Source organism: Zingiber officinale, chromosome 9A, assembly GCF_018446385.1.
Source record: "Zingiber officinale cultivar Zhangliang chromosome 9A, Zo_v1.1, whole genome shotgun sequence".
NCBI classification, from domain to species: domain Eukaryota; kingdom Viridiplantae; phylum Streptophyta; class Magnoliopsida; order Zingiberales; family Zingiberaceae; genus Zingiber; species Zingiber officinale.
In genome coordinates this window covers 104512103-104584191 of record NC_056002.1, presented here as the reverse complement: position 1 = coordinate 104584191, position 72089 = coordinate 104512103, and the positions used below count along the sequence as shown (strand labels likewise).

The 72089-nt window shown below is 41.6% G+C and overlaps 3 protein-coding genes across 5 annotated transcripts; all 3 read left to right on the top strand.

The window, feature by feature from the left end:
- Positions 1-28445: 28445 nt before the first annotated feature.
- LOC122020417 (aspartate aminotransferase, mitochondrial-like) lies at positions 28446-33301 on the top strand. Of its 2 annotated transcripts, XR_006122223.1 has the most exons (11): positions 28446-28776; positions 28884-28969; positions 29686-29892; positions 30018-30123; positions 30558-30662; positions 30753-30925; positions 31588-31747; positions 31817-31912; positions 32738-32832; positions 32937-33063; positions 33159-33301. XR_006122223.1 is itself a non-coding variant. In XM_042578339.1 (10 exons), the coding sequence occupies exons 1-10, from the start codon at positions 28588-28590 to the stop codon at positions 33007-33009; spliced, it is 1290 nt and encodes a 429-aa protein (XP_042434273.1). In that variant the 5' UTR covers positions 28447-28587; the 3' UTR covers positions 33010-33301. The 2 variants fall into 2 exon arrangements, 1 of the variants encoding a protein (XP_042434273.1); XM_042578339.1 differs by having other exon boundaries at positions 28447-28776; positions 32937-33301.
- A 9935-nt stretch (positions 33302-43236) lies between these two features.
- On the top strand, positions 43237-45155 carry LOC122020303 (peroxidase P7-like). The gene is made up of 3 exons (XM_042578173.1): positions 43237-43519; positions 44183-44374; positions 44446-45155. Exons 1-3 carry the CDS (start codon positions 43262-43264, stop codon positions 44995-44997), a joined length of 1002 nt encoding a protein of 333 aa, XP_042434107.1. The 5' UTR covers positions 43237-43261; the 3' UTR covers positions 44998-45155.
- Positions 45156-45306: 151 nt separating this feature from the next.
- LOC122020302 (peroxidase P7-like) lies at positions 45307-47150 on the top strand. 2 transcript variants are annotated; one of them, XM_042578172.1, is made up of 3 exons: positions 45307-45989; positions 46081-46272; positions 46336-47150. In XM_042578172.1, exons 1-3 carry the CDS (start codon positions 45783-45785, stop codon positions 46888-46890), a joined length of 954 nt encoding a protein of 317 aa, XP_042434106.1. In that variant the 5' UTR covers positions 45307-45782; the 3' UTR covers positions 46891-47150. The 2 variants fall into 2 exon arrangements, with proteins under 2 accessions (XP_042434106.1, XP_042434105.1); XM_042578171.1 differs by having other exon boundaries at positions 46081-47150.
- The last annotated feature ends 24939 nt before the right edge of the window (positions 47151-72089 follow it).

Genomic DNA, 72089 nt, shown 5'->3' with positions numbered 1-72089 from the left:
TCACGACCAAAATGGAAAGGAACAAACCATTGGAAGGTCGTAGTGTAATTAGGAATTGGTTTATCTTAATTATATAATTACACTAATACACTTAGAGTGTATTGAGTAGGACCATTTGAGGTTGTTTCTTTTATACTGACTTTATAAAGGAACAAATACCTCAGTTATTATGGAAGTGTGTGCTCTTAATCCTAATATAATAACAAGCACATATATTTGATATTTATTTCTTTAATTTATCAATGGGTGAGATTTAGTTCAATGAATCAATAAGCCCGATAAGTTGGGAAATGATATCACTTATAGTGTGTGTTGTTGATTATAGAAGGAAACTGTGTCCTAGCAATCTAGGTTGATAATGTCCTCAAGATGAGCTCATAAAGATTGTCATGTTAAACCCTGCAGGTGGACTTAGTCCGACATGACGATAAGGTTGAGTGGTACTATTCTTGGATTAAGATATTAATTAAATGAGTTGTCAGTAACTCACTTAATTAGTGGACATTCGACATCTTAAACACAAGGAGACTAACACATTCATAATAAGAAGGAGCCCAAAAATGTAATTTGGGATTGGTGCGGTAGTTCAATAATAGTTCTCTAGTGGAATGAATTATTATTGATAAAATTAAGTTGTCTGTTCGGGGCGAACACGGGATGCTTAATTTTATCGGGAGACCAAAACCAACTCCTCCTTTCAGTCCATATCGTAGCCTCTTATTTATAGAGTACTATACCCACCTATACCCACCTTCATACCCATGATAAGGGGGTCGGCCAAGCTAGCTTGTGGTTCAAGCTAGGGTCGGCCAAGCCTTAACTTGAACCCAAGCTTAGGTGGCCGGCCCCCATTAAATTTAAAAGAATTTTAATTTTAAAATTTTCTTATATGGAAGATATAATTTATTGAAGAGAATTAAAATTAAAATATCTCTTCTACAAAAGATTAAGAAAAGAGATTAGATCTCTTTCCTTATTTGTAGATAGGAAAGATATTTTATTTTTTCTCTTTGAAAATTATTCACATGTTGAAAAATTAAAATTATAGAAATTTCTTTTTATCAACCATGAAGGGATTTTAAAGAGAAATTTTATTTTTTAAAATTTCCGAAGACAAATAAGGAATTTTTAATTGTTGATTGAAAATTGTCTTGTTTGCTCTCCATGAGGTGGCCGACCATTACAAGTTTAATTGGGAAATTTTATTTTATTTTTCTCAATTAATTCATGTCAAGGAAAATTAAGGAAATTTTATTGTAATTAAATTTCCTTATTTACCAAAGCTAAGGAATATAAAAGAGGGGGTTGGGGTGCCTTCATGAGACACAACCTCTATTATTCTCTCCCTCTTTTCCTTGGTGTTGTGGCCGGCCATCCTCTCTCCCTCTCTTCCTCTTTGTGGTGGCCGAAACCTTCTCTTGCTTGGAGTTCTTGTGGTGACCGGATACTACTTGGAGAAGAAGAAGAAGAAGGAGAGAAAACTTTCATCCCTTGGAGTTTGGTTGATGTTTTTTCTTCATCCTTGGTAAATCTTTTGATTTGGCCGAACCTAGCAAGGAGGAGAAGAAGGTGCTTTGGTGGTCCTCATCTTGGAAGATCATTGCCCACACAACGTCCGAGGTTAGAAGAGGAATACGGTAGAAGATCAAGAGGTCTTTCTAGAAGGTATAACTAGTATTTTTCCTTTCCGCATCATACTAGTTATTTTTGGAAATAATACCAAATACAAGAGGCATACGATTTTAGTGTTTCGAATTTGTTTTCGATGTAATGTTCTTTTGTTTTTCTTTTCCTTGTGATTTGATTGTTCTTTTTGGTTGACCTAAAGTTATTTTATGAAATTAAATATTAATTTTCCTTAAAAGGTTTTGTCTAGTTGGTGGTGGTTGCTCCCATATCCAAGAAGGCCATGTGCCTCGCCACGTCAGCACTGGAAACCAATTTTGGAAATTAATATTTAATGAATTAATAACCTAGGTGATTTGGATCGAACGTGTTAAGTTCCGCAGGAGATCCAAGTCAAAACCTAAAAGAACAAATAGATTAAATTTGGATCAAACGTGTTAAGTTCCGCAGGCGATCCAAGTTTAATTTAAAAGAACACATGGTAGCTAGGAAAAAGGTTCAGACCTTTGTACAAAATTTTTGTATAGTGGAACCATTAGATTTTCCGAGTAGCAACCAACAGTTTCTCAAGGTAGATTTATTTGTTAAATTTTGTATTTATGGAATACATTAATTCATCCTACAAGATCAGCTGATCCTGTTCGAGAATCGAGTTGAAGGACGCTGGGGACATGGCGCTCTATGCCGTCCTCAGATGACCTCCCAGATGACGTGGACCTCCGACGAACCTGCAACAAAGTCGGGCCGGGAAGGGGTTCCCAGCGACGACCCTCCGACGCTCAAGTCAGGCAACGGCGATATGAAGCAGAAACAGAGTTACGAGATTGTAGCTACAGTGAAGGATATCCCATACCTCTGTCGAAGTCTAGGGGTTCTTATATAAGATCCCGGGGAGGTGAGTGCACGCTCGTCGAGGCGTGCCCACTCCCCCAAGCATACCTCAAAATGGCCGTGTCAGAAAAGTGCGTCTGATGCCATACTACAATCGTCCGAGCATATCTCTGACATGACAGTGGAAACTTCCACCGTACGATCTTCTATTCGGTCTGGTCACCGACCATGCTTCCTGACGGCAGTGCATGTCTCAAGAAGGATATCGCTAGCTGTCCATTCTGTCCTCTTCTGTCTCTTGTCCATTACTAGGCCGAGCAGGAGAGCCGCTCAGTTGCGTACTCGGACGGGAATGCAACCTTAGTTGTTCGGTAGCTCGGCCGAGCGGACATGTCGCTCGGCGCATCGACTCTTTCATACGAGAATCCCTGAGCATCGAAAACCCGACCTGTGATCGAGCTGTCTTTGCGCCAGCCTGGGAGCTATCACGGCCGATCGGCGAGGTGACCTCCCCGCTGAGCCAGAACATTGGCCTGCCCATCTTGACTTCGACTTCCACGTGTTGTTGACCACTGTACAGCAGGGCCCCCTCCTTCACCACCGGATCATGTGTCTTCCCCTCAAGTCTAGTCGAAGGAGGCTGAAAGTCCGACTGATTGGACTACTAGTTTGGTGGTGTAGCGGCTGCTCGGCCACTGAGGTAAGTGTTTCTCTGTTCGGGCACTGTGAGGGTTCCAGGCAACTGCTCGGCAGCCTGCCTGCTGGGCTTTGAAAAGTTTTGCTTGCCGCTGAGTGCCTTATCGACACGAGGGCGATTAACGCTGACATCTTCAGGATCTCCTCGGAATTCATGCAAATCCCTGTCATTAAGGTCGAGCATGCGCCCACGCCCGCGTAATGGCGTTTATTAAATGCCACCGTCTAACCTGTCACCATGTGGCGCCACCGCAGTTATCGTACGGCGAGGGCGTAAGCTCCGATGGGACAAGTGACGGTTTGAATTCAACGGTCGGATGTCAACTTCGATCCCTGTGACCTAGATCGGACGACTGAGGTTGACCGAGCCCCATGTTTATAAAGCATCGGCACCGACTTCTATTCCATCGTTACTACCTCCGCGTGCTCCATCGTCTTCCTCGGCCCCCCAGCGTTTCGGCGATCCTCTATCCTCCTCCCAGGTTTCCTTTTGTAAGCTCTTTGATCCCCTTCACGTGTTTTCGCGTTTGCTTCTTTGCTTTCCCGTGTGTCGCCTTTCTCATTGCTCTTTCCGTCAATCTTTCCGCTAACCTTCTATGTTTTCATTTTCCGATCATGGCCAGTTCTTCCGACCTCTCTCCTAGCCTCTGGTACCAAGCCATGGAGAGTCGGTTTGACTCGAGCAATGCCTGTAATCTGATTAATGCTTATGATATTCCTGCCGACCACAAGCTTACCTTGGCCGAGCCATCCGACCGACCCCATGACCCGCCGATCAACACTGTTACTTTCTTCCGCGACCAATTCGTAGCTATCCTTAGGTTTCCCATCCACCCATTCATCATAGAAGTGTGCAACTACTTTCGCATTCCGCTCAACCAGCTTGTGCCTAACTCCTTTAAGCTGCTGTGTGGCGTAGTTGTGCTCTTCCGGGTGCACAACATCCCCCTTAAGCCTCAAATTTTTCATTATTTTTACTATCCCAAGCAGTCCGAGTTGGGCACCTTCTTGTTTCAATCTCGGATCGGCTTGATTTTCTTTGATAAAATGCCTACCTCCAACAAGCACTAGAAGGACTATTTTTTCTTTTTGAGTTTTCCCGAGCCGCCACCTTTCCGAACCCAATGGAAAACTGCTCTGCCACCTCCCCCCGACCTAAAAAGGTATAGGACCGAGCCCGCTTTTCTACACGCGTCTAACTTGTTGGCCGGGCTGAAGCTGGACATCCACAAGCTGCTGCCCGAAGGGATGCTGTATCTGTTTGGCTTAAGCCCGATCTGAACGCGACTTCCAAACGACCCTGGTAAGAATAACCTTCTCTTCTTTTCTTTGGGTCTAACTGATTTCTTTTCTCTTTCTTGCAGCTACGACCATGATGAAATCGGTGGTGCTCGGCATGCTAAAATGTAAGGCTACCGAGATAGAGGCGGTTGCAGCGCAGGAAGCGGAGAGACTCGGCATCACCCCAATTGGCTCTCATGAAGGAGAGAGCGTAGAGGTGCAGACGATGGCGATGCGTCTGTCGCTCGGACCGCCACTACTGAGGCAGCAGGAGAGACCACTCCTTCGGGTACTCAACCGGCCACTCGGCCCGAGGAAGCCGGGTCTTCCGGTGATGAACTTCCATTGATTGGACGCAAATGCCACCGAACGGGCACACCCACCCTCTCGGCCACCTCAGCCGTACATGTGTCCGAGCAGATGGATGATCCCCCTCAATTGGCTCCGACGACTGTGGAAGCGCTATCTTCCGACTGAACCCCATCTCAAGGCGATTGGCCTTCTAACCCCATTGCGGCTCAGCCCCTCAGCTCACTTCCTCATGCTCAACGGACAAGCATGCGATCTCTCATTCGCTCCGAACCGATCGGCCAGTCCTCTGTCCCTTCAGCGTCTGCTCAGTCTGCACCGGGCGGGCACAGGACGATCAAGGCCATACTCCACCTATCGACGAAGGAATATCTGTAGGCGACCGAAGGACCGATGAGCCCCGAGCACCAAATAACCATCCGGGGACCGCTGGCGAAGGTCTGGGAGGATGCTCGGGCGCGTATTGCCCTGATGCCCCCGGGGCTGCTTGGCAACAGCCATCTGCAACAAGCCACCGAGGTAACTCTTACCGTAACCTTCATTTTTTCCTCTCCGTTCGGTACTGACTTTTTCCCTTCTGACCTGGTTGTAGTACTGGGTGGAGAGCATAGCGGTATGCAACCGCCTGGCGTCTTTGGAAGAGGAGTTCAAGAAACTCAAAGTTTCTGGTGGGGCTCCCCCTCAGGGCCCCTCTTACGCCGAGCTGAAGGCGGATCTGGACAAGACCAAGAAACTGCTGGAGGCTGAGAAGCACAAATCTTCGGGCTTGCAAACTATGGTGGACCGGCTTGAGGCCCAAGTGAAGACTTATGACAAAAAGATCGACTTGGTTGCCTCTAGGAAGAATAGGGTCGTCACCGACCTGGAGGCGAAGAATGTCGAGGCTCAAGCTGAAGATCAAGGAGTTGACTGATCTACTTATCGCCGAGAAGGCTGGCCGCTCGGCGGAGGTGATCGCTCTCCAGGCTGACCAGAAGACCTTTCAAGACACACTGGAGGCTTCCTGAGCCGCCCTCAAAGAATATCAGGAGGTCAAGCCTAGTCGATTTACTGTCATGCAACAGAACTTTATCCGCTCGGAGAAATTTGTTGAGAAAGTTTACACTCGGCTCATCCATGCGTTCGAGTTGGCCACACTGCCACGGCTGACTATCTGAAGATAAAGGGTCGTCTCCCTGAGGATTTCACCATCCCCGTTCGTGACCATGCTGAGCTGCTTACCACGATTCCAGATGAGATTTTTAATTATCTAGAGTGAAGTCGTGGATATGTACTGGCCGTTCGGCCTCTTTCCCTACATGTACTCGTCGTTCGGCCTATTTTGGTTGATGAATTTTTGGCCTTTCACTGTTTGCTTGTTCTATCGTTGTGTATATCTGAGCGAGTTATCTGTTCCCCTGATCGCTATTGAACTCGTGAGAGCCTCATCTTTTGATGTCCGAGCCGCTGCTCGACAATCCAGTACAAGACCCCTTCTTTTCCGTAGGACCTGTCAGATTGAAACGATGCCAAGGCGGAGTTTTATAGTAGTCGTTCGACTCTAGCGTTTAATGTCGTCGCTCGACGGTCTTCAGGTCAGGGGGTTTATAGTCGCTGGTCTAACTCTAGCGTTTAACGTCGCTACTCGACGGTCTTCAGGTCGGGGAGTTTATAGTCGCCGGTCCGACTCTAGAGTTTAACGTTGTCACTTGTTAGTTAGAGCCCTAGAGCCAATCATTTGATGATTGTATGGACTCATTGTATCATATTCTTATATATTAATAAAGGCATTTGTTTGGTTATTATACTTATTTGTATTAGTGCCAAATAGACTAAGTATAATAGCGTCCTTGAGTAGAAGGTTCATACCTATATCAATCGATTAGTTGAATCGATAGTGAGATGATATAGGGAACACTACTCTAAATCATTCATAGTCGAGTATTAACATTCAGGGACAATGTTAATACAATAAGACTAGCATGTAGGTCAGCTCGATGACTTGATCTCACAAGTCATGGATATAGAGATATCAAGCTGACACATGGGTATGCATTAGAGAATGTATACTGAATGACCCGCCATGAGAAAGTATCATGGATCATTATATGAGTGTCATATACTTTCTCATGTGGCTATTAGTATGACTATTAGTCCTTAGACCTGAAGTCACCATGGATCCCTACATAAGGAGTTATGTACTTTGGTTTCGTCAAACGTCACCCGTAACTGGGTGGACTATAAAGGCGATTACTGGGTATGTAACGAATTATGCAGAGGGATGTGAGTGATGTAGATGGGATCTATCTCTCCTATATGACGGGAGTGACATCGATATTCTTGATAGAGTAAGATCACGAAGTGTATGGCCATACCCAAATGAGTCAATATGAGATATTGAGCTCATTTGATTGAGTGAGTCTACTTGGAGTTCAAGATTTAGATTGGTCAGAGGATGACACGGTCTATGCCTCACATTGATCAATTTAGATGTCTAGGATAGAAGGACACTTGTCATATATTGTGAGAAGTCACAATTAATAGTCACAAGGTGATGTTGGATCTCAACATTCTTGTAACTTGGGTAGCAATGATGTATTGCTAGATGCCGCTCATTGCTTATGTTTCTAAAGGAGTTTAGAAACATTGCCAACGTTACAAGAGCCTATTGGGTCACACACAAAGAACAAGTGGATGGAGATTAGGTTCATATGATGAACCAATTGGATTAGGTTCATATGATGCACCAAAGATTGGATTCGAATTAGACTTATTGAGTTAGACTCAATTAGATTCAATTGTTGAATGAGTCTAATTTAAATTTGATTCATTGGGTCAATTTATATTAATGAATTGAGATTCATTAAATTGAAATTGACTTGAATCAAAGGTTGGATTTAACTCAACAAGGAAGAAATTGGTCAATTTTGACTTGACCAAATGGAATTTGAAACATCAAGTTTGACTTGATGTATTGTCACATCATAAGGATGACTCATCCTTGCCACATCACCTCCACCTCATGAGGTATGCCACCTCATGGGGGTTACACTCTTCCCTTGGGGTTTAATGTGGCCGACCACATTAATGAAGGGGGTTACATTGTGTGGCCGGCCACACTAATGGTAAGGTGGTTTTGATTTTGTGGAGTTATGTGTGCATTCATTCTATGATCTTCTTCCTTGCTTCTCCCCTCTCTTGGCTAGAGGTTGCCGTGACTTCCATGGTGAGGAGAAGGTGGTTGAGTGAGTTAATCCAAGAAGTCCAAGAAGAAAGGTAATATTTTTAGAGGAGTGTATTGTATTCTCTTCTTTGCTTTCCTTTCTTCTTCCATTCCCACCCGAGAGCCCTAGAGAGAGTGCTAGCACACTTGGGGTCTTTCTTCTCCATCCTTGAGTGCTAGAGAGTACTCCTTGTTCGTGTGGATATCACTAGAGAAGTATCTATCTTGATACTTTGGAGATCCGACACGTACCTTGGACAAACGGGATTTTGCGAGGGCACGCATCGAAGGTAAAATGTTTTCTTTGTAGATCTACTGTAGATCGTAGTTTATAACTCGTACTCGTGTTTTCAAAATTTTTCCTTGCACGGATCCTACGGCTTTGGGTGATTCGGGGTTTCCGCGACGCGAAAAGTGGTTTTCGCGGCCCGAAAAACCCAACAGTGATATCAGAGCCACGTGCAAGGCTTGTATGAGTTTAATTTTTGGTTTTATGAAAACTAAAGTTTCTGTAATATTCTGTAAAATTATGATTTTTATAGTTTTTATGGGTAATTTTTCCGTAGAAGCGAAGCACAAGTGTCTCGGCACTTGTAGGCTTCGGCTACCGGAAAGATTTTTCCAAAAACGGTTTCGTTTTGCCCCAAATCCGTTTGGGACAGCAGGCTTGGGTGCCATTAGATCTCAAAGGAGAAACTCACGATGGTTAGATCGTGGGTACGGGTACTGCCCCTAACCCCGCAAGGGGATTTGCTCCGCGATTGCACCCGAAATCGCTAAAAACAAACCTGTCGGGAAGATTTTTCCGAAACGGCAATGTCTCGACCCAAATCGTTTTGGGACAGCGAGTTTGGGCGCTGTTGGATCGCAAAGGAACCCTCGCGATGGTTAGATCGCGGGTAGGGGCGCTGCACCTGGCCCCGCAAGGGGATCCGTTCCGCGATTGCGCCCGAAACCGCTAAACGGAACCGCCGGGAAATTTTACTCGTAAAAATTGTAAAAATTATTTTTAAAATTATAGAAAATTATGAAAATATATAATTTTGAATTATATATTAATTTTGTGATAGTCATAGCCCAAAAACCCAATATGATTGGATTGTGTTGTAATTCATAATACGGCCTGCGTGCTGCGCGTGTTGTATGTTTTTATTTTTCCGCGACCTGCGCGTCGTGCCTTTCTCTTATATTCTTGTTGTAAATTAGATTTAGACTCGAATGTAACTCGAGTTTCAAATTGTAATGTACAAATTGGAGCGGTGGAGGGTCCACACGAGACGGAGTTCCGAGGCGGGCACGAGCAACACAAGGTGGTCAAAGGGAGGAGCTTGGAGAAGCTGTTGACCCTAGGTTGACCATTCGATCTTCTCATTGGCTTGAGAAGATCGTAGTAGGGCCATGACTAAATCACAAATATATATTAATTAGTTAATTGCTTATGTATATGATGCATGTTTAATAAGTAATTAATTAATTAGTGCCTTACGATTAGATTAGATCTAAGTCGTGCACATGATGCACCCTTGCGATTAGATTAGATCTAAGTCATGCACAAGATGCATCCTTTTCGATTAGATTAGATCTTGATCGAACCAACTCTAAATGCCTAACCGTGCCGTGATACCTATCACTACCTCGATCACATGTATTGTTGAATCTGCCAAAGCAGAGCAATACATATTATCTTGGTAGGGTACGGAGGGACAATCTTGGTCCCACCTATCAACGCATGGGTGAATACAAACTCAATTAGATTGAGTATTCCTAGTTGCTCGGTTAGATCGAGTCAACTATAGGCATTCTTCCAACGGTTGGAAAAGATAGATCAAAATCACATCTATATTAACTCTCGGGCATATTAGCCAAAGCTAACTCGAGTTTTAATATAAATGCGGATATTGATTTTATAAACAAGAGTTGCATAGAGATGTAATTGGTAATCGTTACCTACCGATCATACTAAGCCTTGGGCGTATTAGCCAAAGCTAACTCAAGGGTTAGTATGATGTGGATCTTGTCCCACAAGAATTATAGAATTCAGTGGGAGCATCATTTAATTAAAGGCCTAATTAAATGATTTTAAAAGAATATGATATTTATTTCTGCAAATTTTCTGTTGTAGATAACCATGACGTCGAATACGAACTCTTTCTCCCTGCGTTCTGTCCTTAAGAAGGACAAGCTCAACGGAGCAAATTTCCTGGACTGGTACAGGAACCTGAGAATAGTTCTCACTCAGGAACGTAAACTGTACGTTCTGGAGTAGCCCATTCCGGAGGCTCCTCCTGCCACTGCCACGCGAGCTGACCGGGATGCTTACAAGAAGCATCAAGATGATGCATTAGATGGGTCCTGTCTTATGCTCGCAACCATGAACTCTGAGCTTCAGAAGCAACATGAGTTGATGAGCGCTTACGATATGGTTGAACATCTTTGTCACCTATATCAAGGACAAGCAAGGCACTGGAAGAGGAACTCCAAAGAATACCTGGAAGATCTTACGAAGAAGAGAAATAAGATTTCTACTTCAGGTATACATGTTATAAAAGTCAACCTCTCTATTTCTTCATCGTGGGTATTAGATACCGGATGTGCTTCGCACATTTGTACTAATGTACAAGCGCTGAGAAATAGCAGGGCATTGACAAAGGGTGAGATAAACCTACGAGTAGGCAATGGAGCACGAGTTGCTGCTATTGCTGTAGGAACTTATCATCTATCTCTTCCCTCTGGGCTTGTACTAGAATTAGATGATTGTTGTTATGTGCCTGCCTTAACTAAGAACATAATTTCAGTTTCTTGTTTGGACAAAAAAGGATTCTCGTTTATAATAAAGAACAAATGTTGTTCTGTCTATTTAAACGATATGTTCTATTGTAGTGCACCTCTAATAAACGGACTCTATGTTCTAGACCTTGAGAGCCCTATCTATAACATAAATACCAAGAGGTTCAAGTCAAATGACATGAACCAAACCTACCTCTGGCACTGTCGCTTATGTCATATAAATGACAAGCGCTTATCCCAGCTCCATAAGGATGGTTTGCTGGACTCATTTGATTTTTAATCATATGAGATATGTGAGTCATGCCTACGAGGCAAGATGACCAAGACGCCCTTTAGTGGGCATAGCGAGAGAGCAACTGATTTGTTAGGACTCATACATAGTGATGTATATGGCCCTTTCAATGTTGCTGCTAAAGGCGGTTATAGGTATTTCATCACATTTACTGATGATTTCAGTAGATACGGTTATGTGTACTTGATGACACATAAGTCGGAATCCTTTGAAAAGTTCAAAGAATTCAAGAATGAAGTACAGAACCAGCTTGGCAAGAGTATTAAGATACTTCGATCAGATCGAGGTGGAGAATACCTTAGCCATGAGTTTCGTGACTACCTAACTGAGTGTGAGATTCTATCCCAACTCACTCCTCCTGGAACACCACAGTGGAATGGTGTATCCGAAAGGAGGAATCATACTTTATTAGATATGGTACGATCTATGATGAGTCACACAGATCTTCCGACATATCTATGGGGATATGCTCTAGACACGGCAGCTTTCATACTCAACCGAGTTCCATCAAAAGCCGTGATAAAGACACCATATAGGATATGGACTGGGAGAGATGCTCAGGTGTCTTTCATGAGGATTTGGGGTTGTGAGGCTTACGTTAGACGTCAAGTCTCAGACAAATTAGGACCCAAATCCGACAAGTGCTTTTTCATTGGATATCCCAAGGAAACTAAGGGATATTACTTCTACATTCCCAGTCAGCACAAGATAGTTGTGGCAAAGACTGGGGTCTTTCTAGAAAGGGACTTTGTTTCTAGAAAGACTAGTGGGAGCACGTTCAATCTTGAAGAAGTTCAAGATGCGAATACTAGCACTGAAGCCTCGATGGAAGTTGAACTGGAGCCACAAAGTGTTGTGGATGATGTTCCACAAGGAGTTGAGGAACAAAAACCGGTTCAAGTAGACATACCTCTTCGCAGGTCTGATAGGGTACGTCGTCAGCCTGAGAGATACTCATTTCTCTTGTCTAACCATGATGACGTTATGCTCATAGAGGATGAGCCTACCACCTATCAGGAAGCTGTGATGAGACCAGATTCCGAAAAATGGCTAGAGGCCATGAGATCCGAAATGGAATCCATGTACACCAACCAAGTATGGACTTTGGTTGATCCACCTGAAGGGGTAAAACTCATTGGGTGCAAGTGGGTCTTTAAGAGAAAGACTGACATGGATGGACTTATCTATAAGGGTCGCTTGGTAGCTAAAGGTTTCAAGAAGATTCATGGTATTGACTATGATGAAACCTTTTCTCCAGTAGCGATGTTTAAGTCCATTCGGATCATGTTTGCTATTGCAGCATACCATGACTATGAGATATGGCAGATGGATGTCAAAACCGCGTTTCTGAATGGAAACCTGCTCGAGGATGTGTACATGACACAACCTGAGGGTTTTGTAGATCCACGAGTATACAAGCTGCATAGGTCCATTTATGGACTAAAGCAAGCTTCTCGGAGCTGGAATCTTCGTTTCGATGATGCAATCAAACAGTTTGGTTTCATCAAGAACGAAGATGAGCCTTGTGTCTACAAGAAGGTTGTAGGAGATATAGTTGTCTTCCTCATATTGTATGTGGATGACATACTACTCATTGGGAAGGACATCCCTATGCTTCAGTCTGTCAAGACCTGGCTAGGGAGTTGCTTCTCAATGAAGGACTTAGGTGAGGCATCCCGCATTCTAGGGATACAGATCTATAGAGATAGATCTAAGAGATTGCTTGGCCTAAGTCAGAGTACATACATTGACAAGGTACTCCTTCGGTTTGCCATGCAGAACTCCAAGAAGGGATTTCTGCCGATGTCACATGGCGTGAGTCTTTCGAAGACTCAAGGTCCCTCTTCTAGAGAGGAGAGAGACCGTATGGATCAGATCCCTTATGCCTCGGCCATAGGATCGATCATGTACGCCATGCTATGTACTCGACCTGATGTCTCGTATGCTTTGAGCATGACGAGCAGATACCAGTCAGATCCAGGTGAAAGTCACTGGATAGCGGTCAAGAATATTCTTAAGTACTTAAGAAGGACTAAAGAATATTTCTTGATATATGGAGGCAATGATGAGCTAGCTGTAAAGGGTTACAGTGATGCTAGCTTCCAGACCGACCAGGATGACTATAGATCGCAGTCGGGGTTCGTGTTTTGCTTAAATGGTGTTGTCAGCTGGAAGAGTTCGAAGCAGGACACAGTAGCTGATTCTACAACAGAGGCCGAGTATATTGCTGCATCAGAGGCAGCAAAGGAGGCAGTTTGGATCCGTAAGTTCATCACTGAACTTGGGGTGGTTCCTAGCATCGCTGACCCAGTTGAGCTCTATTGTGACAACAATGGAGTTATAGCACAAGCGAGGTCGCTCACACCAGCGGACCAAGCACATACTACGGCGCTTCCATCTCATTCGAGAGATTATCGATAGAGGAGATGTGAAGATTTGCAGAGTACCTACAGAGGCTAACATCGCAGATCCCTTGACCAAGGCTTTGGCACAGAGAAAGCATGATGGTCACACTAGGTCATTAGGCCTTAGAGCCTATACTGATTGGCACTAGTGCTAGTGGGAGATTGTTAGTTAGAGCCCTAGAGCCAATCATTTGATGATTGTATGGACTCATTGTATCATATTCTTGTATATTAATAAAGGCATTTATTTGGTTATTATACTTATTTGTATTAGTGTCAAATAGACTAAGTATAATAGCGTCCTTGAGTAGAAGGTTCATACCTATATCAATCGATTAGTTGAATCGATAATGAGATGATATAGGGAACACTACTCTAAATCATTCATAGTCGAGTATTAACATTCAGGGACAATGTTAATCCAATAAGACTAGCATGTAGGTCAGCTCGATGACTTGATCTCACAAGTCATGGATATAGAGATATCAAGCTGACACATGGGTATGCATTAGAGAATGTATACTGAATGACCCGCCATGAGAAAGTATCATGGATCATTATATGAGTGTCATATACTTTCTCATGTGGCTATTAGTATGACTATTAGTCCTTAGACCTGAAGTCACCATGGATCCCTACATAAGGAGTTATGTACTTTGGTTTCGTCAAACGTCACCCGTAACTGGGTGGACTATAAAGGCGATTACTGGTATGTAACGAATTATGCAGAGGGATGTGAGTGATGTAGATGGGATCTATCCCTCCTATATGACGGGAGTGACATCGATATTCTTGATAGAGTAAGATCACGAAGTGTATGACCATACCCAAATGAGTCAATATGAGATATTGAGCTCATTTGATTGAGTGAGTCTACTTGGAGTTCAAGATTTAGATTGGTCAGAGGATGACACTGTCTATGCCTCACATTGATCAATCTAGATGTCTAGGATAGAAGGATACTTGTCATATATTGTGAGAAGTCACAATTAATAGTCACAAGGTGATGTTGGATCTCAACATTCTTGTAACTTGGGTAGCAATGATGTATTGCTAGATGCCGCTCATTGCTTATGTTTCTAAAGGAGTTTAGAAACATTGCCAACGTTACAAGAGTCTATTGGGTCACACACAAAAACAAGTGGATGGAGATTAGGTTCATATGATGAACCAATTGGATTAGGTTCATATGATGCACCAAAGATTGGATTCGAATTAGACTTATTGAGTTAGACTCAATTAGATTCAATTGTTGAATGAGTCTAATTTAAATTTGATTCATTGGGTCAATTTATATTAATGAATTGAGATTCATTAAATTGAAATTGACTTGAATCAAAGGTTGGATTTAACTCAACAAGGAAGAAATTGGTCAATTTTGACTTGACCAAATGGAATTTGAAACATCAAGTTTGACTTGATGTATTGCCACATCATAAGGATGACTCATCCTTGCCACATCACCTCCACCTCATGAGGTATGCCACCTCATGGGGGTTACACTCTTCCCTTGGGGTTTAATGTGGCCGGCCACATTAATGAAGGGGGTTACATTGTGTGGCCGGCCACACTAATGGTAAGGTGGTTTTGATTTTGTGGAGTTATGTGTGCATTCATTCTATGATCTTCTTCCTTGCTTCTCCCCTCTCTTGGCTAGAGGTTGTCGTGACTTCCATGGTGAGGAGAAGGTGGTTGAGTGAGTTAATCCAAGAAGTCCAAGAAGAAAGGTAATATTTTTAGAGGAGTGTATTGTATTCTCTTCTTTGTTTTCCTTTCTTCTTCCATTCCCACCCGAGAGCCCTAGAGAGAGTGCTAGCACACTTGGGGTCTTTCTTCTCCATCCTTGAGTGCTAGAGAGTACTCCTTGTTCGTGTGGATATCACTAGAGAAGTATCTATCTTGATACTTTGGAGATCCGACACGTACCTTGGACAAGCGGGATTTTGCGAGGGCACGCATCGAAGGTAAAATGTTTTCTTTGTAGATCTACTGTAGATCGTAGTTTATAACTCGTACTCGTGTTTTCGAAATTTTTCCTTGCACGGATCCTACGGCTTTGGGTGATTCGGGGTTTCCGCGACGCGAAAAGCGGTTTTCGCGGCCCGAAAAACCCAACACTCGACGGTCTTCGGGCCGGGGGGTTTATAGTCACCAGTCTGACTCTGGTGTTTAACGTCGCCGCTCGACGGTCTTCATGCCGGGGGGTTTATAATCACCGGTCTAACTCTAGAGTTTAACGTCACCGCTCGACGGTCTTCAGGCCGGGGGGTTTATAGTCGCCAGTCCGACTCTAGAGTTTAACGTCGCCGCTTGACGGTCTTCAGGCCGGGGGGTTTATAGTCGCCGGTCCGACTCTAGAGTTTAACGTCGCCGCTCAACGGTCCTCAGGCCGGGGGGTTTATAGTCACCGGTCTGACTCTAGAGTTTAACGTCGCCGCTCGACGGTCTTCAGGCCGGGGGGTTTATAGTCGCTGGTCCGACTCTAGAGTTTAACGTCGCCGCTCGACGATTTTCATAGAGCCTGGTCGTTCGGCGCATGCTTTATTTTTTGATTTCATTCCTGCATTCAAAAGGAGCCGAAGAATGAGGAGTACATATAATGAATTACATTGGCGCACCTTTCACCCAGCTCGGTGCGGTTGGAGATGGTTAGCACTCCATGGTCGTTCTAGCTGCCGTCCGTTTGCATCCTCGAGGTAATAGGCGCCCGATCGGAGCTTCTCGATGACCTTGAAGGGCCCAGCCCAGGGCGCCTCCAGCTTGCTCACATCCCCGACCGACATCACCTTCTTCCATACAAAGTCGCCGACCTGGAATGCCCTGGGAATCACTCGCCTGTTGTAATTCTACTTCATTCTTTGTCGGTAAGCTATTAGCCGGACAACTGCTTTGGCTCGCGTCTCGTCTATCAAGTCCAGCTCCAGCTGCCTTCGCTCGGCATTACTTACGTCGTACTATTGCACCCGATCGGATCCTATTCCGACCTCCACGGGAATGACAGCCTCTCCTCAGTACACCAAGTGGAAAGGTGTGACCCCCGTTCCTTCCTTAGGGGTAGTGTGAATCGCCCATAACGCGCCTGATAGCTCATCTACCCAGTTGCCACCTACATGGTCGAGCCGAACTCGAAGAACCGAAGGATCTCCCGATTGGTGACCTCAGCCTGTTCGTTGCTTTGCGGATAGGCTACAGAGGTGAAGTATTGCTGAATGTCGTACCCCTCGCACCATTCTCGAAGCTGCTGTCCGACGAACTGCCGCCCATTGTCAGACACGAGCCGACGTGGAATGCCGAACCGACATATTATGTGCTGCCAGATGAACTTCTTGACCATCTGCTAGGTTATTTTTGCCAACGGCTCGGCCTCGACCCATTTGGAGAAGTAGTCCACCGCCACAAGTAAAAACTTTCGCTGCCCGGTTGCCATAGGGAAAGGTCCCACAATATCCATGCCCCACTGGTCGAATGGGCAGGATACTGTAGACGCCTTCATCTCCTCAGTGGGCCGGTGGGTGGAGTTGTGATATTTCTGACAGGAAAGGCAGGTAGCGACGGTCCGAGCGGCATCTTCCTGGAGGGTCGGCCAAAAGTACCCGGCTAGCAGAATCTTCCTCGCCAACGAACGGCCGCCCGGGTGTCCTCCACAAGACCCTTGATGTACTTCTTCTAGTATATATTCCTCGTCCTCCGAGCTTACGCATTTTAGCAATGGTCGGGAAAAAGCCTTCTTGTAGAGCTGATGCCCGATGAGGGTGAACCGATCGGCTTTCCTTCTCAGCAACTGGGCCTCTTCCCGATCGGATGGCGTAGCCCCTGATCGCAAAAATTCCATTAAGGTCGTCCTCCAGTCGCTGGGGAACGTGAGGCCCTCCATCCTATCAATGTGAGCCACTAAGGCTACATGCTCAATCGTTTGTTGGATGTCGAATGACGTTATTGAACTTGCGAGTTTGGCCAATTCATTTGCCGCCTGGTTCTCCGCTCGAGGGATCTTATGTATGACAACCTCGCAGAAGTTAGTTTTGAGCCTTTCGAAGGCCTCCGCGTAGAGCTTGAGTCTGGGGTTGTTTATCTCGAAGGATCCTAAGAGCTACTGAGTGGCAAGCTGAGAGTCTGAGTAGATCATTACCCAGCTCGCTCCCACATGCCGAGCGGCCTGCAATCCAGCTATGAGGGCTTTATATTCTGCTTTGTTATTGGTTGCCCGACAGTCCAGCCGGACGGACAGATGCATCCGCTCTTCTTGAGGGGAGACCAATAGAATACCAATACTGCTCCCGAGCCGAGTGGATGACTCGTCCACATATACTCTCCATAAAGCTTCGGGCTCGGGATTCTGCACTTCGGTGATGAAATCTGCCAGTGATTGTGCCTTAATGGTCGTGCGGGGTTGGTACTGGATATCGAATTCACTAAGCTCGGTTGTCCACTTAATCAGCCGCCCAGATGCCTCCAGGTTGAGGAGAACTCTCCCTAGAGGGTTGTTCGTCATGACGATTATCGTGTGTGCGAGGAAATAAGGTCGAAGCCTCCGAGCGGCGAGGACTAGTACGAAGGCAAGCTTTTTGAGACTGGTGTAACGGGACTCAGCATCCTTTAGAATGTGACTCAGGAAATACACGGGTTGTTCTTTGCCGTCCTGTCGTAGGAGGTGACATGTCCTGCAGTGCCTTCACTTTGCTGGGATTCGCCTCTATGCCTCGCTCGGTAACGATATACCCCAGAAAATGACCGCTCTTTGCTTCGAACAGACACTTCTAGGGATTTAGCTTGACTCCGTATGTCCCCAGCGTCTGGAAGGTTTCCTCTATATCTGCACAAAGGTTGGCCGCTCGGATTGATTTAATAAGTATGTCATCCACATATACCTCCAGGTTTCGCCCGATCTGCTTCCAGAATACCTTGTTCATGAGCCGCTGGTATGTGGCACCGACGTTCTTTAGTCCGAACGGCATCACGTTGTAGTAGTAGGTGTCGTCCGCTGTAATGAAGCTCACTTTCTCTTGGTATTCCTGGGCGAGCGACACTTGGTGGTAACCCTGATAGGCATCCAACATGTTGGGGATCGGTCGACCGGCTTGAAGGGGGGTTGGATAGACGGCACCCCCAAATACTCGCTTCTTTCTACAACGTTAGTTTGCGCAGCGGAAATACAAACAAAACAAACAAGCTTAAAGATAAAGGCAAGAAAGAAATGCAAACCAAGCTACACGATCGTTTAACGTGGTTCGGAGATTAGGGCTCCTACTCCACGGCTGTCCGTATGGTGGACGATCCCTCAATCCGTCGGTGGATTAATCCTCGAAAACTCCGGCTAGCACAATCCTCCTTGTCAGTGGAGAAACCTCGCCACAACTCGATCAAGAGCACTTGGATTGCTAGGGCACTAGTTGACTACTAATTAGAGGTTACCCACCACTAATTTCGTCGGGGATAACTAAGCTTCCAAGCCTTGGTTATATAGGCCGCGGGTTGAAAACCCCGCCTACCAGTCGACTGCCAAAACATGCAGTCGACTGCCCTCTGTGGAAATTCGATCGTTACATCCCAACGGCTCGATTCCACACTAACCGAGCGAACAGAGACATTCGGTTCGCTGCCAGTCAACTGCCCCAGTCGACTGCATCAGTCGACTGCTAAAACATGCAGTTGACTGCTACAGTACTACTACAGTAGCGCTACAGTAGCGCTACAGTGCTGCTACAGTAAAACCCTAAAATTAGGATTTTACTCCGAGTACAATCTCTCATGCACTCGTACCCTCACCCTTATGACTCACTTGATGCTTCTTTGCAGCCTTGACATCTTGCCTTCAAGCTTACTTCCTTTGGCTCTCGTCCCTCGGATGCATTCAAGCCCTCGGCTCGTCCCCAATGCCATCCTTCGCGTATGCCTCGAAATCGCTTCCCTCGGCCCTTGTCCTCGTGTCCACGGTCCCTCGGATGCTCCATCCTTCACCAGACCCGAAGCCATCAACCTGAGTCACATGTGTATCCTGCATACCTGCACACTCACATACACATATCAAATAACAAGGATGAACCTAACTTAAACCCTTTGCCCAAACACCAAAACACATGGTCCCGCGGACCATTGGGATTGCCCCAACAATCTCCCCCTTTTTGGTGTTTGGCAATACGTTTAAGTTAAGGAAAACATATAGCAAATAAACATGCTAAAACAAATGGACTTACGTTGCCAAGGCTACACACTTGGACTTACACTGCCGAATGGACTTACGTTGCTAAGGCTACACACTTGGACTTACATTGCCGAATGGACTTACGTTGCCAAGGTTACACACTTGGCAACCGCCGTAACAATGCATCATGCATTTGAACCTATCCCAAGGCTCCCCCTACACCTACGCTCCCCATGAGCTAGGATTTTTACAATGGGGATTTTAAGAACCTATCCCAAGGCTCCCCCTACGCTAAGGCACGTTTAGGTTTTCCCAACTAAACCTTACTTCTCCCCCTTTTCCTAACATCCAAAAAGTCCTCCAACGATATCCCAATTGTTGAAAACTTGTCATTCCAATTGACCCTAAACTCGTGTGTTTATCCCCCATGGATTTCATACACTTGTATGAGTTGACTTGGTCAAAATTCAGTGCTGAAGACAATTTCAGACTGGTATCAGTCGACTGCAAGAAGTACCAGTCGACTGATCGCTACTGGCAGAGCGAACAGAATGCTTCTGTTTCCAGCCAGTCGACTGCATGTTTTAGTAGTCGACTGGTGCAGTCGACTGCATGTTTTAGCAGTCGACTGGTGCAGTCGACTGCTAAAACTAGCAGTCGACTGGCACAGTTTTTCAGCCTTTTTCAGTATTTCTGACCCAATTTCAGAAATGCACCAATAATTTCACAGACCTTCAAAAATCCCCAAATTTTGTGGAGAGATCTGTTTTACCCATGTCTACTTGGGAAAAATACATTCAAAAATGTATCTATCACCAATCCCAAGATTGACACAAAATTCAAAACTAGCTAAATGGTTCAATTTAACCTTGACCTAAAGTCCTAGTTTTGACTTCCTCTTGATGTATTTGCCCATACTAACCCACAATGCATCTCTAGTATTGGTTTATATGGCATCTATACATCCAAAATCAATTATCATGCTATATGACCCCAATGTCATATTTCTAAGCATGAAACAAAACTAAATTGTGCCAAAACCCTAGGTTTGAGACTCAAGTTCGTCTCCAAACCACTTGGCACATCCCATGACCCCTCTAGACTCCCAAGTACAACCCACCTGAGATCCATTGGTCATGGGTCCCAATTTGACTCTTAGAACTCCCCCTCGAGTCCTTAACCTTAGCTACCTCCCTAGGTGACTCATCCACAATGACTAGGCCACATTGGTTCACCTCCGGTGACACTTGGCCTACAAACCTAACTTTCTTAACCTTGGACACTTTGTCCTTGGTTAATTTATCCTTACCTTTAAATGGCTTTCCCTTGCCATTTATTGGTTTCTCCTTGCCATAGTCATATGCCACCCTAGCATAAGACTTTCCCTTAGCCTTGGAGAGACTAGATCGGTATCCCAAGCCCGATCTATCATTATTGGGTCTTTGACTACCCAACATCATATTTAATCTCATAGATCCAATAGTGAATCTCTTAAGGAATTTCTCCAAATTATCAAGCTTTGACTTCAAAGCTTGATTTTCCCTTTCTAAGTTCCTAACCCTAGAGTCAACATGTCCACCTTGGACATTCCTAGACCTACCCTTTCTAGGCATGTGTCTCCCCTTCTTGGGATTAATGCCTTGGGTCTCCTTAGGTCTACCATTTCTAGGTTTATCATGCATGGGTTTCTTAGGGTTTTGATCTACATTAACCCTATTCCTATCATGATATCTAAATCCAAAATTTTGCATGGGCATACAATGATAATCACAATCATTTCTCCTAGCATACATGGGAACATGAAAATTTGAATTGCATTTCAAATTAGGGTATACCTCCCTTACCCTTGAAGCTCCCCCTTGATTTGAGCTCCTCTTCTTCTTCTCCCATTTCTTTAGATGCGCAAGCTTCTTGATTTCCCTCTTCTTGGGACATTTTGTGTGGTAGTGGCCCTTCTCCTCACACGTGAAGCATGTAATGCACATTCTCCTCCTTTGGGCTTCTTCATTCCTACAACCCATGTTAGTATTCAAAATAACTTGATTGGGTTCAGGAGTTACCTTCTTCTTACCCAATGGACACCTACTCTTGTAGTGTCCCTTCTCATTGCAACCGAAGCAAATGATATGCTCCTTTGACTTTGCTTCGGTGGAGGTGCTCACTAGGTTGACCTCCAAGATCTCTTCTTCCTCCGTCTTTGATTCTTCTTCAACCCTTGAGGATGTTGACGATGCTTCTTCATCCTCCTTCTCCTCCTTGGAAGTTGATCATGACTCAACTTCCGTTTGTTCCTCTTCAACTTGAGCAACAAGACCCATCTCAATGGGTTCTTCGTCCTCTTGTGTAGGTTTAGGTTCTTCTTGTAGAACCATCTTCACCTTGCTCCACAACTCGTGGGAGTTCTTATACTCACCTACACCATTTATCACATGATTAGGCAAAATATCAATCAATATAGATATTACCTTTGAATTTGCCTCCGGTCGTGTGGTTTGCTCTTCCGTCCAATGTCGTGGTCGGAGCCTTTTTCCCTTCTTGTCTTTTGGAACTTCGAACGGGTACTTGATCACCATCATTGTATCTCAATCCGTGTCAAAGAAGACTTCCATCTTCATCATCCAAAATGTGATGTCCCCAAGGCTTCCTCCTTCAAACTTTGGCGGTTCTATCAAGCCGGTCATCTTGTGCTTCCTTGGCGGTTAGTCCAACGGAGAGCGTCCTCGCTCTGATACCACTTGTTGGGGATCGGTCGACCGGCTTAAAGGGGGGTTGGATTTACGGCACCCCCAAATACTCGCTTCTTTCTACAACGTTAGTTTGCGCAGCGGAAATATAAACAAAACAAACAAGCTTAAAGATAAAGGCAAGAAAGAAATGCAAACCAAGCTACACGATCGTTTAACGTGGTTCGGAGATTAGGGCTCCTACTCCACGGCTGTCCGTATGGTGGACGATCCCTCAATCCGTCGGTGGATTAATCCCCGGAAACTTCGGCTAGCACAATCCTCCTTGTCGGTGGAGAAACCTCGCCACAACTCGAACAAGAGCACTTGGATTGCTAGGGCACTAGTTGACTACTAATTAGAGGTTACCCACCACTAATTTCGTCAGGGATAACCAAGCTTCCAAGCCTTGGTTATATAGCCTACCAGTCGACTGCCAAAACATGCAGTCGACTGCCCTCTGTGGAAATTCGACCGTTACATCCCAACGGCTCGATTCCACACTAACCGAGCGAACAGAGACATTCTGTTCGCTGCCCCAGTCGACTGCTAAAACATGCAGTCGACTGCTACAGTAGCGTTACAGTGCTGCTACAGTAGCGTTACAGTGCTGCTACAGTACTGCTACAGTAAACCCCTAAAATTAGGATTTTACTCCGAGTACAATCTCTCATGCACTCGTACCCTCACCCTTATGACTCACTTGATGCTTCTTTGCAGCCTTGACATCTTGCCTTCAAGCTTACTTCCTTTGGCTCTCGTCCCTCGGATGCATTCAAGCCCTCGGCTCGTCCCCAATGCCATCCTTCGCGTATGCCTCGAAATCGCTTCCCTCGACCCTTGTCCTCGTGTCCACGATCCCTCGGATGCTCCATCCTTCACCAGACCCGAAGCCATCAACCTGAGTCACATGTGTATCCTGCATACCTGCACACTCACATACACATATCAAATAACAAGGGTGAACCTAACTTAAACCCTTTGCCCAAACACCAAAACACATGGTCCCGCGGACCATTGGGATTGCTCCAACACAACATGCATATCAACTCACATCCAGCGGTCGAGTCTACCATCTTGTCAATTCGGGACAGAGGGTAAAAGTCTTTTGGGCACGCCTTATTCAGATTCCGGAAGTCGATGCAGACCCTCCATTTATTGCCCGGCTTGGAGACCAACACTACATTCGCGAGCCAGCTCGGGAACTGTACCTCCCTTACGTGGTCGGCCTCCAGGAGTTTCTCGACTGTCACTCGGATGATGATGTTTTGCTCTGCACTGAAGTCCCGTTTCCTCTGCTTGACGGGCCGAGCATCCGGTCAGACTTGGAGCTCGTGCTGCGCGACGATCGACGAGATGCCTGGTAGCTCGTGCGTTGACCACGCGAAGACGTCGTGGTTGCGCTGTAGGCACCTGAGTAGCTCCTCCTTCCGGCCCGCTTCCAGGTCTGATGCAATGAATGTGGTGGCCTCTGGTCGGCCATTCTGGATCTGTACCTCCTCCTTTTCTTCATAAACTAAGGTGGGGGACTTTTCGGTTACGGTGTTTATCTCAAGGCGCGGCGCTTTCCGAGCGGACTTCGAATCAGATCGAATCATCTCGAAATAACATCAACGGGCGACCAGCTGATCTCCGCGGACTTCTCCCACCTTATCCTCTACGGGGAATTTGACCTTCTGACAGAAAGTTGAGATGACCGCCCGGAACTCGTTGAGAGTTGGTCGTCCCATTATTACATTGTAGGCGGAAGGGGCATTGACCACGATAAAGTTAGTGGTCTACGTCCGTCGGACCGGCTCCTCTCCTAGCGAGATGACCAGCCTGGTTTGCCCGACCGGGAGAACCTCATTGCCAGTAAATCCATACGGCAGGGTTGTCATGGGCAGCAGCTCGGCTAGGTCGATTTGCAGTTGATCTAACGCCTTCTTGAAAATAATGTTGATCGAGCTACCTGTATCAATGAATATGCGGTGAATAGTATAATTTGCTATTACCACTCGGACGATGAGTGCGTCGTCGTGTGGCACTTCAACTCCTTCCAGGTCTCTGGGCCCGAAGTTGATCTCGGGGCCCTGTGCCTGCTCCCGACTGCAGCCTACTCCATGGATCCTTAACTGTCGAGCATGCGATTTTTTGGCCCGGTTTCAGTCACCGCACGTTGGTCCACCCACAATGATGTTGATTTCGCCTTGAGCAGTGTTGCTCCTATTTTCTTCTTCCCGAGTGGACGGTCTCATTCGCTCTCGCGAGACTCGAGGATTGACCCTTGGCTGATGATGATGTTGTCGTTCGAGGGATTCCCTAGCCACTCGTCGCCTGGTACACTGGTGTCGATGGCGTCGATCGGGCAAAGGTGATCGGCGTCAATAGTTTCTTGGTGTCGGGTGAGCAATCAGGCCGAGACTCCGACAATCCCGGATGTTGTGGGTTGCTAACTGGTGAAGCGAACAAAACATGAGAGTCCATACCTTTTCTTTTTGCTTGGGTCGATCGGCCGCCACATGCTGGACAACGTGCGGCCTCGTTTCCTGATGAGGGGGCGTTCCCTCAACGCGGGACCCTCTTGGTGGCTGATGGCTGGCCAGCAACCTCTGCTTGGCCAGAGCTGAAGGCTCGGACGGGGCTTCTTTCCTCCTGGCCGCCTGAGCTTCTTCCACGTTGATATATTCATTTGCCTTTTTCAGCATGTGGTCGTAGTCGCGGGACGACTTTCAGATGAGCGAACGGAAGAAATCCCCGTTGACTAAGCCCTGAGTGAAGGCATGCATCATTGTCTCGGATGAGACCATGGGGATATCCATGATCGCCTGGTTGAAACGCTGGATGTAGGCTCGGAGGCTCTCTCTTGGCCTTGCTTCATGGAAAATAAGCTGACGCTCGTCTTCTGATATCGCCTACTACTTGCGAAGTGGTGGAGGAACGCCGTCCGGAAGTCCTTAAAACTTCGAATCGATCCTTCCGGTAACCTCCGGAACCATCGTTGTGTCTAGCCGGACAGTGTAGTGAGGAAGACCCGACACTTAACTCCGTCAGTATATTGATGGAGAGTAGCGGCGTTATCGAACTTACCGAGATGGTCGTCCGGGTCAGTCGTGCCGCTATACTCCCCAATCGCCAGGGGGGCGTAGTGCCTCGGGAGTGGATCCTGAAGAATCGCCTCGGAGAACTGGCGATTGATCCGTTCGGGGGATGACTCAGTTTGAGGCGCTTTACCCTTTTTGACGTCCCGTGCGGGAGCCTCATCGGATGACCCCTGGTTGGCTTGGGCGAGATCGGAGGGCGTCCGGAAAAGGGCTTGATGAAATGGAATTGGAGCGAGCGGCACCTCTCCCGGTGTGCCGGTCTGCACCCTTTATTCTGCGTCAAGGTAGAAAACTGCTCCGGTCGGTCTTCCAACACCGCTCAGTCGCCGGATGTCGAGGTGGCTTGCTGCGCAATCCGTTCGGCTTGCGCCTTCTGCTGCTGCTCCACTATCTTTGCCGCTCGCGCCTGGATGAGCGCGTCGAATTCTTCTGGAGAGAGCGTTACGGTGTGTGAACGTCCAGCCTCCTCTATCTTCTCGGTTCGGATTCAGGTGCGTTCCCACAGACGGCGCCAATTTGATCCTGTCGAGAATCGAGTCGACGGACGTTGGGGATGTGACGCTCTATGCCGTCCTCGGATGACCTCCCAGATGACGTGGACCTCTGACGAACCTGCAATAAAGCCAGGCCGAGAAGGGGTTCCCAGCGACGACCCTCCGACGCTCAAGTCAGGCAACGGCGAGATGAAGCAGAAACAGAGTAACGAGACTGTAGCTACAGTGAAGGATATCCCATACCTTCGTCGAAGTCTAGGGGTCCTTATATAGGATCCCGGGGAGGTGAGTGCAGGTTCGTCGAGGCGTGCCCGCTCCCCCAAGCATACCTTAAAATGGGCGTGTCAGAAAAGTGCGTCTGATGTCATACCGCAACCGTCCGAGCATATCTTTGACATGACAGTGGAAACTTCCACTGTACGATCTTCTATTCGGTCTGGTCGCCGACCATGCTGCCTGTCGGTGGCGCATGTCTCGAGAAGGATATTGCCAGCTGTCCATTTTGTCCTCTTTTGTCTCTTGTCCGTTACTAGGTCGAGCGGGAGAGCCGCTCGGTCGCGTACTCGGGCGTGCATGCAGCTTTAGTTGTTCGGTAGCTCGGCTGAGCGAACATGTCGCTCGGCGCATCGACTCTTTTATACGAGAACCCCTGAGCATCAGAAACCCGACCTGCAATCGAGCTGTCTTCACGCCGGCCTGGGCGCTATCACGGCCGATCGGTGAGGTGACCTCCCCGCTCAGCCAGAACATTGGCCTGCCCATCTTGACTTTGATTTCCATGTGTCGTTGACCACTGTACGGCAGAGCCCCCTCCTTCACCACCAGATCATCAACCTTTTCTTCCTTTCTAATGAACAAAAGTACGAGCATTTATACCAGTTTGGTTTATTATTTTCTTTCAGTGGAAGCAAAGATGTGTAAAAGATGCCTCGCATAATGGTGTAGCAGTATCATGCTTTCTCAATTTCTCAAATATTTAAGGATCGAGTCTTAATTTTGGTGAATTAATGAATGAAATATTTTTAATGGCATATGCAGTGAGAGGTTTATAGCATGCAATTTATACTATAAATCTTTCAATATAAACCCCTCCCCCACTACATAGGTGGGGTTTATAGTTTTTTTTATAAACCTGTATCAAAATCTTGGGACTAGGTTTATAAAAAAAATAGTGGAGAGAGGATAGAGAGAGAATTTTAAAAGAAGTGGAATTTTTAAAAGAGAGAGGTTTTATGATAATAGAGAATGGTTTTTAAAAGAACTAAGGTTTTTAATTTTTGATGTGACAATGATGTGATAGAACATAAACTTCTTTAAGAGATTTACGACTATGGATGCCCTAATAAATTGCTGGTTTGATGATTTTAATTATTGATGATTTTTATGAAAGTTATTATTAATGTAAATATTTTATATATATCCATTATCAACTTGGTTTATATATATAATATATAAACCAAGTTGATAATGGATATATATAAAATATTTACATTAATAATAATTTTCATAAAAATCATCAATAATTAAAATCATCAAACCAGCAATTTATTAGGGTATATATATATACCTTTCCAATTAAAACATTCAAATTTTAATATTAATAATTTATATTTCCTTTTATGCTATTAATTGCATTTATACTATTTCCAATTAAAACATTCAAGTTTTAATATTAATAATTTATATTACCTTTTATGCTATTAATTGCATTTATACTATTTGATGTCAATTTAATTTTAACTAGTTATCTATAATGATGGTATAGACTTACATGTGTTATCTATATTTATTAAACTTGTCTTCAATTTTATTGTTTGCTATTTTGATTCTTTTACACAGAAAGTGATTGAAATTTTCCTAGAAAATGAACGGAAAATACATGCTATTGTTTGACTTGCATTGTTCATTTTGATCCTTCATACAATCATGCGGAAAGAAAGTTCATGAAATATTATCTGGCGATTCAAAATGAAAGAATGCCTTTGTCTGTTTTTCTATCATAATCCGTGAGTAATGTTACAAATGATCAAGTTTCTCATGATAGATTCATTTATTTAATTTTGTATTTATGGAATACATCAATGCATCCTACGAGATCAGTTTTTTTTTTCCTTCCTAATGAACAAAAACACGAGTATTAACACGAGTATTTCCATCCTACAAGATCAATTTGTCAATTTTTTAATATGACCGGATTATTTTATTAGGATCAAATCATTTTTTTTTAATTAAATGAACGGTTGATTGCATAAGAGCGACGCAGTCTCCAACAAGTCAAATCCTGTGCACGCCTCGCCGCGTAGGAAGTCTTTCGAGTACCTTACAGAACCGTTCATCAGGTTCTCTATTTTGATCTCAACCGTTCAAACCGACAGAAGGAACTTTCCCATGCAGTCATATCTTTAGTGTAAAATTCTCGCACCCGTTTCCGTCGCCCGACTGGACCCAACTCGTCAGTCCCTATTAAACCAACGAAAAATCGGGTACGCAGATAGGGGAAGAAAAAATGTATCTCTTGTGACGAAGGACAATTCGGAAATAATGGAAAGCGGAGGGGCCGATGACTATGGACGCTTTTAATTGTAGAAGCGAGAGGAAATGGGGAGTTCCCGACACGCTTTTCTCTCCGCCGCAGTCGCGCCGTGAATCTTCGTTCCGCCTTCTTCGCCGATTTCTTCCGCCTCCGTAGTGAGAAGCGAGTGAGACATCTTTTCCCATGGCCGCGATCGGGCGTGGGATTTTGAGGAGGGGGATCGTCGGCTTGCCGGCGGTTGGATCGGGGTCGGCCGCTCGATCCATGGCTTCCTGGTTTGGCCACGTCGAGCCTGCGGCCAAGGACCCGATCCTTGGTGTCACCGAGGCCTTCCTCGCCGATCCTAGTCCCGAAAAAGTCAATGTTGGAGTGGTATGTTCCTTCTCCTTGCTTGCGCAACTTTGATCCTTTTTATGCAAGTCGAGGATTTCCGGTCTGATGGATTAAGAAGTTGGATGCTTTTGTTTTTTGGTTATTAGGGAGCTTATCGTGACGACAACGGGAAGCCGGTGGTTCTTGAATGCGTCAGAGAAGCAGAACGTAGGATCGCAGGACGCCTTAACATGTAGTGTTCTTTTCCTTCTCGTGCTTTGCTTTCTCTTACCTCGTGTTATCTCTAATAGCCATATTCTAACCTTTCGCATTTCTCAACTTTGATCGTCGTGCATAGCTTACCGTTTCTCAAAGTTTATCCTTTTTTTTTCTTTTCTTTTTTGGCTTCGTTTTCCATCTACTCTTCTTTTATAGCGATATATTTAATTTCAGCCTCAAATTTATCAACATGTTTCCCTCAGCAACTTGATGCGGTCCAGGGGAATCCGCTCCATACTTTTCTTTTTCTGTTCTCCTAACTTTAGTTGGTTTAGTTGCATGCCACTATCTCATGGAAATTGAGCTGGTGGAGGCTCTGGTATTTTCTTTTTCACGCCCGTATCCACTTAACCACTGTATAAAATTGCATTTTCCTGGGCTACAAGTCTGTAGTAATCACAACTTTGTTCAATGATCATTGTTTGTCTAACTAAATGGCTGTTTCATGCAAATCTTTTGTGTGAAACAAAGCTCTACCTGACTTTTGAAATGCAAATCATCTAATTGGATTAGTTGGATATCTTTCCTATAGCATGAAACTGCACACATATTCATCCATTCTGATACTCTAAAAGATGGTATGGTAGGGTTGATGAAACATTTAAAGTTGCTTCCTCAAGAAATCATCATGGCCCAAGGCCATTATTTTATTTTATAATCTAGGAGGTAATGATGTTTAGTTAATTACAGGGAGTATCTTCCCATGGGAGGAAGCATTAAGATGATTGAGGAATCACTGAAACTTGCTTATGGGGATGATTCTGAGTTCATAAAAGACAAAAGAATTGCGGCTGTTCAGGCTCTTTCTGGAACAGGTGCATGCAGGCTTTTTGCTGACTTCCAGAAGCGTTTCCTACCTGACTCACAGATTTATATACCGATACCAACTTGGTCTAAGTGAGTTTTCCCTTTATTTCAATTTTTCGATGTTTTGTATTTTTTTCATTTGGTTTTTTAATGTGTTTGCAAAGATGTGTCATTTGTTTGCGCTATCTTCTCAGATCATGTTCACTATTTTGCAGCCACCATAACATATGGAGAGATGCTAATGTTCCACAAAGGACTTTCCGTTATTACCACCCTGATACAAAAGGACTTGACTTTGCATCTATGATGGATGATATCAAGGTGGCTAGTTAATTTTGAATGGCTCAGAAAATGACATAAATCTCGCTTCTAATACTACAAGAGATTACACTTTTATATATTTAGGTTTGGAAAAAAATTGGTGACGTTCCCATACTAAGAGTTCTACAAGAAGTTGATCGCTGAAGATGTAATTGAATTTACAATCAATTCTTTAAACCCCATCTCATGTGCTTCTCTTTATTATTTTCTTCTCTTTATTATATTTTGTTCCGTATTCGTTAAAAGTACTTTTCTTGTGCTTCGTGAACCTTTTATAGCAATTTGTATCAAGATACTATGTATCTTTTGCCATCGTTAGATAATGCTAAATGATCTGCCAATATGTCTGAACCCCATTATGTGGGTAACTTGATGGATGCAAATACATGTAATATTAGGTTATGTTCTGACATTTTATTGGTTAATTGCGTCAGAATGCTCCAAATGGTTCATTCTTCTTGCTTCATGCATGCGCTCATAATCCAACAGGAGTTGACCCTTCTGAGGAACAGTGGAGAGAGATATCTTATCAGTTCAAGGTATTTGCTACTGTTTTTCCTTGGTGGTTGGTAACAACATTATACAATTTGTCTAATGTTTTGATTAAACTTTTATCTATATTTTTATAGGTTAAGAAGCACTTCCCATTTTTCGACATGGCATATCAAGGTTTTGCTAGTGGTGATCCAGAGAAAGATGCCAAAGCAATTCGAATTTTCCTTGAAGATGGACACCAGATTGGTTGTGCCCAATCATATGCAAAAAATATGGGACTCTATGGACAAAGGGCTGGATGCCTTAGGTACTGAGTTTTTTTTTTTAAATCTTAGATAAACACGTTATCATGAAAATAGGAGCAGAAAGTTCCTTCTAGCCCATGCAAATCCAAGACAATTCTGTGCCAGTTATTTTTGTACCGTAGAGGAGAATATATTATTTTGAATATCAATAGGTTATAATCAGCTTACTTCATACTAATACTGTTCAAAATGAATTTTTCCTCTGTAACTTGAACATGAAACATACAGTATAAATGAGCATGCAATGTACCACTCTTTTTGGAAAATAGTTGGTTGTTTGATCATATGGACTGGATTTTGCAGTTTACATGATCTTCTAGCTCTAAATGCTACGTGGATAAGTTGTTCTTCTGATAATGAATAAATCCCACCTGTCCATCAAGTGGGAAAAGAAAAATCTAATGAACAATAACTATTTCTTTTACAAATGTGGATTCATTTTTCATTGCGTTGTTTACTTGAGTTAGAGATGTACTCAGTGCTTCTTCCTTTATGGTCCTGTGCTATAGATTTATGTCTCTCCAATAGTTTGTGTGTGTGCGCGCGCGCGCAAAATCTTCATCAGAGAGAAGGAAACCTATTCAAAATTGGATCAAAATTCACTATTATTTCCCCTCGATCATTTTTGGTTTAATTTATTAAGTTGCTTTCATGTTTTCAATAGTATCCTTTGTGAAGATGAGTTGCAAGCAGTAGCTGTGAAGAGCCAGTTGCAACAGATAGCTAGGCCCATGTATAGCAACCCTCCAGTTCATGGTGCGCTAGTTGTTTCAACAATACTAGGTGATCCGGAGCTAAAATCTCTGTGGCTGAAGGAGGTTAAGGTGATTGGACAACCAACCTTAGCTTCTTCATTTTGCAATTCGTTGATATTAATATTCTGATTATTGCAGAGTATGGCTGACCGCATCATTGGAATGCGAAATGCGCTTCGTGAAAATCTTGAGAAGTTGGGTTCACCTTTGTCTTGGGAGCACATAACAAATCAGGTAAATCTGTAACTACCTAGTCCTAATTCAGTTTAATTTTTTTTAGTATGAATCACAATTTTCATTGGTTTGCACCAAGCCTACTCTGATAGTAATGCATTTTCAAGGCTATGCTGTTGGATTAGGCTGGGAGCCAGGAGAGGAAGAAAACCCTACAGTTTGCCATTGTTAGGTCAAAATTTTCTTGTATAAAGGTATCTTACAATCCATAGGACGAGAATAAAAGGGAAAATGACCAACAAAAGACCCATGTGATTGAAAACACCCATTCTAGAAGTTTCCTATGAATTCTAAAAGGGAAATCCAAAATTTTTCTTTAAACTTTTAGAATAAACCAAGATTCTTGTTCTGAGTCGTGGTTTTGGTCCTATCTAGAATGAGATATGTCATTGGTACAGATGACATCCTGAGGTGGCTCTGATTAGCACTGATACTACAATATAGGAAGAGGAGGAAGAAATTGCTATCCCGGTGAAGTGATTTTGAATCTTGGATGACTGTTTTCTTCTTAACACCATGAGCTAGGGTTCCATTAATTTCTTCTTTCTCATTAAACTGGTTAAAGCTACATCTTTATGATTTATTTGTTGCTCAATTGATCACACTTTCACATAAGGTACATTAGTTTGGGGAAAATAGGCAAGGAAGATCTTGCTTCAGCTAACCAAAACATATAAACTCGTCATAAAATGTTTGGATGCGACGCACATATTGTATCTGCTGATTCTTTCCTTTTCTGGTGACATGCTAATTCCTTCTTTGAAAACTCCACCAGTTGTCCAGTTCCTAATTAATTTTATTCTGTTCTTGTTTTTCTGGAATTAGATTGGGATGTTCTGCTACAGTGGTATGACACCTGAACAAGTGGATCGCTTGACCAATGAATTCCACATATATATGACACGCAATGGTCGAATCAGGTATAACTTGCTTTTTATATGATCTCCCTTGAGGAAATGTTTTCATTCATATAGCATTTTAAATGTTTTCTGGTACGATTTGTTGATCGTGCTGGAATCTACAGTATGGCTGGTGTCACGACGGGCAACGTTGGCTACTTGGCAAATGCCATCCATGAGGTCACAAAATCCTCGTAAACTCAATTTTGCCGCATCTGATACCAAAGCTTCACCAAAGTAGTGAATAAAGAGGTTTCAGAAAGAAACTCGCTTTTTTGACATTCCAGTTTGTTGGATATTTAACTGGAAAGTAACTTGATTTCTCCTGTTTTTCAAACATGTACCAGTTCAACATGTACCAGTTCATGCCTTTTTGATTTCAGATGAATCTCAAATTGACTGACTGTGGAACTAAAGTTTCACCTCACAATCATTGTCAAACACATGACTTTCATTTATTGTGGTAAAGGTTTAGCCCCTTCGCTGGAGTGGGATTGTGGAAACTTATTTGAGAATTGATTGGAGCGTATTTTTCTTGAGTGACTTATTTTTATATCAATTGCACCATAAATATTTGTTGGGGCTGAGTGTTTTTGCATGAGTTTTTTTGTTTGTTTGTTTGGTCCTTCTAAAATTTTAATTTCATTTCCTTTTTCCTCAAAGTAATTTTAGGAGCATTGGCTCTTGACGTGACGTTCCAATTTTGTCTCTTACCACCACACTAAACTCGGGGTCGGCAAATTGATGTTTTTGCTTTTTCTATCGGTTGTTTTATTACAATGTTTTTTTGTGTATTTTTTTATAGTACTGGATTCGTTTAAAATATAATTTTTATTTAGGAGTTAAGTTTTATGCATCTGGTATGAATTTTTTTTTTCCATCTTAAAATGCAATTAGGTATCAGATTAAATTATTTTTGAATTATTACATTTATTTTACAATTAACTCATAATTTTGTTATTTCTTAGTTGAATAAATGCTCATTCTTAAAAAACTTATTAATTAAAAATATATTTTTCAGTTTAGAATTGCGAATTAATTATAAAATGTTTTATTTTTAAAATAAAATTATATCATTTGATATATATTGACAGATTTTTCAAAAGACACCTATTTTTGTTTTATAAAGGTGCACCTTCCCCTTTTCTTTCCAACTTCATTTTCTCATATCATGTAATCAAAATAGGTAGCCGGATGAGTTGGGATATTTAGTATAGAGTGTTTGTTTCAATATGTTTTGGGATAGGTAAACAAAGGACTATTTGGCTTTGTGTTAGGATAAAATATTTTTTAGGATTTATTTCTCTATTTTTTTAAGAATTAACAATACTGAGATATCATCATTTTACTCTAATATATTCAAAATATTCCAAAATTCTAGAACTAAATTTGAATTATTTTAACAATTAACTTTTAGGGGGCGTTTGGTTCTTTCCTAGGAATAGAAATCGGAATGAGAATCATTGTATTGTGGAATGGGAATGGATATGAGCATGGATATCACTCTTAAAAGCAATGTTTGGTTAGTTGCATATTTTCTATCGGAATAAATCAAAATTTCATTTTTTTACCCTTAAAAGAAAATAAGAGAAAAAATTAAATGTGAGAGAAAGATGAATGTGAGAGAAAAATATAATGAAAGAGAATGATGAAAGAGAAAGTCTCATGAGAGAAAAAGTGTGATAAGAAAGAATGAAGAGAGAGAAAGTGTGCTGAGAGAAAATGAGAAAAGAGAGTGTGATAGGAGAGAGCATGATGAGAAAGAAAATATGATGTGAGAGAAAGTATGATGGGAGAGGATAAAGAGAGAGAAAATATAATGAGAAAAATGAGGAGAGAGTATGTGATGAGAGAGAAAGTATGGTGAGAGTGAAAGTATGATGAGAGAGAAAGTGTGATGAGAAAAAAAAGAGAACAGTGAGTGTGATGGGAGAGATTGAAGAGAAAGAAAGTATGATGAGAGAGAAAGTGTGTTGAGGGAAAAAAAAGAGGGAGTGTGACAAGAGAGATTGAGGAGAGAGAAAGTATGATGAAAGAAAAAATATGATAAGAGAGAAAGTATGATGAAAGAGAAAGTGTGATGAGAAAAAAAGAGGAAAGAGAGTGTGATAGGAGAGATTAAGGAGAGAGAAAGTGTGTGATAAAATGATGAGAGAGAAAATATGATGAGAGAGAACAAGGAGAGAGAAGTGATATGAAAGAAAAAAAAATAAATATATTTTGATATTTGATATTAAGAGAGAAAATTTTAGTTTTAGGTCAAGGATATTTTTGAAATAAGGGAATATTTTGATTGATGAAAATAGGGTAATGGCTCATTGGAGGGGAGGTACATGGGAATGAGTTATTACCTAATTTTAAGGATTCATTCCCTTATTTGTATTCCTATTCCTATAATCCAAATATTAACAATGACAATCAATAATTCTCATTTCCATTCTCACTCTTATTCATCTAAATCAAATGGCCTTTTATTTTGCTAAAATATTAGAAAGGAGTGTAAAATGGTAAGAGAAATTGTTGGAAGATGCTTAACAAATTAAATGAGCTACGCCGTACGTTATGGCAAATTTAAGCTGAATTGAACGAGACGGTTGCATGAGAAGATTACATTACACTATTTGATTGTTCGATTTTTTTTTTTTACACACTGTTTAAATAAAGAGAAAAAATTAAGAAAAACAAAAAGAGAGAAAATTCTGCACGTTATTGTGTGTGTGAGTTGGCACCATGTGCAATGTTGGACCTTCAGTGACGTGCTTCTCACTAACGTACTTAAAACTTCTTGTTTCTCTCTTTTTGTGATGGAACGTTTGGAGTGGACGGAAACAAATTAAAGTAAGTGGGCGGACTCTCAATTCGTATTCACCTCCTTAGTCTCTTAAAAGAGGAGAAAAGTAAACAGAAATAAAATTAATTTGAAAAAAATAGACAATTTATAATTTCACAAATATTCTTTCTTGAACTAAAATTTTATTTTATATGCAACAAGAGTCGTGTTGGGATTTTTGGGCCGTAAAAAATCACTTTTTGTATTACGGAAATCTCGAATTCTCATGCCACCGGATCCGTGCGAAGATAAAATTTTACATGTACAAGTTTTCTATCCTAGATCTACATTAGATCTACATGGTTAAGAGATTACCCTTATAGCGAAGCCCTTCGCGAATCCCGCTCGTCCAAAAGTTGTCGGATCTCGAGTGTGTTCAAATGGACATACCTCTATACGTATCCACACGAACAATAGAGATGGAAAAAACACTTAGAGTGTGCTAGCACTCTAATAGTGTTCGGCCAAGGAGGAGGAGAGGGAGAGAAAAAGAAGCAAGGAGGAATAATAATGATCGATCATCAAAATAAGAGTAAAAAATGGCTTAAGTGTTTTCATCTAATGAAAATACTTAATGCTCATTAATACCATTAATGAGCCTCATTAATGAGCCTTAATGAATATTTAATGAATATTCATTCTTCATTAAATGACCATTTTGAAACTCATTCAAAATTTGAATCTAAAATTCAAATTGAATTTCATTTATCATTGAATTCAAAATTCAATGAATATCATCATTAAGCCCCACTTGAGTCTAACTCAAGTCTAGCCTCACTTGAGTCTAACTCAAGTCTTACTCAATTAATCTAATTTGGATTACTCTTAATCCAATTCGGTTTATCACATGAACCTAATTCTCTTGGTTCATCATATGAATCGAATCTCCATCTAATTGTCCTTTGTGTGTGACCCTATATGTTCTTGTAACGTTGGCAATGCTTCTAAACTCATTTAGAAGCATAAGTAATGAGCGGTATCTAGCAACACATCATTACTACCAAAGTTACAAGAATGTTGAGATCCAACATCACCTTATGACTACTAATTGTGACTCTTCACAATATATGACAATGTCCTTCTATCCATGACATCTAGATTGATCAATTTGAGGCATAGATGGTGTCATCCTCTGATCAATCTAAATCTTGAACTCCAAGTAGACTCACTATAATCAAATGAGCTCAATATCTCATATTGACTCATTTGGACATGACCATGCACTTAATGGTCTCACTCTATCAAGAATAACGATGTTACTCCCGTTATATGGGAGGGATAGATCCCATCTACATCACTCACTTCCCTCCGCATAATTTGTTACATACCCAGTAATCGCCTTTATAGTCCACCCAATTATGGATGACGTTTGACGAAGTCAAAGTATGCAACTCCTTATGTAGGGAACCATGGTGACTTCAGGTCCAAGGACTAGTAGTCATACTAATAGTCACATGTGAAAGTATATGACACTCATATAACGATCCATGATACTTTCTCATGGCGGGTCATTTAGTATACATTCTCCAATGCATATCCATGTGTCAACTTGATATCTTTATATCCATGACTTATGAGATCAAGACATTGAGTTGACCTACATGATAGTCTCATCGCATTAACATTGTCCTTGAATGTTAATACTTGATTAGGAATGATTAAGAGTAGCATTCCCTATATTATCTCACTATCGATTCAACCAATCGATTGATATAGGTAAGAACCTTCTACTCAAGGACGCTATTATACTTAGTTATTTGACACCAATACAAGTAAGTATAATAACCAAAACAAAAGCTTTTATATATATAGGAATATGATATAATGAATCCATATAATAATCATCATATGATTGACTCTGGGTCTCTAACTAACAAGCCGAAATTATGAAATTAGCAAGCCTGGCTAAAGAGCTATTGGAACTCTTCTCCGATAGAAGAGAGGGAATGGACAGTGATGAAGAGGGTCGTAGTCAAGATTTTCAACGAGAACGAATTTAATAAATAAAAAATAATATAATATAAAATGAAATTATCCAACTCTAAAATATTTAAACATTAAAAATTTTAAATATTCTAAATATTGGGTGCTTGGTTGGATGGAATAGGAGTGGAAAATAGGAAAGAGATTGAAAATTAATGTTTGGTTTGGGAGATTGGTGGTCGATTCTATAGATTCAATTCCCCAAACATGGGAATAGATCATATTGAGCAAAATGGGAGAATAAAAAAAAATACTGTTCAAATTGAAGCCCTCATTCCCCTTCTTCACTTCTATCAATCACATTCTCATTCTCTTCCAAAAATCTAAATTTTGAATTTAAAGGGTTGAAAATAAATTTAAATTAAAATTTTTGACCTTTGCTCTTGTATCCAATTGAAACAACTATCCGTCAATCTCCAGAATTTATCTATAACTCAATCGAAGAATTATTTATGATCTCACTTCCTTATAATATTTAACATTCCTATATATAAAACCTTCATTTTGATCTAAGTAATCATCCTAACTAGCAATTTAATAAAATAAAATTTATACTTTACTACTCTCCTTTAATTAATGAAATATGAAAAAAAAGAAAAGAATAATTCACTTCTCTTGTTGTTGTAGTGGTTGAACAACGGATAAAAGAGCTATTTGTAGTGATTGAACGAAGATTAAAAGAGCTGCTTGTAAAGGGCTGCTCAAGGAAGACCGTTAAGAAAAATAAAAAATAGAATATAGAGAGGAAGAAGCAAAAGAAGAGTATTTTAATTACCTTCTCCATTAATAATCTCGACTAGCTTCGGTGAGCTGGTAATGACACGAAGATACTTTATCACTCTCCTTTAATTAATGAAATATGAAAAAAAAAGAAAAAGAATAATTCACTTCTCTTGTTGTTGTAGTGGTTGAACAAAGGGTAAAGAAGCTACTTGTAGTGGTTGAACAAAGGGTAAAAGAGCTACTTGTAAAGGGTTGTTCAGTGGAAAAAAAAATAAAAGAAAGATTGTTACTTTTGAGAAAAATAAAGAATAAAACATAGAGAGGAAAAAGCAAAAGAAGAGTATTTTAATTATCTTTTTCGTTAATAATCTCGACTAGCTTCGGTGAACTCAGCAATGACATAAAGAGAGCAAAATAGGATTATTTTATAGTGCTAATAAAACCCTTGAAAACATGAGAATAAGAAGATGTGAGGGCTACTTTTGTTGTTGGAAGAGGACAGTAGTTGATGTTATGTTTTTTATTTGTTGGAGAAGAGAAAATAGAACTCTTGTGCTTGAGAAGAAGAGAAAAAAAAATTACAGATTTATAATAGTAGGAGAAAAAAAAAGGAGAAGAAGGAAATGGGGAAGAAAAAGAAATCAAAAAATAAAAGAGAGAAAAGAACGAAAATATGGTGGTTGTTTATGGCATGGGAGAAAACAAAGAAAGAAATTTTTTTCTTAAAAATACCCTAATTAATTTTAAACCGATTGAACAATTGTTTAAACCCTAAACGTAATTCGGCCATAACTTAGTTAAATCAATTTCAAATCAATCTCGATTTGAACCAATATAATTCTTATATTCACGTTTACTCATTGAATTTAGTTCAAATCCGATTCAATTTTAATTTAGCGTTCTCTTTTCAAATTCTATTATTTAATTCATTCTATATATTTTATTTTTAAAATTCAATATTTAATATTTTTTAATATTTCAAGTTGCTATATTTTTTCATTAAAATGATACCAATGATAATTTACTCGTAAGACTTTCTAAATAAGTGGTCGATCAATTTTAATTTTCCGTTGAGATAGTTTTATATTTATTAAAAGAAAAAAAAAATCTGAGGAGAACGGTTGTATCCCTCGTCACCATGCGGCTACGCCACTTGTGATGAAGGAAGGAAGACAAATTCTCAAGGGCAGTCGAATGCTACACTACAGGACGGTTCGACTCTGGCCTGCAGGTGTTACAATCGTTGTCAAAATTATGGAACCCCATCTCGGACAACTTGCATGGTCAGTGGAGATTGTGCACTGTAAGCTAGCTGAGCAGTCACCCTCGAGCGTCAGACAAGCTCAACAGCAACAGCCTCAACAAGTAACGAAAGCTCTCAGAAGTTAAAACATAAAGCGCCGGCCATTCTGTAATTTTTAGTCTTGGCCATTTGATCATATATATATAGTTTCATTGATTGATTTCGTAACTCATATATATCGTTCGGCGTGGAACACTACAAAATGTCCTTCTCTCCACCGACGACGAGTTCAATCATAATTTCCACATCGCTGCAGGATTAATCAGCGTGCAGCCAAAAACTCGCCAACTATACTTGTATGCATGTTTTTGAATAAGACGCAATTAATCAGTGTGCATGGTTCTCATGTGGCCGGACAGGCCAGATGGAATTATTTCTCCATGACAAGTACTGCTCTCGAACATTAGCGTTTGTTATTAATCACAAGTCACAACCACCAAGTGCTGCCAAAACGTATGTATAATTAATAGATCGAAGAATACAAAACTTTATTGGCGACTGATTTTGAACGTTGAATGAATCATCGATGAGCTGGCTATTAAGTTGACTGTAAAATAACCTCCAATGGTTAATTCCTACAAGGCACAAAACAGTCTATATCTATGGTCCGACACTAGATCGGTTGTTAAGATAATGGATTTATTTTTCTGCAAGGCACAAAAGAATGGAAAAAGAATATTAGGAGGATGGTTAGGGATGTCCCGACGCAACTATTTCAACGCTCAACTCAACGGAGAAGATGAAGATGGACGTACAGTAGTGAATGTGAAAAAATATATAGTGCTTGCAGGCGTGGACTTCTTTTATAATATCATTGAGATGACCATCTCTATTCATTAATTATGTCCTATCATAAGAAAAGTAGCATCAATTAGGAGGTGTTTGGTTGGATGGTATGAATGTAGGGAATGGAAAAGAAATGAAAAATTGATATTTGATTTGGGTAATTGGTGGTGGATCTCACGGATTCAATCTCCCAAGTATAGGAATGAGCCATTACTTAGCAAAATAGGGGGAAATGAAAACCCCTCTAGTCTCATTCATCACTTCTATCATTTCTATTTTCATTCCCATTTTTTTCCGAGACCAAGTACCCCCTTAATCTCATTGCTCATTTCTTGTATAATTATATCTAGTCTCATTGAATGTCAGTTCATCATTAAAGACTTCAGGAGAGCTAAATCCATGAGATCGGGAGAATATGACCAGTTGGCTCACTCTGAGCTAGGAGGGCAGGGGACTTGTGCTAAGAGAAGCTAAGCCTCTAGAGTCGGAGAAAACTGACTGACTGGATCACTCGGAGTTGGTTGAGCAGAGCACTTGTGTTCATGGGAGCTAAGCCCCTAGAGTTGGGGAAAGCTGACCGACTAGATCACTCTGAGCTGGTTGGGTGGAGCACCTGTGTTCATGGGAGTTAAGTCCCTGTGTCGAGGAAAGCCGACCGGCTGAATCACTCTGAACAGGTTGAACGGAGCACCTGTGTTGAGGGGAGTTAAGCCCCTCAAGTCGGGGAAAGTCAACTGGCGAGATCACTCTGAGCTGGTTGAGCGGAGCACCTAGGAGTGAAGAAAGCCGACCGACTAAATCGCTCTAAATTGATTGTCTTAAATGACCCGATCGAATGACCTCCACCTCAGCAAAATAATTGACTCTCCGATACTACCGAGGTACTTTCGGCAATCCCTGTATCAGCTCCCAGAGAAAGTCATGGAAATAAATAGCGCAGCAAGCTGGCACAAGCTACCTGCTCAATCGATCGCAACTTTTGTCACATCTGCACAGGCTAGCTGCAAACGTGAAATTAAGAGAATCAAAATAGATGGCTGTTTGTCGCCGCAGTCAATGTGCTGGACTCCATCGCGTCCCGCCATTTACAATTACAAATTGTAATATTTTCTCCTCTTTATTAAAAAAAGAAAAAAAAAAGAAAAAGAAAAAGAACAAGATGGGACGAGCAACATGTGACTTGCATATATAATCGACATATTCTGTGCTCAGATTGCGAATGTTAGATTAAAGAATGTATTAGATTAATCAATAGGATAGAGATTCATTAATAGCTAGGGTTGTTTTTTTTTTCAACAAGAGTTGGGTCAGGGAAGGGCCGGGGCATGATGTACAACCAAATGAGTGGCACAAGTTTTATATTAGATCGATTTAGTTGTTGTCTAGCTACTTGCAAAGTTTACTTCTTTTTAAGTTTTTCATTTTCTCAAAGATTCTAATTATGTTCCATAATTGAACAAAGGAGCATTTAAAATTATGAAATTAAAAAAAATATACATAATTTTTAGATTTTCAAAGGCACCTGCACTTAACTTTAGTGCTGTATTCAAAGAACAACTCATTATAGTACTGAATTTCAAGAAATCATACTACAGTGATATCTATCTTAAGATTTATACAATAGTAAAATGATGTTGAGTTTTGAAATGCAATACTACTGTGATATTGATATTTAAAATCTATAGTATCGTAATGGTGTTGTTATTTGAATGTAGTACTACAGTAAAATAAAAAACGACTACTCCCTTTGAAAAATCTAAAAAATAAATAGTCTATTGAGAAGTTCATAATTTTAAGTGCAAAATCATCCACAATTTAAATGTGATATAAAAACATCTCAAAAATCAAAAATATTTTTTTAAAAATAAAAATCAAATTGACACCAACAGCTACAGCGCTTGAATTTAACGCAGTGCAGAACAAAACACTGCATCGAGTTACAACATGTAAACGCGCACAGCTTGCATCAGCCACGGAACCTCTACTCAAACTAAAGCCGAAGCTAATGGATATCAAGAGAGATGCAACATATGAAAATGCCACCCGAAAGCGTCTCCGTGCCCCGCACGCAACGGTAGAATCTCTGATTCTACGACTCACGCTCCATATCTTTTCACGGGTCATCACTCATTCGGCTAATTGATCAATCATATACCCTCCAAGTCCACGCTTGGCCGCTCCGTACCTAATTATGTCCCTAATTACGTAACGGTCGCCTATAAATTGATATTATAATTTACTTCCTTTCACCCTATTAAAACAGAGACATCTATATTAAGTGAAAATTTAGTTCACTGCAAGTAACTAATTAAGAATTAATAATTAAGCTCATCATGCTTCTAGCTTTTTCCAACTTCATGCTTCACTTATTATTGGCCGATCGGGCATAGTGACAGCTCCGTGGCACCTACCGATCGATTGGCATAAGCAGCCCATACACTTGATCACTATTACGGTCCCTAAACTCCATTGATCAAGAAACAAGTGCCCATGTCCATCGAGGTGGTGGTCCTGCTTAATTAACTATCTTAATTGGTTGCGTCAAAATGTCGAACACGTTGCGAATCAAACAAAGCTGACGCCGAACGAGCATAAACTTTCGCGCACTGCTAGCTCATTGACTGGAGGGATGCAGCGAGCGACGACACGGGCAAGAGTCGTCATATCCCTAAAAATCTCCAACCAGACCTCTGCTAGCTGTAATATAACATGGCCCCGGCCTTTATTTATTTAGTTTAATTAATTAATTAATTAGTTAATTTTAAAGAATTGGAACCTCAAATGTTCTCTGTGAAATATATATCGGGAGAGGGCCAGAGCAGAGCATGCTAATTAACGAGCTGTTTGACGATATGGCGTCGTCATCCTCGGAACGACGACGGCGGGCGGCGATCGCCGCCGTAGCGGTGGCTCTATTCCTGGCGGTCGGCGCCGCCCGAGCGCAGCTGTCGCCGGGGTTCTACTCGACGACGTGCCCCAACGTGGAGAGCATCGTGCGGTCGGCGATGGCGCAGGTGGTGAGCCAGGACCCGCGCATGGGCGCCTCCATGATCCGCCTCTTCTTCCACGACTGCTTTGTCAATGTAAGTTAATTATCTGATCAATTAATTTCATCATCGATCTTTAACTTCTTCTTCAATTCACAATCGTATATAATTTAGTTCCAGTTTATAACTGAATTAATTCGTCGATATATATTTCCTAATTCACATGATGGATGAAACATTTCCAGCTGCCAATGAGTTCGGCACGCTGTTAGAAGCTAGTGTAACTGCTTTCTTTTAATGATTTAATGTCCTTACGTGGCTTGTCCTTGCATGAAATGATATGATAGCATATATCTATCTCTGACACGACATTGACATTGACATCACGGGATCTAGCTGACGGACAGCTGCAATATCTTTCGAATAAGTATCGCCTTTTAAGTTAATTATTGCAACTTGAATTGAATTGGATGAAATTATACCGTTCCTTGCTGATTAAGGAAGCGAATGCTAATGATGATAGCCAGGCCTATAAAATATTTAATTGATACCCTCTGTTTTTTCTGGAGCGGCGAAAAGCAGGGCACTAGTTATTTAAGATGAGTAGTGTTGGAGAACTAGTTTATTATGATGGAGATTGCCACCATTAATTATGATCATTTCTTAAATGACTATTTTATATTCATTACCACGTACTTGTATTATTGAAGACCAAGTTATGGTTACGTTTTCTCGCGTAATTTGGTTGGCCGCTTGTAGGGTTGCGATGCATCCGTGCTGCTCGACGACACGCCGGCGATGGTCGGCGAGAAGAATTGTGCTGGAAACGCAAACTCTCTTCGCGGATACGAAGTCATCGATGGTATCAAATCTAGCGTGGAGGCGGCGTGCCGCGCCACCGTGTCCTGCGCCGACATTGTGGCGCTTGCCGCTCGCGACGCAGTTAGTCTGGTAATTATACTCTGTTTAATTATGTGACCGGAGGAATTAGTTGATTGACCGGTTTATGGTCTTGGGGGCAGCTGGGTGGGCCGTGGTGGCAGGTGCTGCTGGGCCGGCTCGACGGCCGGACGGCGAGCATGGAGGCGGCCAACGCCAACCTCCCGCCGGCGTCCGACAACATCGACACCCTCGTCGCGAAGTTCGCGGCGAAGGGGCTGGACCTGCGCGACCTGACAGCGCTCTCCGGCGCGCACACCGTGGGGCTGGCCAAGTGCAGCAGCTTCCGGCAGCACGTGCACAGCGACTCCAACGTGGACCCGGCGTTCGCCATGTTCCGGAGGCGCATTTGCCCGGCCACCGGCGGCGACTCCAACCTCGCCGCCCTAGACACCACCAGCCCGAACCGGTTCGACGTCAGCTTCTACCGCGACCTCATGGTCCGCCGCGCGCTGCTGCACTCCGACCAGGAGCTGTTCAACGGAGGGCCGGCCGACGACCTCGTGCGCCTCTACAGCAACAACGGCGGGGCGTTCAACCGGGACTTCTCGGCGGCCATGGTCAAGCTCGGCAACCTCACGCCATCGACGGGGAGCGCAGGGGAGGTCAGATTGAATTGCCGGAGGGCCAATTGAGGCAGTCCCATGGATCGACGGACGTACAGAATTGTTCCATATCTTTATATAATAACTCTCTGTCAACTGAGGCGCAACCATTGTTGTTAATTATTTACCTGTAGTAAATCAATTTACAGATCTTTTGATTTGGTCAATGAAAATTTGTTAATTATTTACCTGTGGCAACAATTGTTGACTAAACTTATTAGATTTTATTTTATTTTTTCAGAAACCGACATAACCCTAAGATTTGCATTCGTCAACGGAAGCATGCGCGAAACTGCTTCCTGAGCACCCCCCAATTATGACGTTGCCAGAGGCAATGCTGGTATGCTTCTGTAGGGCACTCGACGACACAAAGAACAAGTAACTAGCTGGACCTCATAATTCAGCTCTAGCTTTACACGAAATCACGCATACAAAAATTCCATTTGGGAATTGGACGAGTTCAATAATTGGCTACGAGTACAGTCAAAGAGGCGGATAAGAGAATTTTGACAAGTATTAATGAGCCATATTCAACTAAATAAGGCCTCATGCATCCTCAAACTCGTGAATCTCCCTCCGCATGTCCGCCTTTGATTTCGACCAACTGGAGACATGAAATCCAAGTTACAGGTTTCAACGAGATATCCAGCTTTCTACCACATTGATTTTGACAGCCAAGCAATGTAGCAGTTTACGCGTATGCACGAGTCAACGAAGGCGACGCGCCATCGCTCTACGGCTTTGGTCGCGGTAGTGGAGATTATATATACCTATGGAGCCAGTGAGATTGATGCACTCATCCCCTTGCTCGATCCATGGCCTCCTTCACGCTCGCTCTTCTCTCAGCTGCGCTCCTGCTCTGCAGCGCAGCGCAGGCGCAGCTCTCGTCGTCGTCGTTCTACTCCCGCACTTGCCCGTCCTTGCCAAACATCGTCCGGTCGACCATGGCGCAGGCCGTCAACAAGGAGCCTCGCATGGCCGCCTCGATCCTCCGCCTCTTCTTCCACGACTGCTTTGTCAATGTACGCTATTTGGTCGATGTGCATTCCTCCCTCTGTTTCTTCTCTGTTTTTTCTTCTTCCATGAATGTAGTTAATGGTGATGGATTTGCAGGGCTGCGATGCATCGATTTTATTGGACGACACGGCGACGTTCACCGGCGAGAAGAATGCTTTCCCTAATATAAACTCTGCCCGTGGCTACGAGGTCCTCGACGCCATCAAATCCAACGTCGAAGCCGCTTGCCCCCAAACGGTTTCCTGCGCCGACATCCTCGCTCTCGCCGCTCGCGATGGCGTTTCCTTGGTAAATAGTTTGAACATTGAATTGAATCCCGGAGCCAAGGAACTAACTTGGATAGAAATGCAGGTCGGCGGACCAAATTGGAAAGTCTCACTCGGCCGCCGGGATGCCACAACGGCGAGCCAGAGCGACGCCAACAGCAACCTCCCGGGACCCTCCTCCAGCCTCTCTCAGCTCGTCGCTTCGTTCGCGGCGAAAGGCCTCAGCGCCCACGACATGACCGCGCTCTCCGGCGCCCACACCATCGGCCGAGCGCAGTGCGCCAACTTCCGCTCCCACATCTACGACGACGCCGATATCGACCCTAGCTTCGCGGCTGCCTGCCGCCGGGAATGCCCCTCAGCCGGCGGCGACGGTAACTTGGCGCCGTTCGACTTGCGGACCCCGGACCGGTTCGATAATAGCTACTATCAGAACCTGGTGGCGAAGCGGGGGCTGCTGCACTCCGACCAGGAGCTGTTCAACAACGGGACGCAGGACAAGTTGGTGCGGCGGTACAGCGTCAACGGCAAGGCGTTTGCTAAGGACTTCGCGGCGGCCATGATGAGGATGGGAGCCATCAGCCCTCTCACCGGAGCCAGCGGGGAGATCAGATTGAACTGCAGGGTGGTGAACAAGTAGCCTTCCTTCTTGCCTGGAACTGATTAGTCGCCGATTTGTTCATTCTTTTACACTGTGAAGCAAACACTGTTCTTTATTCTTTCAAAAAAAAAAAAAAAAAAAAGAAAGAAAAAAGAAAAAAGAAAAAAGGAAAAAGAAAAAACATGATCATAAAGTTTAATTACCGTGATATATTGCTCAAATTAAAGCTCTGTTTTAGCTTAGGCATGTGAACTTTTTATCAAGTCAATAGTGGAATTGATGGCATGGTTGATTGATAATAAAGCTCTCCTCACGATCTTCATGTGCATCCCAAAATTTATTTCTTCAAGGTTTTGCAGTAATTCACCGTGGGAAAATTCAAGTTGAACCAAAAACTCTTTCCCTCAACATTTACTATACTTTAGAGTAGTCGGGATCCTCTCCCACATCATGTGATCTACATCCCAACTTTATATTGATTGAGCCCTCGTGCAAATGATATAATCTATGGAGCTACTCGGTCGTAGAAAGACATCCTCTAAATCCTTCGACTCATAGATAAAAAAACACATCTACGTTTTGTCAATTGCCTTTCTAAAGCACTGATATGATACGACGGGACTCGGAATGCTCCTTAGACGCCTGTGATCGAGCACTCCTCGTAACTTCTGATTCTTATTAAAAGAATTATCTTGCCCAAAGTTAACAACGGTCTTGTTCCGGCGTGGTCCATCAGTTGAGCAATAATGTTGAGAAGAAAGAATTTACCTATTTCATTTTATATCCTTTTTGAAAACCACAGAGATGATATACTCGGTACGTGGATTGATGGTTGGCTGGCAAAAGACCTTTTACTCCACGGAAAGCTTCCTCCTGCTCATGCGCACATGAAGATGAGCTAACAAAACGTCAGTACCCAGAAACATGGGAGAGTTCCTGGCGAAGGCCCTCCGACGCTCAAGTCAGTATCATTCCGGACGGATGGATGAAAAACAGTAAGAACGTGCACGCGAGAGTAAAGTTACCGATGTTCCAGAAAATGTACCTGCGCCATAGAAAGGACTCCCCCTTTATATACAACCTCACATACCTCCACAATCATGAAATGACAAAGTGTGTCAGAGTTTGTTAGGTAAAGGAAAGTATACAACCCAGGTGGCATGCAATAATCCTTCGAGGAATCTTTCCTTTACCCACATACATACCTCTTTTGTTATTTATAGCTTTTGTTATTATTGAGTTTGATGAATGAATATACTGTTATAAATGGTCTGCTGATGGGAGATGCGATGGTCACCATAGAAGTTTCCAAAAGAATATTCTTTGACACATAGTTGTTATTATAACAAGTTGTCAAGATGTTATCTGTTGAGTATATCTCGGCAGGTTATTAAGTCCAATCATTTCTATTGAGCTGCTCAGTTATATTCTGTATAATCTACTCCGTCGTGTATTATACTGTCTGTATCTTGGCCAGCTAGTAAGGCCGATCGCTTTTATATCTGTCTTGGCATTAAGCCGCTTGGTTATATTCTGCGTAGCTTTGAGATATTTGTTCGGAGAATAATATAATGCCCTGGTTATGCTAGAAATTCGCTTGAGAAATAATATGATGCCCTAGACACGTTGAGAGTCTGTTTGAGAAACAATATAATAACTTGTGCATATTAGAAATCCATCTGATTCACAATGTGAAGTTAAGCGCCTTAGGCCCGGTTGGTATTTTGTCTAGCCGGGTGTACAACGAGCCTATGGAGAATGCTATGTTTTGAGAGGTCCAGTCAATATCCTGAACTAAAATGTCTTAGGCCAGGTCGACCTTTTTGTCTGGCTAGGAGTATAATAACTTGTAGGTAAAGTGCATCTGGCCGCCCGACCAGATTTATAAAGTTACCCTACTCATACATAGAAGAGATGAGTATGAAGTCATATAAACCCGGTCAATTCTACTATGAATAGACACCCATAACATTGACCGATGATCAGATCGACTAGGCGTATGTAGAGAGGCTCTTACATAGTAATGAGTTCAACCCTCCCTTTGACGATAAATCAGTTATTCTGGCTAGCTTGTAAGGGCAATTGTCTTTAAATTCGATAGCCTATTGAGTGACTAGGTATGTTGTTTCTTTAGTTCAAAGGTGAAGCACTGAAACCCTTATATTCGATAGGCTTAACGACTGATTGGCCTTTTCTTCACACGACTCAGAATCCGACCAGGTCTATCCAATGAGCCCTAGCACCGAGCCGCCAATTAGAGTCAGATGGGGAGATGTTCCCCTTCATTGACTTTGACTACCACATCACCTTAACTTTGACCGTCACATCATTTCCTGGGTCCACTTGTTACAATTTATATCACTAGCTTCCCCTTCAAGTCTAGTCGAAGGAGGTATATCTGACTGACTGGACCCAAGACCAATTTTTGCCCGCCTGTCTTTTGCTAGGATCGTCTAGAAACTCTCGTGCTCCTTCGCGCCTTGGGAACTTAGTAATTTTTTCAAAAACTGCTTGTCAGTGGCCAATTGTTCAATAGAAATTACCGAGGATGCGCGGAGAGGTGTATGGACATAGGAATGATTTGGTTGTCACTTCCATCATAAATGTCTATTGATGGGTTGATGCCACATGACCACCCATTTTGTTTTCTGAAACGGCTTCTGACGCATGTCTCCTCGTATGGATAAACGGTCTCTCTCTTTGTACAGATCAACGATCTGCAGCATGCCATTTCAATCCAACGAACATAATCAAATTATACTTTATAAAAACCTTAAACAACCCCTATTTACAACACTTTGCCTTTTGCCTTCTTCAATCTTCTTTCTGGCGATCTTTTACTTGCGGTGCTCTCCCCTCTTTCTTCTTTGGTCATCAGTAAGTCCTCTATTCTTTCTCTATTTCGTGCTTTTCCATGGCTGAAGAATCCTTTGCTCCTTTGTATACTCTGACCTTTTCGAATTTTGATATTGCCGATAAAGCTTACATTTGCTCTCGGTATGAAATCCCTGAGAACTATTGAATTGGCATACCTTCTCCTACTGCCCATCCTCATCACTCTCCTGATAATCACATCATCATTTTTATGAACCAATTAGCAGTCAGTCTCCATTTCCCTATTCCTCCATTCTTGTCCACGTGAGTAAATATTTTCGTATCCCTCTATAACAGTTCATCCCGAATGCCATCCATACCCTATGTGGTATATTCATGTTATTTCATCTATTTAACATTCCCCTTACACCCTAAAATTTCTTTCTATTTTTTTATCCCAAAAAATCGGAACCAGGATTTTTTTTTTTCAATCTCGCCCAAAGTCCGTCTTTTTCAAAGACATGCCCTCTTTAAATAAAGGTTCGAAGTCATGCTTCTTTTTTCTTGAAATGCATGAGCCTACCTCTCGGCCAACCAACTAGCAATCTTCCCTTCCTCCTCTTCCTGACATAGGGAATTACAAACAGGCAACCACTTATATCATATACTTTCCCAAGCTAAGTAGTCAACAATTTAAGATTTATCGGTGGTTACGTGAAGGCCTCCTGCACCTGTTTGGTTTGAGTCCCATATGTAAGAAGCTTCCTTGCTCCCTCGGTAAGCTTCGATAACTTGGTCAATGTATTATCATTAACTAAGATATTCTTTATTTTATGCACTGAACACCATTTTTGCTTGCTTTGGTCGATGACTCGATCGACATGGAAGAGGAGGAAATATGCGTTAAGGAGTGAGAATTGCAAGTCAAGCGAGGCTTACCACCGACCGTCGTCACTAGTGAGGCGTCCGAGGGTCTTGTAGTTGAGTCCAGCGCAGCTGCTGCTTTAGAGAACTGCCTTATCTTGCACCTCCAGTGTCTGAATGTTCTTCCTTGGAGGGGGAGGATGTTCCTCTAAAAGATGTTAAGACCATTGACGGCTGGCTAGAGAGGGGGGGGGGGGGGGGGGGAATAGCCCCTGCACAAATTAAACAAACGAAAAGATCTTTCTTAGATTTACAGCTTGATTAAAAGAACACTTGCATAAATAAGAATAAAAAAGAAACTAAAAGGAAAGAGATATTAAGATTTTACTTGGTTAAAATCGAGGAGGTTGTTAATCCAAGGAAGTTAAAGCGCACTAATTTCTCCTTCAGGCGGAGAAATCTCTTACAACATTCAAAGCTCACAAAACAAAGCTAAACAAGAACTAGGAAGTATACAAGTGTTATTTTAGACTCTTCAGTTGTTCTGATTAGTTTCTGGGAGTAGGGCTACTTATATAGCCCTACTCGGGGTCCCTTGAAGGGTTCTAGGCGTATGGAATGAGATAGAAATCTATCCCTAATGCAACGTTCAAATGCCACGTTGAACTGGATAAAAATCGGGTTCCGAGCACCCGGGACTGGTCCGGGTGCCCCGACTTGCTCCGGGCGCCCCGGGGCCAAAAATAAGCAAAGGGGTGATTTTGGCCCCGGTCTCCTGCTTCGGTACCGACGCATCGGTCCGGGTCTTCCGCTCGGGTTCCATTTATTTGGGTGATTTCTGCCATTTGGAATAGTTCTCACCTGAACCCAACTTCCGGCCTTCCCGAGCAAGCTTCCACTTCAGCTTCTCGTCCCTCGGAAACGCCACGCGCCTCCTTCTCGTTTGCTCGCGTACTCTTCCGCAGCACCTCGTCCCTCAGACGCACTAAGCCTGTCAACTCTCCCCCGTGCCATCCATCCCTCTAGTTGCATCTTTTACTCAATCCTGTGCTCCTAAGTTCCTACACACGTAGACACAGGGTTAAACACAACAAGACCTAACCTAATTTGGTTGATCACATCAAAACTACCTTGGGATACCAATAATCTCCCTCTTTTTGATGTGAGCAACCCAAGTTAAGTTAGGGTAAGCCAACATAAAGTAAAAGCAATAAATTTTACATTTAAGTGAAAAAAGTAAAAGAATTTAAGCTAAGTTAGCTCCCCTAGACTTAATCTTTCCTTCTCCCCTTTTGATCACATAAAAAAATAGGGTACCTCAAAAGTCTAAGGGTTAAGTTTTTTAACAAAAACTCTGAATAGTTAAGAAAACTTTAAAAAAAGATTTTGGTAAAGTAAAGTTTTTATATATTAAAAAAACTTTGTAAGACAGATAAATTTAAAAAACTGTATGTTTTGTTAAAATTTCTAAGTTAAATTAAAAAAATGTTTGAGTAACTTTTTGAAGCATTATTTAATCACAATAAAATACTCTATCAGTTAGTCAATTAAATATTTTATTTCATTAATTGGCTTCCAGGCTGTAGCGAGGTACTAGACCTTCTTGGTTATTGGAGTAACAACCACTTTCTAGACAAAGCCTTTTAAGAAAATCAAACATTTAATCTACTATCTGAAAGCCCTAAGTTCAATTTAAACTTAATTTATACAGGTTTTTGGAACCCAATATAGGTTCCAACCAACTGGGTTAATCAGAAATTTCTTTGGAACATATTTTCTAGATAGTTTTCTGATTTTGCCCCTGTGAAATCTAAAATGCCAGCTTAGTCTATTATAATTTTGGGTTTTAACATTTAAGCATGCATGCTCGTTTTGTCAAGTCTTTTACTTGTATTTTTAATTTATCATTTTCTAATTTTAATTTATCAAAATCTTCTACTGAACAAGATTTTTCTAAAATTAATTTCATTCATTGTTTTCTTTTTCCAACATGCAACAGTTTTTCGATAGTAATTTAACAAACTTGAATAATTTTTTAGGAGGAAGAGATCGTATCTGACTTACCTTGTCGATTCTGTTATCCATAGCTCCTCCTGAACTACTACTTTCTTACGATGTAGCTCTCCCTTCATCGATGCTCTCGATGCTCATTTAGGATGAGCTTGCTTCATGTTCATCTGCTTGATGGCTTGCCATTAACGCAAGTCCGGAGAAAGCCTCAATCTTTGATTCAAATGATGTTTCATCCCACGTCACCTTCAGGTTTTTATGCTTATTCATTTGATGGGCTTCTTGTTCTTGAACTTGTTCTTGTTCTTCAATTTAGGGCAGTTGTCTTTAATGTGTCCTTCTTCATTACAATGGTAGCATCGAATTTTTTTCTCTTTCTACCCTGCAGATGGTTAGATTTTTTAGATTTGAATAACTTTTTAAATTAATTTACCATCATCGCCATTTCTTCGTCGTCGAGAGAGGATTCTGAATCTAGTTCATCCATCTTCGCCTTAAGGGCAATATTGTGCTTTGGCTCCTTCTTTGAATCTGTACATCTCATTTCATGGACTTTAAATATTGAAAATATTTCTTCTAAGGCGTCAGATTCTAAATCTTTAAATATATAGTAAGCATCTACTAATGATGTCCACTCGGTAGTTCTAGAAAATGCATTAAGCGCGTACCTTAGCGAATCTCAATTGCTTACTTTTTCTCCGAGATTCGTGAGTCTGGTGATTAATTCCTTCATTCTTGAGTGAAGATGTGCAATGATTTCTTATGCTTCCAATTTTATATTACTCAGCTAGTTCCTTAGTAGATCTCGTCTTGTGAGCTTGGCTTAGAACGTCCTTTTGTGTAGCTCAAGGAACTTCTCCCAAATCTCCTTTGCTGAGTTATAGGTGTCGATCCGGTTGACTTCCTGTGGCGGTAGGATGCTCAGCAGATGGAACTCTGCTTTGCCAATTGCCATGAAGTCGGCTTGCTCTTTCTTCATCCACTGGTATTCTTCCTTGCCTTTAGGTTCTATAAAAATGAATTTCATTATTAAAAGCAATTCAAAATTAGTTTTAAAGAATACCTCCATTTTCTTTTTCCAGCTTGCGAATTCTCCTCGAACTTTGGTGGATGGATGCTCGATCTGACCATCTCGTGTGCTTCGTTCGGCGGTTAGTCCTCATGAAGCGAACCCGCTTTGATACCATTTGTTATGACCGTTGACGGTTGGCTAAGGGGGGGGGGGGGTGAACAACACCTGCACAAATTAAACAAACAAAAAGACCTTTCTCAGATTTACAGCTTGATTAATCGAACACTTGCGTAAGTAAGAATAAAAAAGGAATTAAAAAAAAGAGACACCGAGATTTTACTTGGTTACAACCGGGGAGGTTGTTAATCCAAGGAAGTTAAATCGCACTAATTTCTCCTTCAGGAGGAGACGCCTCTTACAACATTTAAAGCTCACAAAACAAAGCTCACAAAACAAAGCTAAATAAGAACTAGGAAGTGTACAAGTATTGTTTCAGACTCTTCAGTTGTTCTGATTAGTTTTTGGGAGCAAGACTGCTTATATAGCCTTGCTCGGGACACCTAGTAAGGTTCTAGGCGCCTAGAATAGATAGAAATCTATCCCCAATGCAACATTCAATAAAAATTGGGTTATGAGCGCCCGGAATGGTTCCGGGTGCCTTGGACTGGTCCGAGCACTCCGGCCTGCCCCGGGCGTCCTGACCTGGTCCGGGCCCCCCGGACTAGTCCGGGGCCAAAAATCAACCCTTTGTTGATTTTTGGTCCCAGTCTCCTTTTTCGGTTCCGCTCGCATCGATGCAGGTCTTCTGCTCCAATTCTACTCGTTTGAGTGATTTCTGCCATCCGAAATAGGGCTCACCAGAACCCAACTTCCGACCTTCTCGAGCAAGCTTCCGCTTTAACTTCTCATCTGCCCGCGTGCCTCCTTCTCGTCTGCTCACGTATTCTTCCGCAGCACCTTGTCCCTCAGACGCACCGAGCCCGTCGGCTCTCTCTCGTGCTGTCCTTCTCGCTAGCTGCGTCTTTTGCTCGATGTCCTGTGCTCCATGGTTACAGCAGTCCAATGTCCTTGTCCAGGGTTACTTTGATATCTGCTAACCATGCCTACGGTAAAATAGATATTCGATCTCGTACACAGCATAACATACATTAGGCTTCCGACAACCGAAGCATAAGGAACTGCCTTCATACCCTCTATCTCTTTTGATGTCTTTGGAGACATCTCTTTAGATAAAGCTACTCCATGCCTAAAAGGTAGAAAACCTTTCTTGGAGTCTTGTATACTAAAACGAGCTAGGATTGTATCGATATATAAAGCTTGGGATAAGCACAACATTCTTTTCTTGTGATCCCTTATTACTTTGATCCCAAGAATATGTGCACATTCTCCCAAGTCCTTCATATCGAATTGCTTGGACAACCATACCCTTACTTCCGATAACACTTTGATATTGTTTCCAACTAACAAAATGTCATCTATGTATAGTACAAGAAATGCCACCACGTTTCCATCACACTTCTTGTATACACAAGACTCATCCGAACACTGAATAAATCCATATGACTGGATTACTTCATTAAACCAGATTGATCCTGTCCGAATGCGAGCTCAATGGACGCTGGGCACGTGACGCTCTCCACTCGCTGATGATGATCTCCAATCGCCCGCAAGAACCTCCGGCGCACCTGCACAGAGTCGAGCCGGGAAGGGTTTCCCAGCGACGACCCTCCGACGCTCAAGTCAAGCAAGGGAACAGATGAAGAAGGTGGCTGCAGGATGAAGACTGGCGTACCTCCGATGAAGAAATGAGAGGTCTTATATAGAGCACCCAAGGAACACCAAGCACCTACATCGGGAGGTCCGCATGCCCTGTGCCATACCGCGGTATGGTCCTGTCAGGGGAGCATGTCTGAGGCCATACTCCTACAGTTTAGACCATTCCCTCGATGGGACGGTTAAACCTTTCTCCTCATGAATATAAATAATACCTAGCCATGGAGCATGTGGGCTTCTTCCTCCCGAGCCGATCGCTCACCCGTTCGGCTGAAGCTTTTCTCCCGACCGGACACCTATGCCGGCCCGGCTTAGCAGACCTCTAGTGCTTGAACACATTTTCCCCTGTTTCCCTGTGGAACGGCCGGGCGGTCTAATCGTTCGGCCTCTGCCTCCCTTATGTCCCGGCCGAGCGGTTCATCCGCTCGGCCACTTAATTCCTTGCGTCGGAAACCCAAGCCCCTGGCCGGGTTATCTTTGGTTCCGCTCGGACCAGCTAGTCGGGTCAACCAGGCCGTTACCCGATCGGCCTAAACCCTTTGGATTGACCTTGACCAAGGACCCTCCTTAAAGCAGGGCCCCCTCTTCTTAACACCGGATCACAGATGTTCCAAGATCTTGAAGCTTGCTTTAGTCCATAAATCGACCGATTGATCTTGCACACTAGATGCTCTTTGCCTTTTGTAATAAACCCCTTTGGTTGCTTTATATGGATGTTTTTTTCAAGACTTCCGTTAAGGAAAGCTGTCTTGACATCCATTTGCTAAATCTCATAATCCATATGAGCAGTAATAGATAAGAGTATCTAGATAGACTTAAGCATAGCTACTGGCGAAAATGTTTCCTCATAATCGATTCCCTCTTTCTTCGCAACAAGCCTTACTTTAAAGGTTTCCACCTTTCCATCTATCCCTCTTTTTCTTTTGTAGATCCACTTACATCCAATGGTTTTTACACCATTTGGTGGTTCTACAAGCTCCCAAACTTTATTAGAATACATAAATTCTATTTCTGAATTCATTGCTCTTTGCCAAGATGCTGCATCTTTATCTTGGAGTGCTTCATCATATGTTCGGAGATCAGGTTCATGTTTACCTGGGATCAAATCCGAAAACTCTCCCAAAAACATGAATCTTTCAGGTTACCTCAAAACCCTCCCACTACGATGAGACACTGTCTGTGGTTGTATATCATTTGTGATACGTGTTGCAGTTTCTTGTGATATTTCATCTTGTACTGTTGGTACTAGACTAGACGTGCACACTCTAATTTCTTCTAGAACAATTTCACTCATGGGCTTATGGTTCATTACATAATCTTCCTCTAAAAATCGAGCATTGGTGCTAACAATGATCTTCTGATATTTAGAATTATAAAACAAATCATCTTTCGTTCTTTTAGGATATCCCACAAATAGACAAACTTCTGTACGTGATTTCAACTTGTCAGTGTCTCCCTTCAGCACATGTGCTGGACTACTCCAAATCCGAATATGTTTCAGACTAGGCTTACGCCCATTCCATAATTCTATTGAAGTAGAAGGTACCATACTCAGAATGTACACTGTTGTTTCCAGAGCATATCCCCAAAATGAATTTGGTAATTCTGAATAACTCATTATCAATCTAACCATTTCCATAAGAGTCCTATTCCTTCGTTCTGCCACACCATTCTATTGGGGTGTACCAGGTGCAGACAATTGGGATTGAATCTCGGTCTTTGATAAGTAATTCCTAAACTCTCTAAAGAGGTATTCGCCACCACGATCAGACTGTATTGTCTTGATACTTTTACCATGACGTTTCTCCACATCAGTCTTGTACTCTTTGAACTTATCAAAGCATTCAGACTTGCGGCATATCAAGTAAATGTATCCATATCTCGAATAGTCATCTATAAAAGAGACAAAATATTCGAAACCACCTCTTGCCTGGATAGATATAGGACCACACAAATCAGAATGAACCAGTTCCAACACATCTTTAGCTCTATACCCCTTGGCGTTAAAAGGTCTCTTGGTCATTTTCCCTTCTAAGCAAGATTCGTAGGTTGGAAAGTTTTCCACCACTAATGAACCCAAGAGTCCATCAGCTATAAGCCTCTAAATCCTACTTAAGTTAATATGACCAAGCCTTAGATGCCAAAGATATGTTTGGTTCATTTCCGAAGGTTACTTTCTCTTATTAGAATTAGAAGATGTGTTATTAATTTCCATTTATTACTTTGTGGGAGAAATTGGATTTAGAGTATGCAAATTGCCTACTAATGTACCAAAATAGATAATAACCCTATTTTTCTTGATAACTACTTTGTCATCAAAAGAAACAGAATATCCATCCACAAACAGTTTAGAAACTGAAATTAAATTCTTTCTAAAAGTTGGTACATAAAGACAATTTCTCAAAATCAAAGTTCTATTCATATCGAATGATAAGTAAACGTCTCCCACTGTAACAACCGCCACTTTCGTATCATTGCCCATGTAGACGGTTATCTTTCCTTCATATAGTCGTCGGGTTTCCTGGAACCCCTACAATGAATTACAAACATGATCAGTGGCTCCTGTATCTACACACCAGGTACCGGTAGATAACACCGCTAAATATGTTTCAATAACTAGAGAATAAGATATACCTTTATTGTTCTCTTTCCTACGAGGGCAGTCTGCCTTCCAATGTCCAGACTGCTTGCAGATGAAGCACTTGCCCTTTGACTTCTTCACTCCAGCTTTTGGTCCAGTACCTAGAGATCTATTCACCTTCTTTACTGAGCCAGCCTATTTCTTCTTCTTCTTGCCTTTCAACTTAGAAGTAGAAACATTTTCAGCAAAGTGAATCTGAGAACTATGACGAAATATATCTTCTGCTGCCTGAAGTTCTGTCAGAAGTTTTGCTAACGTATAAGCCCTTTTGTTCATGTTATAGTTCAGGCGGAACTGCTCAAAACTTCTGGGTAGTGTTTGGAGAATAATATCGATCTGAGTTTCCTTATCGATTTCAGCTCTAAGGATTTGTATTTCATTCAAGTAAGCCATCATCTTTAGGATATGATCTCTTACGGGTGTCTCCTCTGACATGGTGGATGTCATTAATTTTCTCATTGCCTCTTGCCTAGTAGCCCGATTCTGGTGTCTGAAGAGTTCCTTGAGATTGTTCATCATGTCATAAGCAGTTGGTAAGTACTGATGCTGATGTTGCAACACATTTGACATTGAAGCCAAAATGTAACACCGCGCCATCTCATCTGCCTTTATCCATTTCTTATGATACTCAATCTCCTCTTCACTAGAATCACTATTAGACACATTAGGGTAGACCTCTAACAGTACAAACTTATAGTCTTCAACAGTGAGGACAATGTCCATGTTTCTTTTCTAATCTATGTAATTGGGACCAATAAGTTTGTTCTCTTTCAGTATAATAGCCAGTGGGTTGAAAGTCATCCTAAGAATCATAAAATAAGTTTTGGTCAAGACTCTAAATTTAGAATAATATTGATTCCTCAAACAATACTATTTAAATTTACCAACACCTCAAAATATCATGAATTTTGCATGCCACGTTAGTGTGGACGTATACAAATTCAAACATTTGTAAGAGGAGGTTTTACCCATTAATTTTATTATCTTGTCATCCTAACTTTATGACAAATAAAATTAATAGTTGGTTTTCCTTTGGTCACACAAAAAATAGCAGTGACTCCATTGGGGAGGATACTATTGAATGCGTCTAAGTGTATACCATTACTTGATACTTAGTCCATTAAATAGGATTGTGCCCCTTCATTTGGAGAAGATCACATGCTCCTAAATAATTTCCTATAACCATCCATAAAGGAAGTCTGATCTAGTGATCCACAAACAAACTCATCCGTTGTGGAGGAAGGCACTCAGAGCCAACACGCAAGTTTATTGCATCACTTACAAACTAGTAATGGAGACCGTGGAATTTATTTACTAATCCCTCTCCCACTTAGTTATTTAAGGTGAGGAATTTTAACCATGCAAGCACACATCACACACATCACAGTAAATAAAAGCAATAAATATGGAAATATAATTTTCCAACTATTATGGCTTCTTCCATCACTGTCCTCCATGTGCTACCAGCCCTAGGGTTCATGTCGTTGGGTCCATTGAGCTTCCTTTTCTACTGCGCCTCTGGTCCTCTAATAGTACCACGCCTTGCAAGGATACGATCCGCGACAAAAATAGAATTTTACATATATCGATCTTATATTCCACAAGAGAATATACATGAAGTCTAGATAGAACAAAAAAGTAAAATCCTAGGGCTAATACAACTCCTGCTGTATTTAATAAATACAATCATGCACACACATAAAATGACATTCACATGTCCAAGGGTCCAATTACACATAATCACAATAAGCCATAATAGTTGGAGCCTGCAACAATAGAGTTAGCATATCCTACTATTTTCCTGCCTAAACTATGTATGACATGTGCATAATTACACTGAAAACCAAACACACAGAGGCATACCCTAACTCTGATACCAATTGTTAGTTACTACTCGGAATATCGTACTGGTTCCCCTGTATAAAAATTTTGTACAAGTCCTGAACCTTTCCTAACAACCTATTGTGTTCTTTAGAAATTAAATTTAGAATCGCAAACGGAACTTAACATTATTGATTTCAAATTCAATTTATCTGTTCTTAGAGATTTAGACTTGGATCGCAAACGATGCTTAACATTATTAATCTAAATCCACCCATGTTACAAATTTGATTAAATATTTATTTCAGAAATTAGCTTCCAGGTTAAACATGGCGAGGCACTAGGCTTTCTTGGGTATGGGATCATCCACCACTTCCTAGACAAAGCCTGTAAACGAAATTCAATATTTAATCTCCTTATAGTAACCCTAGGTTTAACCAATAAGAATAATCGAATCACAAGATCGAAAAAAACAAAAGAAACCCAAAATTGAAACATAAATTCGATAACTAGAATCGTTAGCCTCTTGTGTTAGGTATTTCAAGATCTAAACAAAAGGATGAACTAGTTATGATGCGGAAACTAATAACTAGTTATACCTTTTGTATCTTATAGACCTCACGATCTTCTGTCGTATTCCTCTTCTTATCTCGGATATCGTGTGGGCGATGATCTACCAAGATGAGAATCCACCCAAGCCTCCTTCTTCTCCTTGCAAGTTTCGGCCACCAACAATCTCCTAGAGATGAAGAACTTCGGCCACCAACCAAGCTCCAAGGGATGCTAAGAAACAATGCCTCCTATCTCTCCTTCTTCTCTAAGAAAAATCCGGCCACCAAAATCTCTCCAAGACTGGATGACGCCGGCCACCAAAGAAGAAGAGAAGAGGAAGAGCAATGGAAGAGGGTCGGCCACACCAAGGAAGAGAGGAGAGGAATAATAGATGCATTGTTATATTAGGTGAGATACCTCTACCCTCTCTTTTATATTCCTTGGTCTTGGCAAATAAGGAAAATTTTAAACATAATTAAAATTTCCTTATTTTCCTTGCCAATGTCTAAGAAGGAAAATTTAATAAAACCTTTCTTATAATTCTTTCAATGGCCGACCACATTAAATCCTCCAAACAAGGAAAGTTTTAAACATAAAATTAAAACTTTCTAATTTATTTTCAAAATTTTTAAAATAAAAAATTTCTCTTTTAAAATTCCCTTCATGGTTGGTTATAAAAGGAAACTTTTATAAATTAAAATCTCTCTATTAAAACATGTGGATGATTACGAAAAAGGAAAGTTTTCTAAAAAATTAAAATCTTCCTTTTAACTACAAATAAGGAAAGATATCAAACATTTCTCTTAATTCTTTGTAGAAACTATAAAAGGAAAGATTTAATTTTTAAAACTCTCTTTTAAATCATGACTTCCACATAAGGAAAGATTTTAAAATTAAAATTCCTTTTATTTTAATTGTGGCCTGCCACCCTTGCTTGGGCTCCAAGCTAGGGCCGACCACAACTTGATCCATCCATGGCTTGATTTGGCCGTCCCTTGCTTGGGCTCCAAGCTAGGCTTGGCTAGCCACCTAAGGATGGGTAAGAAGGTGGGCTTTATGTGGATATAAGACTTTATAATTAAGAGGCTACGACATGGACTGAGAGGAGGAATTGGTTTTGGTCTCCCGATGAACTTGAGCTTCCTGTGTTCGCCCTGAACACCCAACTCGAGTTCATCAATAATAATTCATACCACTAAAGAGTTATTATTGAACTACCGCACCAATCCCATATTACTATATGGGCTCCTTATCATGAGTGTGTTAATCTCTCTGTGTTTAAGATATTGAATGCCCACTAATTAAATGAGTTACTAACAACTCACTTAATTAATATCTAGCTCCAAGAGTAGTACCACTCAACTTTATTGTCATATCGGACTAAGTCCACCTGCAGGATTTATATGACAATCCTTATGAGCTCCTCTTGGGGACATCATCAACCTAGATCACTAGGACACAGTTTTCTTCTATAATCAACAACATACACTATAAATGATAACATTTCCCAACTTATCGGGCCTTTTGATTTATCGAACTAAATCTCACCCATTGATAAGTCAAACAAATAAATACTAGATATATGTGCTTGTTATTATATCAGGCTTAAGAGCACACACTTCCATAATAACAAAGGTCTTGTTCTTTTATGCAGTCAGTATAAAAGAAACTACCTTAACTGGTCCTACTCAATACACTCAGAGTGTACTAGTGTAATTTTATAGTTAAGATAAACTAATACCAAATTACACTACGACTATTCCAATGGTTTGTTCCTACCCATCTTAGTCGTGAGCTACTTTTTATAACTTATAAGGAACTGATAACATGATCTTCTGTGTGTGACACCATACACCATGTTATATATAATATAAATTAATTGAACAACTACACTTAGCATATAAATGTATACATTTGACCAATATGATTCTTTATTTCAAAGTAAATGTTTACAAAAAAGCTAGGCTTTTAGTATACACTCTAACACTTCACTGGATGGCTTAGATCTGTTGGATCGAGACGCGCTAGAGGGGGGGTGAATAGCGCTCGTGGCTATTTTGATCGTATCGGAAAACTATCGAAGTTAAATACGCAGCGGAATAAAAGAAAGCAAGCACACAGAGACAGGTCGATTTTACTTCGTTCGGAGCCTTGATCGACTCCTACTCGAAGGCCCGCGATCCTTGATCGCTTCCGGTGGGCAACAACTATAAGCTCGATAATGATTACAATTTGAAGTACAATAAATGACAACAATTAATTATACCGATGACAATATCGTAATCTGAAAATTCGGAGCTCCGGGTCGTCGGTGTCTCGTAGCAGCACTTCGGAATCGTCTCGTGAGCAGCTTGTAGCAGAAAGATCGCTTGTAAGTGATTGATTCAAGAAGCTGCTCGAAGTCCCCTTATAAAGGGCATCCAAGGCGCCTTGAAAGCCATCCAAGGCGCCTCCACCGCTCCGATTCCATCGTGCAGATAAGCACTGACCATTCTGCGCTTATCACAGTTGAAGGCGCCTCCATCACCACTCAAGGCGCCTTCAACAGGTCCAAGGCGCCTCCATCACCACTCAAGGCGCCTTGAACACTGTTTCGCAGCCAGCTCTTCCTTTGTACCCGAGGCGCCTCCAAGCTCCATGGAGGCGCCTCGGACACTATTCATCCGAGGCTAATGTTGCTCTTTTGTCCCTGCACAATGTGTTAGTCCACAAAATACACACATATCCTGCAAGATAAAGTTATTACATATAATATCATAAATATGAATGAAAGTTCGACAGTTTCCGAACTGTCCGAGTCTGACTTCGGGTTTCCATCCGGAAACCCTAGGTCGACCCGACGCCTACTGTTCCCTCTACGGGGAACGCGTCCTCACCTACTCCACTCAGGAGATTTACCTGTTGCCAGTACGATTCTCCAGACCGACTGGACTTTTCGCCTAGGGTTACCACCCCCTAAGACCTAGGGTTACCGCCCCCTAGGGTTTTTCTCCACCTAGGGTTACCACCCCCTAGGACCTAAGGTTGCCGCCCCTTAGGGTTTTCCTCCACCTAGGGTTACCGCCCCCTAGGACCTAAGGTTGCCACCCCTTAGGGTTTTCCTCCACCTAGGGTTACCGCCCCCTAGGACCTAAGGTTACCCCCCCCCCCCCTTAGGATTTTCCTTCACCTAGGGTTACCACCCCCTAGGACCTAAGGTTACCCCCCTTAGGATTTTCCCTTACCTAACCGCAGTTAGGACTTTCCTGAAACCTTATTTAACCACGTTAGATAACAAGGAATCTTAACTTTGAATCCCTTTGCCATTATCAAAACTGAGGTTCGATCGTCGGATGCTTACTGCACCAACAAGATCTTCTCTGATCTTGGATGAACGGTCCAAATCACTCCAAGGCATGATCGTCTCGTTTAGCCCTAGATTTGACCACAATTCTAATATGATCTAATCGGGTCCATGAACCTTTTGATGCCTACAAAGAATTTATCGAAATATTAGCATCAAATACCATGATAATAAATTAATTTGCAATTAAGTCCAAGATAAATGTAATGCATGAAATGTGATGTAAACATGAGTTCAATCTATGAACAAGATCATTAAAAACATGCATAATGAATCAAGATAATGTAGCAAAATCATGGTTATCAAATCCCCCACACTTAATCTTGAACGCCCCGTGCAAGTCAAGAAAACTAAAAAAAATCATCTCTACACAAATTCCCTAGCAATACCTAGAAGATGGTAAAAAGTAATTAACTAAGGTCATCTAAAAACACAAACAATCATGAATACAATCCAATAATTAGTATGTATGGTAGTTTCAATCCAATTGAAAAATTAAGCAAGTTGCAATCTCACAAGGTATTTACCTATTCTAACTCTCACACTCAAACATGCATATAAGTGAAGCTCACTCAATGTCACTCACAACATTTCACTACCATAAGCTTGCTTATTTTCTACTTATCCACCACTATAAAACATAGCATACATGAATCAAAAGGATTTAATCATCAAGAACTAGAATTAAAAGAACAAGTGAAGTGAATGTAATAGGCAAAAGAAAAGAATTCAATGAAGAAAATGAGAGAATGAGAGTATTGGAGGAATATACTTGATGAGTTAACCAATTTGATGTGAAAAGAGATGAATACCATTTGTTATTACCAACTCAAAAGATCAAGATAAACTTTCCTTCAATTTGATAGCCATCCACAATTCTTGATACTCTATCTCCACACTTGATACTCTTTTGATTTGCCACTTTTTTTTTACTTCACTGTTTTTCCACTTCAATTCCAGCACTTTGAAATTCAAATAATCTCACATCAACTTATGAAGAAGAGTTCCTCCCCCACACTTAAAATGTTGGCCGTCTCGGTCAATGAAACTCCATCCAATCCAAGTTAATACACCTATAGCCACTGTCTTTTTTCCTTTCTTCATTCTGCAGGTTCTCTTCTTTTTTTCTATTTTTATCTTTGGCAGATTCAATAAAGATGTGCATCTCTATTGCATTGGTGGAAAACCAAATCAAATTCTATTAATCACCAATAATAACTTTGATCATAAAATTTAGCATTAATTAACACAGCTCCAAAACCAACAATTCAAATCTATTTCTGCAACTCACAATTTTAGAATTTGAAAATTTTGATGTACATTCAGAATCAACCTCAAATCTGATATAGGCTTCTGTAATCTGATTGGCAACCAAATTGGTAAATGAAAACTAAGTGCTCCACTTGATCTTTTACTGTCTTGATGTTTGCAAAAGAAATCTTGGCACACAACATTTAAAATCCAATTCATAACCCCACTTTGTCACCTCACAAACAACTCCAACTTGCTGGATTAAGTTTCAATATTGTAAATCAAAGTAATCAACAAATTTTAGGTCACTTTTCTGTCAATGTTTCTTGCCTTTTATTTACACATGTCTCCTGTTATTTCATACATCTTTCAGTTTTCTTCAGCTGGTGCCTCAAAGATGCAAGCACGGTTCCACTACTACTGAGGAATTGAACTTGATAAAGAATTTCATTCAGCAATGCATTGGTTAGAACTTGAGTTCCAATTAATGTTGATCAACAACTGTAGAATCTTTCTACAGAGTTCCTGTTTATTGAAATCTGAATAACAGAGAACTCACTGAATTGAGTTACCTTAGGTTTCAATCACATTTTCTTCCAAAACCTTATTAACTTGATATGAATCTCAACTGTTCAAGCATTTCAGCATTCATAAACTTCAGAAATTAGTAATTCAAGTTTTCAACAGCTACAGATTTCAATTCCTTGGATTGAATTTCAGGAACCACTTCTAAAATTGTAGTACATAAATTCAAAAAAATTTAAGGATTCAAATTCAGCAACAAATTCTACTTGACAAATTCTATTAACTAAGTTTCAGTATTGATATTATCAGCCTAATATCAAAATTCTTCCTTTTCTCTGTTTCTTCTAATCACTACTAGTCATAATCAGCATTTAGAATTGAACAACTGACCAAGATGAACAACATAGCAAAACTTCTATGCCACACCTCCAAACAACAGATACCATCAGAATAGTTAAAAGCTCCACTGATCAAAGAAATGCATTTCTTATACACTTACTGCTGCCCAGCTTTCAACCTCTGATAAAAGCACTGGATTCCAGTTTAACAAATAAGCTCCTTTCTTCTCTTGAAAATTTCAAATAGTTTTTGAAAATTGAATCCAGGAACAACAAAGAATTGAAGTTGTCAAATTCCAACAATCAAATTTTGATCAGATGAAAAATTACTGCATTTCAGAATTCAATTTCAGGAATGAAGCTCTCAAATTCAAAGAAGCTTAGGTAGACACCATTATAATTATCTTAAATATCCATAGAATACAATCTTTATGAACAAATGAAACACAAATGACACTCCGACATAAGAACTCCTAATTGGTTGTCATCCCTTCCCAAAGATCTAATGAAAATCTTGGCACACCAATTCCAAAATGACACATACATGCAATAATTGGTACCTCAATTGCAAGCTTTAAGTTCTGATTTTACTTCCTGAATTATGACTTTTTGCTCCTTTAAGGCAATCAGTTATCTCAAGTAAGCAACTAGAATGGTTAGAAAGCAGCCTACTTTCAAGAATAAACATACCTCATCTTCGAATTCATTCCTGCATATTTTTCCATTTCTGTAGATTTCTACAAATTTCTTATTTCTGTGTTTTTTTTCTTTGCTGCCATCTTGAAATTCCATTCATATAGATCAAGTTAATGTACTTGGCACAAAACATACGACAAACATGTTATACAGATTTTGTAAGTTTCTCGAAATTACAGCACTTTGAATCTCTATAAAACTGATGTAACATTCTTCAATTCAACCAAGTTGGAAATAATTCCCTATCCAAATGTTTAATTCTATTAAAAAATTCCAAACTCCAGCAATCTCAATCAAACTGAAATAAGAAATCTTAATGAAAATATTGCCTCAAAAACTGTTCAGCATCCTTTAACCTCAAGCAATACAACTATCAACTTGAATTCACAACTTCAGAATTCCCAAACAATTTGAAGTAGAAAACCTCATGAATCTCAAGCATATACAATTCTCCCCCACACTTAAATCTTTGTCCATCTGGTCAATCCAACTCATCAAGAATTCTACCAAAACTCTCAATAAAAGAATGACAAGCAAAGTTGATCAAAAATTAGAATGTTTCAAGAAAATTGTGGAGAAAGAAATCGAAAATCATGAGGGAACAAGAATGAAAAATATCCTTCATCTCTATGCACACATATGCTATTGTGACTTTGAAAAGAAGCAAAGCAAGTTCTCAAGTTCAATTGTTATGAGTGCATATCACACAAAGAGAATGATAGAGCATAGGCTTAAGGTGGTCCTCACTAGGTAATTTTCATACAATCAAGCTCAACTAATCAAAATAGAATCCAGCACCACACTAACCAATACCATGTAAGTAGAGCATTCAATCATGTCAAATGACCTAAAATTGATGATCAAATTTAAGAAATTTTTACCATCTTAAAAATATTACTAGAACAATTCCATGGATAATTTATTTAAAAATGGAATGCTATGTAAAATAAACAAAATGCAAAGTATGGAAGTAAAATTCAAATGTAAGAAAATTAAACTAATGAAATGTATAAAGCAACAAGAAAAGCAAGGAACAAACTCTCCTTATTCCGGGTGGTTGAAGAAGATTTAGTAAAAGAATCCATGCCGATAGTGGAGTAATTGTGGTTCTACTCAAATTCTTCTTATTAATCATTTTTTCCTTGAAAACTCTTTCTGGAGGTCGGAGGCGGTTCAGTTTAAGTACCCATTTCAAACATCTATTGTGTCCTGCAAAAGCAAAGATAGGCAACACCTTCTGAACACTTTCATGAAAAGAGAAATGGGCGTCACATTCTATAAATTCAATTAATGGTACCTCTATAAAATTTTCTGATAAATCACAAGAAATACTTGTTGAACCCCGTGGTAGTTTTGATGTGATCAACCAAGTTTAGGTTAGGTCCTGCTTTATGTTTGATCCCTGTGTCTGAGTGTGCAGGAGCTTAGGAGTGCAGGAAGTTGAGCGGAAGACGCAACTAGTGAGAAGGATGGCACGGGAAGGGGGCCGACAAGTTCGGTGCGTCTGAAGGACGAGAGAGCTGCGGAAGAGTACACCCGGTGGGTGTGAAGAACATGCGCGGTGTTCAAGGGATGTAAAGCCGGGACGGAAGACTGCTCGAGGAGAAGGCCGAGAACTAGGTTCGGGTGAGCCCTATTCCGGATGGCCGAAATCACCCAAAGAAGACGAACTAGAGTAAGTCAACTGGAAGTTGACTTGTCAATGGTTCGGTTGACCGAACCTTTTGATCGGTCGACCAAACCCCTTTTAATCAGCAACCAACCGCCATAGCCACGTCAGAAGATGACCATTGGTAAAGCTGATCGGTCGACCGAACATCCTGATCAGTTGACCGAACCGAAGTTAATCCAAAGACTTAGTCGAGCAAGTTGATCGGGCCAACTCAGTTGGAAGACCGTTGGCCGATCGGTCGACCGAACATAAGGATCAGTCGACCGAACCAAAGCTCGATCCTCAGAGACTACACCTAGATAGAAGACTGGACAGGTACAGTATGTTCGATCGACCGAACCTGGGGATCGGTCGATCGATCCCTCTCGAGTCAAACTTGATCTCGAAAGTTCAAGTTATCTGATAAGCTCTAGAACCCCTATATAAAGGGGGTCTCGGGTAGCTATTGAAGGACAACGATGAGAACAAAATTCAACCCTGTAATTACTGTTTAAGCAACCTCTGTACTCTCAAAGTGTAAAAGGCTTCTCCGCCTTCAAAAAAGGAGTTTTTTACTGTGCTTTCCATCGCCCTGGATTAACAACCCTCTTGGTTGTAACCAGGTTAAAATTTTGTCTTTACTTTTCTTTCTGTTACTAAGTGTTGCTTTATTTTAGAGTTGAAAAGCTTTGAGGAGGGTAACTTTTATTTGCAAGCAATTCACCCCCCTCCTGCCGGTCCCCGCTGCACCCACAAGTGGTATCAAAGCCCAACAGCCTCAGAGGGACTAACCGCCATCTGAAGCACAAAGATCATAACAATGGCCGGCGTGAACATCCATCCCCCAAAGTTCGACGGAGATTTCGCTACATGGAAGCAAAAACTGGAGGTATTCTTTAAAACAAATTTTGATATTCTTATTACAATGAAATATGATTTTGCAGTGCCGAAAGATAAAGAAGAAAACATGTGGAGAAAGAAGGAGCAAGTAGATTTTTTCGCCAACGAAAAGGCAGAATTCCACCTGCTTAGCGTGCTACCACCACAAGAGGTAAATCAAATCGGAAGCTACGACTCATCGAAAGATTTCTGGGAAAAATTCCTGGAGCTTCACGAAGGTACCTCGGAAGCTAAGCTAGCGAGGCGCGACATCCTCCGGACTCAACTTACGAACCTCTGGATGAACCAAGGTGAGAAGGTAGCGCAACTCCAAGCAAGAATCAAAGAGCTGATCACGCAACTAACTAATCTTGGAGAAGAAGTAACGAACCGGGACTCAATCCGGTACACGCTCAATGCCTTCCCGAGAACTGTCGAGTGGGCCTCCTTAGTAGATGCATACTACATCTCTAAGGACTTCGAGGTAAGTACTCTAGAACATTTGTTTTCTACTTTTGAACTTCATGAATCTCGAGTTATAGAGCCCAATGGAGTAGAAAAGGTTAGTCAGAACATCGCTTTGAAGGTAAGAGCAAACAGTTCTGATTCTGAATCCTTGATCGACAGATCGGAAGCGGCACTACTGGTAAGACGCTTTAATAAATTTTTTAAATCTAATAAATTTAGATCACAATAAAAAAAGTTCCAGCAAAAGAAAAAGGTGGTTCGTTGCTACAATTACAATGAAGAAGGACATATAAAAGATGACTGCCCAAAATTGAAGAGCAAAAGTAAAGAAAAGAGTAAGAAGCCAGCTCGACCCAAATACAACCTAAAGGCCACGTGGGATGATTCATCGTCCTCTGAATCCGAAGTCGAAGAATTCTCGGGACTAGCACTGATGGCCAACCATCAGCTAGAAGAAACGTCTAACTCAGAAATGAGCATAGATAAAGGGGGAGGAACAACAGAAGAAGAAGAAAGCTGTGATAAAGGGGGAGCATCGCAAGACGAGGTAAGTAAGGTACGTGCCCTAACCCTAAATAGTCCTTTCGCTTTATTAAAGCTCTTTCTAAAGAATTAGATAAAGTAGAAAAGGAAAATGAATATTTGAAATTAGAAAATGAAGCTTTAAAATTAGAAATTAAAAAATTAAGAACTGATGCATGTTTTAAAAATATTTTTCCACATTCAAAAATAAAGTTATATGGAAAATTAAATTGGTACATAAGGAAGCATCAGGGTCAACTTAAGAAGATACCAAGAAACTATGTACCCCCTAAGTTTTTAATTAATCCTATAAGAAGGAATCTGTATTGGATTCCAAAATCTTTATTAAATTTCTCCTTTAGTTAAAAGCTTACAGTGAGAAAATTAAACATTGAGGTTCTTTATGGAAGCTTTGTCTAAGGAAGCGGTTGTTGCTCCAATAACCAAGAAGGCCTAGTGTCTCGCCATGACCTGGAAGCCGAAATATCAAAATAAAAATATTTAATTAACTTTCTGATAAAAGCATTAAAATTAGAATTAAACAATGCTTTGAAAAGTTTTTAAACATTTCCTTAGAAAATTCTTTAAAATTTTTTTTATTCTCTAGAAAAACTGTTTCTTGAAATTTTTACTTAGAAATTTTCTTTGGAAAATTCTGAAAAATTCATTTTAACTTAGAAATTTTTTGAAATTAAACCTAACTCAATTTGTTTGCACCCCATTTTTGCTGTGATCAAAGGGGGAGAATAACGATAAGTTCAGTTAGTTAGGGGAGTTAATTTTCATATTGCAATTTATTTTAAAGTTGCAAATTTATGTCTGAATAATTAGTTTAGTAATTTCTTTAAATTACTATCTCTTTGTTTTACCCTAACCTGAACTTGGGTTCATGCACATCAAAAAGCGGGAGATTGTTGAACCCCGTGGTAGTTTTGATGTGATCAACCAAGTTTAGGTTGTGTCTTACTTTGTGTTTGATCCCTGTGTCTGAGTGTGCAGGAGCTTAGGAGTGCAGGAAGTCGAGCGGAAGACGCAGCTAGCGAGAAGGACAGCACGGGAAGGGAGCCGACGGGCTCGGTGCGTCCGAAGGACGAGAGAGCTGCGGAAGAGTACACCCGGTGGGCGTGAAGAACATGCGCGGTGTTCGAGGGATGTAAAGCCGGGACGGAAGACTCCTCGAGGAGAAGGCTGGGAACTGGGTTCGGGTGAACCCTATTCCGGATGGCCGAAATCACCCAAAGAAGCCGAACCAGAGCAAGTCAACTGGAAGTTGACTTGTCAATGGTTCGGTCGACCGAACCACCTGATCGGTCGATCGAACCCCTTTTAATCAGCAGCCAACTACCAAAGCCATGTCAGAAGCTGACCGTTGGTAAAGCTAATCGGTCGACCGAACCTCCTGATCGGTCGACCGAACCAAAGTTAATCCAGAGACTTAGTCGAGCAAGTTGATCGGGCTAACTCAGTTGGAAGACCGTTGGCTGATCGGTCGACTGAATATAAGGATTGGTCGACCGAACCAAAGCTCGATCCTCAGAGGCTGCACCTGGATAGAAGACTGGGCAGGTACAGCAGGTTCGGTCGACCGAACCTGGGGATCGGTCGATCGATGCCTCTCGAGTCAAACCTGATCTCAAAAGTTCAGGTTATCTGATAAGCTCTAGAACCCCTATATAAAGGGGGTCTCGGGTAGCTATTGAAGGACAACGAATGAGAATAAAATCCAACTCTGTAATTACTGTTTAAGCAACCTCTGTGCTCTCAAAGTGTAAAAGGCTTCTCCGCCTTCAAAGAAGGAGTTTCTTACTGCGCTTTCCATCGCCCTGGATTAACAACCCTCTTGGTTGTAACTAGGTTAAAATTTTGTCTTCACTTTTCTTTCTGTTACTAAGTGTTGCTTTATTTTAGAGTTGAAAAGCTTTGAGGAGGATAGCTTTTATTTGCAGGCAATTCACCCCCCTCTTGCCGGTCCCCACTGCACCCACAATACTAACCTTATCGTGTTGAAAGGTACCTAAAGGTTCTAGAATCGTGATTGTTACCTCCTCTTCATCAAATAATGGCACAGGCTCTGGTTC

Excerpts from the sequence above, each read along its gene's own strand:
- LOC122020417 (XM_042578339.1), top strand. The coding sequence starts at position 28,588 with ATGGCCGCGATCGGGCGTGGGATTTTGAGGAGGGGGATCGTCGGCTTG. Across the intron at positions 30,124-30,557 it reads CTATGATGGATGATATCAAG|AATGCTCCAAATGGTTCATT; the intron begins GTGGCTAGTTAA and ends TAATTGCGTCAG. Across the intron at positions 30,926-31,587 it reads CAAAGGGCTGGATGCCTTAG|TATCCTTTGTGAAGATGAGT; the intron begins GTACTGAGTTTT and ends TGTTTTCAATAG.
- LOC122020303 (XM_042578173.1), top strand. The coding sequence starts at position 43,262 with ATGCTAATTAACGAGCTGTTTGACGATATGGCGTCGTCATCCTCGGAA. Across the intron at positions 43,520-44,182 it reads TCCACGACTGCTTTGTCAAT|GGTTGCGATGCATCCGTGCT; the intron begins GTAAGTTAATTA and ends GGCCGCTTGTAG. Across the intron at positions 44,375-44,445 it reads CTCGCGACGCAGTTAGTCTG|CTGGGTGGGCCGTGGTGGCA; the intron begins GTAATTATACTC and ends TCTTGGGGGCAG.
- LOC122020302 (XM_042578171.1), top strand. The coding sequence starts at position 45,783 with ATGGCCTCCTTCACGCTCGCTCTTCTCTCAGCTGCGCTCCTGCTCTGC. Across the intron at positions 45,990-46,080 it reads TCCACGACTGCTTTGTCAAT|GGCTGCGATGCATCGATTTT; the intron begins GTACGCTATTTG and ends ATGGATTTGCAG.